Source organism: Ylistrum balloti, unplaced genomic scaffold, assembly GCF_031769215.1.
Source record: "Ylistrum balloti isolate Yb309-2 unplaced genomic scaffold, AGI_CSIRO_Ybal_v1 Utg369850, whole genome shotgun sequence".
Lineage (NCBI taxonomy): Eukaryota > Metazoa > Mollusca > Bivalvia > Pectinida > Pectinidae > Ylistrum > Ylistrum balloti.
This window is the reverse complement of record NW_026782003.1, coordinates 2476234-2548322: the sequence shown is the minus strand read 5'-3', so window position 1 is coordinate 2548322 and position 72089 is coordinate 2476234.

The following is a 72089-nucleotide window of genomic DNA, read 5'->3' as shown; positions in this document are numbered from 1 at the left end:
TTCAGTTACCACTTTTGTAAAGCAATACAAATTGATAAACGTGCAAAAATATTACAGATAAACAGGATTTCAGTGGAAAGAAAAATATGGAGGATTCATTTAAAGTTCATGAAAACATACACTAATCTTTGATTTTCGTAAAGATGCGCAGACAGCCAATCACCAATACTTGTCCATAAGTATAGATGCTGACAATCACCCATGTTTGTCCATTTCATGGAATCCACAGACAGATGATCACCACTGTTCATTCATGACGTCAGTTTGAAAAATGCAGAAAGGCAATCACTAATGTCTGTCCATTACATAGAATGCAGACAATCACTAATGTCTGTCCTTTAGTAAGGATGTGCAGACAGACAATCACCAATGTCTGTCCATTTCATAGGATGTAGACAATCACTAATGTTTGTCTTTTAGTGAGGATGTACAGACAGACAATCACCAATGTCTGTCCATTTCATAGGATGTAGACAATCACTAATGTTTGTCTTTTAGTGAGGATGTACAGACAATCACCAATGTCTGTCCATTTCATAGGATGTAGACAATCACTAATGTTTGTCTTTTAGTGAGGATGTACAGACAGACAATCACCAATGTCTGTCCATTTCACAGGATGTAGACAATCACTAATGTTTGTCTTTTAGTGAGGATGTACAGACAGACAATCACCAATATCTGTTCTTTAGTAAGTATGCACAGACAAGCAATCACCAATGTCTGTTCTTTAGTAAGGATGCACAGACAGGCAATCACCAATGTCTGTTCTTTAGTAAGGATGCACAGACAGACAATCACCAATGTCTGTTCTTTAGTAAGGATGTACAGACAGACAATCACCAATATCTGTTCTTTACGAAAGATGAACAAACAATAATCTATATTTGTCCATTACATTAGATGCAAAAATTGGCAGACAAGCAATAATCAATGTCTGTTCTTTAGTAAGGATGCACAGACAGAAACGCACCAATGTCTGTTCTTCAGTAAGGATGCACATATAGGCAATCACCAATGTCTGTTCTTTAGTAAGGATGAACAGAGAGACACTCATCAATGTCTGTTCTTTGGTAAGGATGCACAGACAGGCAATCACCAATGTCTGTTCTTCAGTAAGGATGCACAGACAGGCAATTACCAATGTCTGTTCTTCAGTAAGGATGCACAGATAGACAATCACCAATGTCTGTTCTTTAGTAAGGATGCACAGACAGGCAATCACCAATGTCTGTTCTTTAGTAAGGATGTACAGAGAGGCAATCACCAATGTCTGTTCTTAAGTGAGGATGTACAGAGAGGCAATCACCAATGTCTGTTCTTTAGTAAGGATGCACAGACAAGCAATCACCAATGTCTGTTCTTTAGTAAGGATGTACAGAGAGGCAATCACCAATGTCTGTTCTTTAGTAAGGATGCACAGACAAGCAATCACCAATGTCTGTTCTTTAGTAAGGATGCACAGACAAGCTATCACCAATGTCTGTTCTTTAGTAAGGATGTACAGAGAGGCAATCACCAATGTCTGTTCTTTAGTAAGGATGCAAAGACAGAAAATCACTAATAATTGTCCAATATATTATACATTGCAAAATTTGTACGGACAGGCAATCGCCAGTGTCAGCGCTTTGGCAAGGATGTCTGAATAGGCAATTCCTTATGTCGGTCCTTCTGTAAGTGTGTACAGACAGACAATCACCAATGTTTGTCTTTAAGTATTTTAGAAAGTAAAGACAGACAAACACTTAGGTTTGTCTGCTAGTTACGACACTCCAGCAGACAATCACCAATGTTTGTCAGAGGGACAATCACTACATTTAGTCCAGTACTTAGAAGCTCAGAAAATTACCAATAATTGTCACTTAGTATGCTTAGATGGACAATCATCTATGTTTGTCTTTTAATAAGGATACACAGACAATCACCTGTGTAAATCTGCTTTAAGTTAGACTATGTTTGTCCATTCGGATGATCAAATGGAATACTGCCTATGTTTGTCTGTTAGTTATGGTTCACAGACAGACAATAACTAAAATTTCACAACAGAACAATAAAAACATAACCCGCATTTTCAGTGGCCATAATCACGCCTACCTTCCATGACCTAATATAGAAGAAACATTGTGAATTCCTTTCTACAACATATGAAGTCCGAAGTCTGTCAACGAAACAGTGACTCATTGTTTTTTTTTTTAAATTCCCACCAAATTGGAATGAAATCTCATGGCGAGAATGAGCTTATGCTTGATAACCTAAACATATCAAATGTAACCGTCCCCATAGGGGGTCTCAAGACACCAAATTCACTCTTCAAATACAATCATCTAATTTCACAGGCACGGCAGCAGAGCAATTTCTTGGGTAAAACAGATATTGTAGTAATTAGGCTGAAGGCTTTTTAGTGTTGATGATAGCATACAGCGCCACATTCTAATAGACCTTGGATAATATCAACTTCCCTCAAGAAGACCACACAAACATTTTTGAAATTGTCATAAAGGGACACAACAACAAATAATGCAACTAATTATGATGATTTCTGATGTAACTTTCAGAAAAAAAATGTAAAACTCATATCAATGTGTGGTAGAATGAAACTGACAACTGAATTGTTAATTCCAGTAAACACAAACCATAAGGTTTATTTAGTCTGTGATATTATCTATTTAGATATTGACATCAAGAACAAAATTCAGAATAATCAATCATTAAATGATATATCACCTTATTTGGTCTGTTAATTCAAAGAATCAGATAGTACAAGATATCTTAGAATGAAAAGTTTAAAAAAAATCTATTGAAATGCTGTTCATGTTTTAGTAGGTATTGTAATAACTGAAAGACTTTCGATAGAAGAAATCTGTTATATATTACACATATATCTCTCATTACAAATAATCCCTATCACAGGCAATCAATTATAACATATCATTCATCTCTCATTACAAATAATCCCTATCACAGGCAATCAATTATAACATATCATTCATTATAAGTATTATTTCTTATTACAAGAAATCTTTCATTACAGGTATTATCTTTTATAACTGGTAATCTTTCAATTTACAGGTATGATCTCTTATAACAGGTAATCCTCACTGCCCGTTAATCAATCATAATAGGTATTACAATCTAGCTTTCCTTTCAGGTACTCATAACAGGTACATTACAGGTAATCAAAACTGGTCATTTCTAATAACAAGTAATCTTTTATTATCTGTTAATCATACCAGGTAATTTCTCATTACTTGTTATTATTACAGGTAATCTCTAGTAAAAGGTAACCTTTCATTTACCCTTAATAAATTATAACAGGTAACCTCTACTCACAGGTAATCGATCATAACAGGTAATCTCTCATTGCAGGTAATTAATCAAAGCAGTTAATCTCTTATTGCAGGTAATTTTCAATGACAGGGTTGTCTCTTATAGCAGATAATTATCATGAAAGACTTGTATTTCAAGCTATTTGAATACTATTCAAAAACATTGTCACTTGACAAGTGTTCTATGAGGACATGTAGTCATTATATAGAAATGTTCACTTAATCCTCACACAAATCAGGTGTCACATGGTCTTATTTCACCAGATTCTGCTAGCATTAACAGTCAGCTTGTAATTGTATATAGAATAACTAGGTCACAAAACTGTACTGAAATATTTTGATTTCAGCCTTCAGTTAAATTTTTGACAAATTTCTTTTTCTTGTGTAACCTTGATCTTTGGCACACTTGGTCAAAAATCAATCGTCGACACTCTCTTTCCTCACTCACATCTGATAGAATTCCATTAGCCCCACTCAAAGTTATTGATCAGAAACAAAAATTTGAGACATATGGACATAACTGTGATGGATAGTTAGGGCCCTGTCTCTACCAGTCTTAAGGATGATAGATTGAACCCTGATAAAAAGATTTTTAGACACAAGATGGATCTACCCCAACTTAACAATGACAAGTCTTCATATTGACTTCAACAGTTCCACATTTTTCACTTTCTCGTTTTGTTAGGCAGTTATAGAGGCCTCTTTCATATCATTTATACAAAGTAGTAATTTGACATTTTTCAAGAAACACCAACATATTCTTCACTTACTTTCTTAGACTGTTTTTGATACTCAAATCCATTACCAGGACTGTTTTTAATACCCGAATTCCTCATTTACTTTCTAGAACAACATTTGATACCTAAATCCGTCACTAAGGCTGTTTTGATACCCAAATCCATTACCAGGACTGTTTTTGATATCGGAATTCCTCATTTACTTTCTAGGACAATATTTAATACCTAACTCTCTCACTAAGACTGTAAAGATATTGTGATAATGATATTAATAATTTCTTGTATGGTTTATCATCTCTTGCATCAATAGTCTTTTTAATGTAGATGTAGTTTAATTGGAAGATTCTTTGTAAGTAATGAAGTCAAACAAAATTGGAGTAAAACTCTGAGGAGCCTTTCACAAAATATCTCATTGATTGACAGGTATCTTTGTATGTTTGACGGGCAGTGTTGATTTCATCCATTGATGTCTCTTTTATCCATAAAATCAATGGTTAAAAAATTCTGTTTTCTAATTGATTGAAGCTTGTGAACAATTGAATGTTTAAAAAGTGAGTTAGCAGCATTTAACCTCTTGACAACCCCAACACAAAACTGTATAGGCTGTTTCACACCTTCTCCAAGCCTGATTTCCATGTATGACAAAAGAAATTGGACCATGTCACTGGCCCACAGCGGCTGTGAGCTCGAGCCATCTGGAATGACTGGCCAACTTCTACATAATCATCCTGGATGATTCGTCAGAAAACGCACCCAACTTGTCAGACCTTTTAACACAGACATTTCCGTAAATCTGTCCAATCAAATCATGCCACAAATGCTTTGTGACCTTCCAGACCTCGAGAAAAAAGGCATCCAAGTCAAAGCACCCATAATATATTAAACTCTCGGGACTTGGCCAAAATATTTGGCAAAATTTTTATGACAAAAGTCTGCTTCCTAATTGGATCCCAATCACTATAAAATGTCTGCTCACTCTCTATGAGATCAGCAAATAAATCATGGTCTGTAAAATGTTTGATTTTTTTACGTCATTGTGTTTCCTCTGTGACACCCGATATCAACTAGGCATTGTAATTACAGGATGGCTGTATCTGGGTCTGGGAAACATACAACAAAAATATTCATAGAAAAAAGACATCAATCATATCAACTAAGAGGACCAGACGTTTCTCATTGTTTATCTGTTGTTACGGTAACAGTATAACTACATCTCTTGTAACTGTATCAGTAACTACATCTATTGTTACTTTATCAGTAACTACATCTATTGTTACTATATCAGTAACTACATCTATTGTTACTATATCAGTAACTACATCTATTGTTACTGTATCAGTAACTACATCTCTTGTTACTATATCAGTAACTACATCTATTGTTACTGTATAAGTAACTACATCTATTGTTACTATATCAGTAACTACATCTATTGTTACTGTATAAGTAACTACATCTATTGTTACTGTATCAGTAACTACATCTATTGTTACTGTATAAGTAACTACATCTCTTGTTACTATATCAGTAACTACATCTATTGTTACTATATCAGTAACTACATCTATTGTTACTATATCAGTAACTACATCTATTGTTACTGTATCAGTAACTACATCTCTTGTTACTATATCAGTAACTACATCTATTGTTACTGTATAAGTAACTACATCTATTGTTACTATATCAGTAACTACATCTATTGTTACTGTATAAGTAACTACATCTATTGTTACTGTATCAGTAACTACATCTATTGTTACTGTATAAGTAACTACATCTATTGTTACTATATCAGTAACTACATCTATTGTAACTGTATCAGTAAATTAATCTATTGTAACTGTATGAGTAACTACATCTATTGTAACTATATCAGTAACTACATCTATTGTTACTATATCAGTAACTACATCTATTGTTACTGTATCAGTAAATTCATCTATTGTAACTGTATCAGTAACTACATCTATTGTTACTATATCAGTAACTACATATATTGTAACTATATCAGTAACTATATATAATGTTACTATATCAGTAACTACATCTATTGTTACTGTATCTAAATTCATCTATTGTAACTGTATCAGTAACTACATCTATTGTTACTATATCAGTAACTACATCTATTGTTACTGTATCAAAATTCATCTATTGTAACTGTATCAGTAACTACATTGTTACTATATCAGTAACTACATATATTGTTACTAAATCAGTAACTACATCTATTGTTACTTTATCAGTAACTACATCTATTGTTACTATATCAGTAACTACATCTATTGTTACTGTATCAGTAGTAGCTACATCTATTGTTACTATATCAGTAACTACATCTATTGTTACTATATCAGTATTTTTATCTTGTGTATATACAAGTCACTTTACATTTCTCCTAACTAACTTTCTGTTAACAATCTTACATCAGTTACTTTTGTTTTTATTGTGTATTATCTTTTCTATATTACATTCTTATCTATATGTCATTACAAAATAAATACTCATCATTGTTACTAAAAACTCTATTGTTACTAAAACGTCTATCTGTCCGCTACTGTCCAACCTACATTATGATTTAGACATGTAATGCTTACAACAGTTTTTACCATAATACGTAATATCCTGCTATGATAGACAGGAAATGACTAACCATACTGTGTCTATAACAGAAATTCACATTAACAAGAAGGTAACTTTTGACCCCATCCCTTTCTTTGCGATCAGACATGTGTCTTTGTTATTATGCCTTCAATCCTTATTCAAAAACAGTAGAACACTTATCTGCCAAAAACAATGGTAATTTTTCAGGATAATCTTTGATGAATAACACTAGGGAAAAAAACATGCTAAGTCATTGTATCAGGCCAGATGCACAAGAAACTCATCTTTGCCTCAACTACACAAAAATAATTTTTTTTTTTTTTTTTTTTTTTTTCAAATTTGAGAAATGCAGACAGAAGCCCTGGAATATTCTTTTCTAGTTATTTCTTTCAAGACATAAAAGAAACAGTTGTTAACATTAGAAACCATTCAATGTAGAGTCAGCAATAACTCAATATTCTTTGTCCTGGGAATTTGAAAAAAAAAATCAAAACAAAATAAAATTGCATTGATCATAGAATACATTTAAAATCTGTACCACTTCTATGTAGAAAGTTTCAGCATTTGACAAAGTGAAATTATAACTTTTATTCAAGTGAGAAAAAAACACAAGAACATGTTAACAGGTTAAAACAAAAGAGGATCCAAATTTAATTTCTTATAGTAGAATTTTATGACATAGTCAGAACCAGTGCTAGTGTAAAATGATTTTATTGTTAGTTATCTCCCCTTGAATTAATTCAATATGTGTTAGATCTATCAAATTATTAACAGTTAATTTTATCAACCATGCATCACTCTTCATCATTTGAACGTATCACTATTTAATTCAACCACAAGTCTTTATTCACCACAAAGTGTGTGTAATGGTGATTGTTATTGACTATCAAAGGGAAGCAACTCACTGTGAGGACTAAGGTACAATTAAGTTTATTACTAGTACAGGATCATTTAAGATCCACTACACCAGACTTAAATATATAATAATAACAATACATCAAATAAAAGTTCTTGATCTTGCCCATGAACATCTACTCTTTACTTTATGCACTGTCACACTGCTGGTACCAATTGCATAACAACAACTCAGGATTTTGGTGCACAAAATCAGATCATTTTCATTGTCTTTACAAGATTGACAATTTCTCTTTGTTATCTTTTGATTTGACAGTCATATCAATAATAACTAATCAGATTTCAGCATCCAAAATGGTCACTGGCAGCCATCTTGAATATCAAATTAACTATGTGGCATAGACTACTCGGAATAACACAAAACATATTCTTCAAAGTTTCAATATCCAGTCACTACTTCTAGAAGATTTCTTAAAACATAACATAATTAATCTGAATGTTAGAATTACCTGGGCAATAAAGTTAAGATACCATATAACCATTCGTGGCCATCTTGTATACCGACACAACTAAGACCTAAATGCTTAACATGTTCATAAAATTCAATTCTGTGGCATCACAGATAACAATATAAATGTGCTTCAGTTTTAAGTACTGAAGGGGACAAAATTTTGTTATTAAGTAACGCTGAAAAAGCCAAAAAATTCAAGCAAAACCTATACATGATTCTCAAAGAAATTCAGCTTATCCCAGACACTTATACTGTTAATATAGTTTTATGAGATGGACTGATTGTCAACTCATGGACAAAGTGATGTGTAAAGCTCACTATCTTGTGACGATGGCCTAAAAAAGTGATGTTGTTTGAACATTTTATTCTTAAGAAATGTTATCCACAAACATGAATTCCAAATAAAAAATCCTACAAAATAGAGTTACTGATGGGTCTGAAGGCCCAAGTCAAACTACCAGACTGAAAATAATGAATATTCATGAGGCTCATGCTTTTTTTGTCACAGGAGGAAGAGAATCATGCTGTGACCCATTGTTTCTATTTCTCTTCAAGATTCAATTTAGTTTTTTTTCCATTTCATTTAGTCAATTTACTGCAGTTTCATTACATACTTACTTAAAATCAAATTTCGGACTAAAGTCTCTAGCTATAACAGACTATGAATATTCATGAGACACCTTGTCTTCCATTCCTGAGATCATACTCCATTCAACAGAAAAAACTAATTTCACATTACTCTGGTTTCCCTGAAGAAAAGGTTGACATAACCTTAAGAATCACATACATTGTAAACTAATTTGGTCAGAGCTTTCCACAACATGTTCTTCAATTTTGATCAATTCCAGTAAATCGTATAGATTATATCATAATTTCAAATTAATATATCTTTTATATTTAATTATATACATATAATATAAAAGCAATCTACCTGTTTAATACATATTACTACATTCTTAAATATTATCAGCTTACAAACTAAGGTAAGGTAAATATCTATAAACTTTAATATTTCAATTCTAAAAAAACAATATATTTTCCGGTACAAAATTCATTATTTATTTCTAAACAATATCCAGTGCTATAAATAGAAAGCCTGTCCATGTGTTGATAACATATCTCTTAATATCATGTATTATGTTCTAATCTTACAAAGCAATTTCTACAATTGGGAACAAATTACTTTAATCTTGCCAATATTGGGAAAACATATATAAAATGAAGCAATACAATTGAAAGAGAAGTATTTGGTTAATTGTTTTCTGTATCTGTATAATTGTCTAGCAGAACACCATCTAGCATACCAATCACCATGATCTTTCATCAATTAAAATCAACACCAGTGTGTTTCTGCATTATTTGATATTTTTTAAACAAAACAAATTCTAATCTGCAGCTAAACTGACAAATGTTTACCATCACTTGGTGCTGAATAACAAAATGTAGACCCCATTTCTCACCAGTATACATCCTAAAAAGGAAATCTGGACATCCTGTTCATATAAAACATTAGGAGACCAATGTGTCTGCAGTCTGTGTTTCAATTCATTTCCCCAGGCACAACAACTGGTAAACCATTGATTTTCTTTTATTGGAAAACATTAGAATTGCCCCCCTTAGGTTTCTGTACTAATTTTTATGGTTACGGTTAAGTCTCCCCACGATGACCTGACATGTGACTGTTGACATTTACTGCGGAGCTGTTATCCAACATTTTCTGTTAAACCATTATCAAAGCTACAATGGAGAGATGGACAATAAAAATTAGGTACGACAATGCAAAAACCATGTCCTAGTTCTGCACCATCATAAACATGAAACAAACTTGTGAAATATGACAAAATCACAGACACGAGACTCGAAGAAGTGGAATTTGCAGTGTGTCTTTACTACATAACTTTTAATTAAAACTGACTCTAACGATCAACCAGGGAAAAATTGTTGTAAAAATTTCACCATAAATTTACATTTCATTTTTTTTCCCTTTCTGAAAAAGGATTAAAATTCTGAGACATAAATCTTGATGAGTTCAGACTTCACCGTAAATGAAAACTTCCATTCGGATTATGCTGACGACAAACAAATGTTTTGTCAACATATAACTCTGAAAGTATTCAGGACAATTTTTTGTGAAGCTTCTTTTTAGGTGAAATTGAAATTTTTTTAAGCTTCTGTTTTTTTTTAAATTTTAATAATTCACAAGCAATTCTCAATAGGAGTGATAATGTTTGTTTTTTAAGTATATTGTTTGTTACATAGATATTAGGGATGAATTCTTTTCATAATTTTTAAATCGCTTTTATTGACAATGACCAACATGGATATCCTCATGTAGGAATCCTCTCTTTCAATATGCATCATTCATACCACTACTTTAAATGGCAAAAATTCCTTTTGCAAGCATTTGATCACCAATGATTCATTTCCATCAACGTAATAAACATACATTACAAGGACGGTAACTTTTTTTTCTAAACCATTAAAAGACAAATTACATTCAAACAATAAAAATAAAAGTTACCCATTATTGGGCCTGGATATTCTGGTTTGTGTGTACAGTTGAACCTTGTTAGTCTGGACACTTAAGTTTGTGTGTACAGTAGAACCTTGTTAGTCTGGACACTTAAGTTTGTGTTTGTGTGTACAGTAGAACCTTGTTAGTCTGGACACTTAAGTTTGTGTGTACAGTAGAACCTTGTTAGTCTGGACACTTAAGTTTGTGTGTACAGTAGAACCTTGTTAGTCTGGACACTTAAGTTTGTGTGTACAGTAGAACCTTGTTAGTCTGGACATTCTGGTTTGTGTGTACAGTAGAACCTTGTTAGTCTGGACACTTAAGTTTGTGTGTACAGTAGAACCTTGTTAGTCTGGACACTTAAGTTTGTGTGTACAGTAGAACCTTGTTAGTCTGGACACTGAAGTTTGTGTGTACAGTAGAACCCTGTTAGTCTGTACACTTTGGTTTGTGTGTACAGTAGAACCTTGTTAGTCTGGACACTTAAGTTTGTGTGTACAGTAGAACCTTGTTAGTCTGGACACTTTGTGTTTGTGTGTACAGTAGAACCTTGTTAGTCTGGACACTTTGTGTTTGTGTGTACAGTAGAACCTTGTTAGTCTGGACACTTTGGGTTGTGTGTACAGTAGAACCTTGTTAGTCTGGACATTTTGGTTTGTGTGTACAGTAGAACCTTGTTAGTCTGGACACTTAAGTTTGTGTGTACAGTAGAACCTTGTTAGTCTGGACACTTTGTGTTTGTGTGTACAGTAGAACCTTGTTAGTCTGGACACTTAAGTTTGTGTGTACAGTAGAACCTTGTTAGTCTGGACACTTTGTGTTTGTAAGTACAACAGAACCTTTTAAATCTGGACATTTTGGTTTGTGTATACAATGGGATCTCCATAGTTTTGACACATTGGTTTGTATATACAATGTGATCTCCCTTGCTAGACACATTGGTTTGTGTATACAATGGGATCTCCCTAGCTAAGACACATTGGTTTGTGTATACAATGGGATCTCCCTAGCTAAGACACATTGGTTTGTGTATACAATGGGATCTCCCTAGCTAAGACACATTGGTTTGTGTATACAATGGGATCTCCCTTGCTAGACACATTGGTTTGTGTATACAATGGGATCTCCCTAGCTAAGACACATTGGTTTGTGTATACAATGGGATCTCCCTAGCTAAGACACATTGGTTTGTGTATACAATGGGATCTCCCTAGCTAAGACACATTGGTTTGTGTATACAATGGGATCTCCCTTGCTCGACACATTGGTTTGTGTATACAATGGGATCTCCCTAGCTAAGACACATTGGTTTGTGTATACAATGGGATCTCCCTAGCTAAGACACATTGGTTTGTGTATACAATGGGATCTCCCTAGCTAAGACACATTGGTTTGTGTATACAATTGGATCTCCCTAGCTAGACACATTGGTTTGTGTATAAAATGGGATCTCCCTAGCTAGACACATTGGTTTGTGTATACAATTGGATCTCCCTAGCTAGACACATTGGTTTGTGTATAAAATGGGATCTCCCTAGCTAGACACATTGGTTTGTGTATACAATGGGATCTCACTAGCTAAGACACATTGGTTTGTGTATACAATGGGATCTCCCTAGCTAAGACACATTGGTTTGTGTATACAATTGGATCTCCCTAGCTAGACACATTGGTTTGTGTATAAAATGGGATCTCCCTAGCTAGACACATTGGTTTGTGTATACAATGGGATCTCCCTAGCTAAGACACATTGGTTTGTGTATACAATGGGATCTCACTAGCTAAGACACATTGGTTTGTGTATATAATGGGATCTCCCTAGCTAGACACATTGGTTTGTGTATACAATGGGATCTCCCTAGTTTGGACACATTGGTTTGTGTATACACTGGGATCTCCCTAGCTAGACACATTGGTTTGTGTATACAATGGGACCTCCCTAGTTTGGACACATTGGTTTGTGTATACAATGGGATCTCCCTAGTTTGGACACATTGGTTTGTATATACAATGGGATCTCCCTGGCTAAGACACATTGGTTTGTGTATACAATGGGATCTCCCTAGCTAGACACATTGGTTTGTGTATACAATGGGATCTCACTAGCTAAGACACATTGGTTTGTGTATATAATGGGATTTCCCTAGCTAGACACATTGGTTTGTGTATACAATGGGATCTCCATAGTTTTGACACATTGGTTTGTATATACAATGTGATCTCCCTTGCTAGACACATTGGTTTGTGTATACAATGGGATCTCCCTAGCTAAGACACATTGGTTTGTGTATACAATTGGATCTCCCTAGCTAGACACATTGGTTTGTGTATAAAATGGGATCTCCCTAGCTAGACACATTGGTTTGTGTATAAAATGGGATCTCACTAGCTAAGACACATTGGTTTGTGTATATAATGGGATCTCCCTCGCTAGACACATTGGTTTGTGTATATAATGGGACCTCCCTAGTTTGGACACATTGGTTTGTGTATATATGGGATCTCCCTAGTTTGGACACATTGGTTTGTATATACAATGGGATCTCCCTGGCTAAGACACATTGGTTTGTGTATACAATGGGATCTCCCTAGCTAAGACACATTGGTTTGTATATACAATGGGATCTCCCTAGCTAAGACACATTGGTTTGTGTATACAATGGGATCTCCCTAGCTAGACACATTGGTTTGTGTATACAATGGGATCTCCCTAGCTAAGACACATTGGTTTGTATATACAATGGGATCTCCATAGTTTGGACACATTGGTTTGTGTATACAATGGGATCTCCCTGGCTAAGACACATTGGTTTGTGTATACAATGGGATCTCCCTAGCTAAGACACATTGGTTTGTGTATACAATGGGATCTTCCTAGCTAGACACATTGGTTTGTGTATACAATGGGATCTCCCTAGTTTGGACACATTGGTTTGTATATACACTGGGATCTCCCTAGCTAAGACACATTGGTTTGTGTATACAATGGGATCTCCCTAGCTAGACTGATTGGTTTGTGTATACAATGGGTTCTCCCTAGCTAGACACATTGGTTTGTGTATACAATGGGGTCTCCCTAGCTAGACACATTGGTTTGTGTATACAATGGGATCTCCCTAGCTAAGACACATTGGTTTGTGTGTTCATTGGAGCGGTGGTGCTGATCCTTCTGACATCACTGTCCCTGACAACGAGGTGTGAAGTATTAATTCTCTACAACAGGTTGACTGTATTCGTGATTTACAGCCATTTACACGTTAGTTACACAATCCTGTAAGAACCTTAGAGTACCTGTTGTCAGGTCTAAGGGCAGCACTGTCTCTGTGACAGCCAGCAGGTTTCACTGTGAACATTTTTACCAACAGTACAAAATTACATCAGATCAGCATCAATAACACATATTATCCACACATAATAACTGGATTTAATGTCATGATCATCTGCTATGGTGATTTCAGATTTTATAATACCATAAAAACCTTAATAAAGGTATTGTTGTATTCTTCTAATCAAAGAAATTAAATGATCTAAAGAATCCTTGATTTTTGTGGGTATTTTATTTTCATTGAATCCCCGGGTACTCTTTATCCATAAATTCATATGTCAATTGAGTGATACCCAGAAAAAATTGGAATGAACCTATCACAGTTGGATTTAGTGAGATATATCAATAATATTATATGCCTTTGAAAATGTATATTTTTGTAAATCATGAAATTTTGAGTCCCAACTATATTGTTACAGCAGTGTAATGTTAAATCAGATCAAAATTCTTAATATCTGATAATAGAGAGAAAAAAGATGAATAACGCTTTTTACCTGTACATGATATATTAACATAATATCAAAATGAACTTTACAATCAAATAGGCTCTCCAGAAATCATTCACAGATTCTAAATGTTTAGGTGGGTTCGAGTGTTTTTATAACGTTATATTAGAAAAGTTTATTTTATTATATGTGTTTTTTATTTTATGTGTAATCAAAATCTACACAGATTTGAGTATTTCTAAGAATTGATTTTTTTTTTATACCTATACTGTATTGCAGTTTTGTATCAAGCTGATTTGAATAAATATATATATCAGTATATATACTTATAAATATAAATGCTTGCTTGAAAAAAAATATATAAACTGATAAAATTATAAAGTAAATTTGACCAACTATATAAATAATCATTATATATTTTATCTCATTATCACTTGACCATGATAAAGGATAAGTATATCTGTTTATTTCAGGAGTATAAGATCCTAGACCTCAGATTATCATTGGACTGTATCAGACCAGACACCTCAGATTATCATTGGACTGTATCAAATAGACACTAGACAACTAGACCAGACACCTCAGATTATCATTGGACTGTATCAGACCAGACACCTCAGATTATCATTGGACTGTATCAGACCAGACACCTCAGATTATCATTGGACTGTATCAAATAGACACTAGACAACTAGACTACACACCTCAGATTATCATTGGACTGTATCAGATTATCATTGGACTGTATCAGACCACCTCAGACTGTATCAGACTAGACACCTCAGATTATCATTGGACTGTATCAGACCAGACACCTCAGATTATCATTGGACTGTATCAAATAGACACTAGACAACTAGACCAGACACCTCAGATTATCATTGGACTGTATCAGACCAGACACCTCAGATTACCACTGGACTGTATCAGACCAGATACCTCAGATTACCATTGGACTGTATCAGACCAGACACCTCAGATTATCATTGGACTGTATCAGACCAGACACCTCAGATTACCACTGGACTTTATCAGACCCGATCGAAGATTTCAAGCTACAGGTTGTCGTGTTATACACAAATAATTAATTTTCCAGGATTTCTGCGTAATTGCTGACTTCCTATTGTCAGAGTGATGTGACATTCCTGCTTTGTTTGTATTGATTCAGTTCCCTGCCACATCATCTTATTGTCCCTAAAGCACAGGCCCAATGAAACCCGTCAGCAGTCAACGAAGGAATTTAAAACATTAAAATTGAAAGATTTCAATTTCAAAATTGCAATCTTAGGAAAAAGGCTGTTCAAATATTTCAGTTTTCGTCTTTGAACTTTGTGTGGTTTAGATTGATTTGGAATAGTGATGGAATGATGTGCTTCAAATAAAAGTGTTACTGAAGTACACAGTGCTCCCGCAATCCAATAAAACAAAAATTCAAATTGTACTTTACCATCTTTATGAAAACAATTAGTATCAGGCATCTTGGGACAGAGAATCTGACTAATAAATCTATACAAGTGTAGTATTGATTTGGAGTTTAAAAAGATATATAGATAATTCTGTTAGGCATACAACTTTCAATTAAATTGTGTCAGAAGGAAAAACAAAGTTCTAAATATGTTTGTACATCTAGGTGCAATAGGACTTAATAACTTGTATTATGATTTTGTAATAACAGCAACATGCTATCAAAAATTCTAAAATATCATAATAACAATATGTTATATGCCATATAGTATACATTTCAGGCTAGTAGTAAGGCATTGAATAAAACATCAAGCCTTTAAATGCTGATGTTTTCTTGTAATGAACAAGTCATAATATTATATGTACGAGAAACAAATATATGTTCATGCCCCTATGTGATTCTTGATAAGAAATATTTAAAACATACCATTTGAGATCAAGGTATTGGTTGCACCATATTACATCAGCTTAGAGTGTGTTTTGGATGGAAGACAAAGTTAAGAACATAGAATTAGAAAAATATCGCAGCAATCTGGAAGCTTTGACAATGACCTACATGAGACCCCAGAGGGATATTGGTGCTCTCCATTAAAATTTTCTTTTAAAAGTTGTATCTTTTCCCTGCTTTTTTCTTCTTTCATCTGTTTTGGTTGTTAATTAAATGCAAATTGAATAGTTCCTTAGATGACCCTGTACCTGTTAATAGGACATAAAGCAATAATAAACTAACTAAACTTTAACTGTTGAATCCAAGATGGATGCCTGTCAACCATTTTGTTTTGTGATTAATCTAAAGACAAAACGAGGGACCTAAATGGGACCCTACATATCATATTTGAAAAGATCCATAAAATAAAATCCCCAGAAGTTGCCATTTCGTTTTCCTTATCAGTCCCAAAATCAAAAGGGCACAACTTTGGGATCAAGGGAAAGCACTTTCCATTAGTATCAAACTTTCATTGTCAAAATCCAAGAAAGCCTGCTGTTAGCCATATTGTGGCTGACTAGTCCCACAATCAGGGACCTAAGGTAAACAACATATGAAATTTGAGAAAGATCAATCCAGGACTTCTCTAGAAATAGTGATAACTATCTTCAATTATCAAAAATCAATATAAACCTCAACTGTCAAACTCAAAGATGGCCATTTTGTTTCCCCGACCAGCTTCAAAATTAGATGGGCATAACTACATGTATGGATTGTGGGGAACCAACTCATCAAATTTCACTGAATATCTAGCCAGTACTTTTAAAGATTGCTTCCAAATCAGACTCAAAATTAAAAAGGTACAACAATAAAACAAGGAAAAGCCTAAACATCCAGTTTAAGAAATAGTCTTACTGTACTTCTTAAAAAACTTCACCTAGTGAAATCCAAGATGGCAACCTGTCCACCATGTTGTTTTCCTGATAATTCTCAAAAAAATAAATGAACACAATTAGAGACCATGGGGAACTTACAAGTGAAGTTGGAGAAATATCCTTCCAGTGTTTCTCAAGAAATAGTAATCACAAGAATTGTTTACAAATGACAGATGGACCACAAAACATGGACATAGGAAGATTTCAATAGCACACCATCTGACAATGGTTGGGCTGAAAGTCCTTTCATACATAAATGATCTTTCAAGATGACAGATGCCAAGCTTATCTTAGAAATATAAATATACATCAGCAATTACCAGTAGGACCAAATACAAACATCTCTCCATTTCATCATATTTCCAGTTTTATACAAAATCTGTAAAATATAAATACCAACCTAAAATATTTTTAGAGATGAATTAGCTTTCCTTATAATCATTTTCAGTGATGCTGATTTTCATGTGAATGACATTTCAATTATCTTATGTTTTGAGAATGAAAAATGAAAAAGTATGTGCAACTGTGAGGAAAATGCTCCTTTGAAAATTTGCAGTTTCATTCACCATTATTTAAGTAGAACAAATTGACATGGCAAATTAGTGAAGTAAAGATTTTGTACTATAAAGGTGTAAAAATGTAATTTTCTATACATAACGAACCTTTTTTTCTCAAAATTAAGTTTACTTCATGTATTTTCCCAAAACAAACTAAAACATCTACACAATATCAGATTGCAATCTAATAGATTTAATGCTTCTAAGTTACTCTTTGAAGATCTTTATCAAATAAATTGTGACAGAAACGGTGATATCAGTAATATGACAACAACAATGGCCACCCTGTTTATTCATTAGTGATAGAAAGAGGATCATACTAGGTGTGTCAAACAGGTCACTTGACTGGTCACAATGACAACATAATGACATGGTACCCTGCCGTATTGTCACAAACTGCCAGGAGATATCAGGTGTCAAGTTTACAGGGCCTGATGTTAGGCACCAGGTCATCTTTCACCAATTCACTGCGGAACAATTGCCCTGAGGTATGGAGTAAGAAACAGGGGACGGTGTAACTCTTGGCGAGTTAAGGTCAAATCAATTGAGACACTTCTATTAAACATCCTGTTGTCATTCTTGATTCTCGTTTTACATTGTTATGTTATTAATTTTATTAGCATCTTCATTCTAACAAATTAATGCTCTTTTACAATTTAAACTATTCAACTTCCATCTGAATAAAAACATTCCAACACAAATCATGTGCTGTTGTTCGAAGGTCATTCTTCTTCCCCTTCCCTAGAAAAGCGCCTGATCATTAGTCCACACAACAACTGCTATGAAGCAAAGGAGAGTCTCAGAGGAATGGTTAGGCACAGATAAGCAAATGGCTTTGTTGTAGAGCGATTGTCTGATACCTGAATGTTTTGTTGGCAGTAAGATATTTAAAGTGACATCATCTTGACATTTAAAGTCGCATTATTCAACCAAAGTCTCCCCTAGCATTTCAAGCCAACAGAACTCATTACATGACATGTTGCTACTGCCAACACGATTGCAAAAATCAAATCCTATTCAAGAACAGTAGATCCTCAGAATATAGTAGTCTCTATTCTGAGAATGTTTCTTTTTTATCACTGTTCATGTCTTGTGAGACCAGTACCTCTATATCTATAGTAAAACCTGTCTTGTGAGACTAGTACCTCTATATCTGTAGTAAAACCTGTCTTGTGAGACCAGTGCCTCTATATCTGTAGTAAAACCTGTCTTGTGAGACACGTACCTCTATATCTGTAGTAAAACCTGTCTTGTGAGACCAGTGCCTCTATATCTGTAGTAAAACCTGTCTTGTGAGACCAGTGCCTCTATATCTGTAGTAAAACCTGTCTTGTGAGACACGTACCTCTATATCTGTAGTAAAACCTGTCTTGTGAGACCAGTACCTCTCCATCTGTAGTAAAACCTGTCTTGTGAGACTAGTACCTTAATATCTGTAGTAAAACCTGTCTTGTGAGACCAGTACCTTTATAACTGTAGTAAAATCCGTCTTGTGAGACCAGTACCTTTATATCTGTAGTAAAACCTGTCTTGTGAGACCAGTACCTTTATATCTGTAGTAAAACCTGTCTTGTGAGACCAGTATCTCTATATCTGTAGTAAAACATGTCTTGTGAGACCAGTACCTCTATATCTGTAGTAAAACTTTTCGTGTTAGACTAGTACCTCCATCACTTTAGTTGAACCTGTCTTGTGAAACCTTCACATATATCAATGTAGTGAAACCCATCTCCTGAGACCAGTTCTTCTATCATTGCAGTAAAACCTGGATTTTAAGGCCAGTGCCTCTATAAATATTGAAAGATCCCTATAGAAGAATGAATCTTGTCCATCACCACAGTAGAACCTGTCTTGTGAGACCAGTAACTTTATCACTTATATTACAATCCTGTTTTGTGAGACCATAACCCCTTTCTTTTATTGCAGATTGTGAGAACCTGTCTTGTGAGGCCAGTGCTGCTATCATTTTATTAGAACCTGTCTTGGGAGACTGATACCTCTATCACATGAAGCAGAATCCTGTCTTATTACACCAGTATCTCTATCACTTATAGTAGAACCCTGTCTTATGAGACCAATACCTCTATCACTTATAGTAGAACTATCACTTATTGTAGAATCCTGTCTTATGAGAGCAATACCTCTATCACTTATAGTAGAACTATCACTTATAGTAGAATCCTGTCTTATGAGACCAGTACCTCTATCACTTGGAGTAGAAACCTGTCTTGTGAGACCAGTACCTCTATCACTTATAGTAGGACCCTGTCTTGTGAGACCAGTACCTCTATTACTTGGAGTAGAAACCTGTCTTGTGAGACCAGTACCTCTATCACTTATAGTAGAAACCTGTCTGTTGAGACCAGTACCTCTATCACTTATAGTAGAACCCTGTCTTGTGAGACCAGCACCTCAATCACTTAAAGTAGAACCCTGTCTTGTGAGACCAGCACCTCTATCACTTATAGTAGAACCCTGTCTTGTGAGACCAGCACCTCTATCACTTATAGTAGGACCCTGTCTTGTGAGACCAGTACCTCTATTACTTGGAGTAGAAACCTGTCTTGTGAGACCAGCACCTCTATCACTTATAGTAGAACCCTGTCTTGTGAAATCAGTACCTCTATCACTTATAGTAGAACCCTGTCTTATGAGACCAGTACCTCTATCACTTATAGTAGAAACCTGTCTGTTGAGACCAGTACCTCTATCACTTATAGTAGAACCCTGTCTTGTGAGACCAGCACCTCAATCACTTATAGTAGAACCCTGTCTTGTGAGACCAGCACCTCTATCACTTATAGTAGAACCCTGTCTTGTGAGACCAGCACCTCTATCACTTATAGTAGAACCCTGTCTTATGAGACCAGCACCTCTATCACTTATAGTAGAACCCTGTCTTATGAGACCAGTACCTCTATCACTTATAGTAGAAACTTGTCTTTTGAGACCGGTACCTCTATCACATATAGCAGAAACCTGTCTTATGAGACCAGTACCTCTATCACTTATAGTAGAACCCTGTCTTGTGAGACCAGTACCTCTATTACTTGGAGTAGAACCCTGTCTTGTGAGACCAGTACCTCTATCACTTATAGAAGAAACCTGTCTGTTGAGACCAGTACCTCTATCACTTATAGTAGAACTATCACATATAGCAGAAACCTGTCTTATGAGACCAGTACCTCTATCACTTATAGTAGAAACTTGTCTTTTGAGACCAGTACGTCTATCACATATAGCAGAAACCTGTCTTATGAGACCAGTACCTCTATCACTTATAGTAGAACTATCACATATAGCAGAAACCAGTCTTGTGAGACCAGTACCTCTATCACTTATAGTAGAAACCTGTCTGTTGAGACCAGTACCTCTATCACTTATAGTAGAACTATCACATATAGCAGAAACCTGTCTTGTGAGACCAGTACCTCTATCACCTATAGTAGAACCCTGTCTTGTGAGACCAGTACCTCTATTACTTGGAGTAGAACCCTGTCTTGTGAGACCAGCTCCTCTATCATTTATAGTAGAACCCTGTCTTGTGAGACCAGTACCTCTATCACTTATAGTAGAACCCTGTCTTGTGAGACCAGTACCTCTATCACTTATAGAAGAAACCTGTCTGTTGAGACCAGTACCTCTATCACTTATAGAAGAACTATCACATATAGCAGAAACCTGTCTTATGAGAGCAATACCTCTATCACTTATAGTAGAACCCTGTCTTGTGAGACCAGTACCTCTATCACTTATAGTAGAACCCAGTGTTGTGAGACCATATCACTTATAGTAGAACCCTGTCTTGTGAGACCAGTACCTCTATCACTTATAGTAGAACCCAGTGTTGTGAGACCATATCACTTATAGTAGAACCCTGTCTTGTGAGACCAGTACCTCTATTACTTGGAGTAGAACCCTGTCTTGTGAGATCAGTACCTCTATCACTCATAGTAGAACCCAGTGTTGTGAGACAGCGTTTCTAATTTGTTTATATGTTTAAATTATAGATGTTACATTATCCTCAATTGCCTATTTCACTCAAAGCCAAAAATATCAAATCACTTTTTATACAGACATTATCTGTGGTCATTACTAATACAGTAACTGATATGTCTATAAACCATAAAAGTAAAAGACATCTAATTTGATTGAACATGACTCTCATTATATCTTCTATTTTGGCACATATATGGCCTGAGTGACTTTTTTAAAGACTTTGTTTCCTAAAGAGACATGTTCATAACAATACATTTGCAGGCATACGTAAGAGTGTCAGTCGATTGCCTCACTTTGGAATGGCTAAATGAGTGATGACCACTTCCCAAATGATATTTGCCTTGTGTCCATTGTTGTCGGGTATGATGGTCCAAGTTCAGTAACAGCTATCTCATGATTTGAGGCTTTCACAAAGTCCAACTTCAATGCTTTCAGATGTAGTTTTTATTTGGGTCCCTCTTTCAGATGAAATGTTCGATTCCAGGGCTCATTTCCTCAGACGTTGGTTCAGCTGTGTTTGCATGTTTCACAATTGTGGGCCTGCATGTACACACTAATAGCATGCACATTTGCATTAGGGCTAATTAAATGGGATGATAACCAGCAGGATGGTAATAGTCCCTAGACACACAATAACTTGGTCACTATACAACATATCTCTATGGTGATATACCATAACATGGTCACCATACAACATATCTCTATGGTGATATGTCATAACATGGTCAAAATATCTCTATGGTAACACCTCATAACCTGATCACCATACAACATATATCTATGGTGATATATCATAACATGGTCACTATACAATATATCTCTATGGTAATATATCATAACCTGGTCACCATATAACATATCTCTATGGCGATATACCATAACCTGGTCACCATATAACATATCTCTATGGTGATATACTATAACCTGGTCACCATACAACATTTCTCTAAGGTGATATACCTTAACATGGTCACCATACAACATATCTCTATGGTAACAAACCATTACCTAGTCACCATTCAATATATCTCTATGGTAACACCATAGAATAATCATTATATGATATATCTCTACAGAGCAGGACTTTAAAATTATCAAAAGGAAAGGCGTATAATAAGTATTGTTAAGAAACTAGTATTTATAGGAACAAAGGAGTTATTAAGCAGCCACAAGGGCCTGTAGGCATGCTTACAGTTTAGAAGAAATCATTATTTGTCCTCGTTTGATGACTCTATTTCCAAATGGGTGGTCGGGTGGGGCAGTAGTAATGCACTCACCTTTCATCAAGACATTCAGGGTTTAATTCATTGAACGGATATGAAAAGGTATGGGGCCACCTGCCCAAACATGTGGGTTTTCCCCAGGTACTCTGGTTTCCTCTCTCAGTAAGACCCGTCTGGGCCAACAACAGTGATTAATATATGCTGATATCTTGTTTCGCAATAGTTGTAAAATAGGTAAAATTTAATTACTTCAAGACTTAATCAATCAAATTTGTAAGACTTTTAAAATATCTGATAGGCATACAAAACAACTTTACCACCCTCTTAACAAACTTATAACTATGGATAACTCTAAGTCAGTAACACATTTATTTTGTTAGACTTATCACAGGAAGCTATTAACACAATATCAGGATTTATGACTTTTGGAGAAGAATACGTTGGATTTCATCACTGAAACCTTTCAGATAAATAGATTTTATATTTGGTTAAGTCAGAGGTAGTTGTTGGAGAGTTTCTACAAATTTTACCCCTGTGACCTTGATTGATCTTCATCATAGGAACATTTCATTAAATATAATATATTCACTGGTTCTCCATAAGAAGTTTATTGAAGAAAAGCTGACAGACGACGGACAGAGGGACAACAGCTACCATGCCAGTTAGCATAAGATAACTTGACCACAGATGATGTGGAGTCCTCGGAAGAATTGAACTGATTTTAACACAATAAATCCTTAGCCTTGAGAGAATCTACCTGCTGGTAGAAGTTACATACTACGTAGGATCTACCTCATTTAACCAAGTGGCAAAATCACAAAGCAATACATTTAATTAAATACTGCACCTTCTAATGAATAATTCAAAGGTGCTGCTGAAAATGGTAACACTAATGATTAATTCACTAAAATTAATCCTGGTCCAAGGTAAAATACCCCAAAATATACAAAAAATAAAGCAGAGTTCCCATAATAGTACAAAACGAGATACTAGTATATAGAACTGAGTCACAATGCATTTATGCATTAAAAAACGACCATTGAAAACCCAAAGGTACTTAACAGTGATATAGACAAAGCATGAAGTTTTGTTGTTGTCTCACAAATCTGGTCATCTAAGCACATTAAAGCAGGATTTATCATGGGTTATACTTAAGATTAAATTTGAAACAAAAGAAACAAAAAACTATTAATGCATCTGTTCTAATATCACTATTATCCCTGAAAAAAAGATATTTGTAAAACATTATCACATTTGTTTAAACAGCTTTTTATCATTATAGTCGCTACGGTTACAGGCAAGATCAGGTCCCCATGACGAAGTGGTACGAGCAGAGACATTCCCCTATCTATCACTATATTGCCATTACTTGGAGATGAATTACCTCCCTTCTTTAATGGGGTGTTATGCCTCTAACAAATGGTTATCTAATATGAACACTAATTCATCAGCAACACAATCTACCAATCCGACGGTGATGCTCAGGAGACACAAAAAAAACATCCCAGTCTCAAAAACAAGAGGGAAAAAAATCTCTTTGAGACACCTCATGTTCAAGTTAATTATCATTAATTGTAATTCTAAAATTTTCAATCCCTCGGGTTGTTAATGTTGCAACTTTCATTCATCTTCATGAAAGAATATGCTTGATAATGTCCAGAAAAACAAGACGATTAAAATTGATGTGAAAATTTGAAACCCCCCTGAGAAGACACTCGAGGTAAAATTCTTAATTTTTAATTAATACTATAAGATTGATTGGTGCATTATGTGTAAAGAAAACTTATTTGTGTCCATCAAATGTTCGACCTCTTCTCCCTATTCTCCATCACATCCTCCCACCATCTCGACAGAAACAGCTGCACCATCTACCATCTGCAGCAGACAACACAATCAGTTTTTAAATATAGAAGGCCTTCTAATCAAAATAGAGAGAAAACCAGTGAACAGAAGTCATAAAGTGCTGCTCTAAATGGTGACACAACAGATACATGTTAAAAATAATAACAAGAGGCCCATAGGGTCTGTGTCTCTCACCTGGTTAAGTTTGCTGAAAACTATTTATTTGAACTAAAGAAAAAGCATTTAAAACACTTGTATCTAGTTCTCTATAATAGCCTTGACCCTCCTCCCAAAGGGAGTTAGATGAACTGATGGTAAAAAAAAACTAAGTTCTATTCACAAAGAATATCCTCAGTTCCAACATAAGAAGGATTTTAAAGAATTTGGTCTATTTCCACTATCTAGCCCCATCCCACCTGCCCAGGGGCGGGAAAACCAATGTTCATATAAAACTGATCCCTTTCCCCCAAGCTCGTCTCAGATCAAATTGGTACAGAATCCAGGAATTCCCACATAAGAAGAATGATTTAAAAGAATTTGCCCTATTTCCCCTATTCCCTAAAGGGCTGAGATCCATTGTTTATATAAAACTGATTCCTCTTCACCCAAGCCTACTTCAGGCAAATTGGGACAACATCCAAGTATTTTTGTGGAAGAAAGATTTTAAAGAATTTGCTCTATTTTCGCTACTGGATCTTGTCCTTCCTGGCCAAAGGGCCAAAACTGAAAGTTTATACAAAACTGAAAGTTTATACAAAACTGATCAAGCTTCATCAAAGGATCCTTCTGACCACATATAGGCAAAATCCGATCATTCCTACATGGAGAATGGGATTTATGAAATTGGTATTGGTTTTAAAGAAATTGATAGATTTTCTCAACTGGGCTCAACTCCTATGACTCCAAAAGGCCTGGACCCACTGTTTACACAAAACTTCTTTCCTTCACCAAAGCATGCCAATAGTCTTCAATTCTTAAAGAACATGATAGAATTTAAAGAAATTTATAGATTTTCCTTACTGGGCCCCATCCTTTGGCCCAAGGGGGTCAAGGGTCACTGTTTAAACAAAACTAATTTACTTCCCTTTTCCCAAGAATACTTTGGACCAAATTGGGACAATATCTTGCAATCCCAAAAGAACAAGATAGATTTTAAAGAAATTGATAAGATTTTCTCCATTAGGTCTCACTCCTCAGGCCCTTTGAGACCTTGACCATTGTTTATACAAAATTGGTTCCTCTTCCCCCAAGGTTCCTTCAGACCAAATTTGATTAAAATTCAATAAGTCATTCATGACTAGTTGCGATTTATAGGAAAAGTTGACAGACATTGCTTTATCCCTACAGGTTAAACAGCTTTGATTGTCCCTTTGGTTCAGGTGAGCACATGAAACAATACAAAGAAGAATTTGTATCATTCATTGAGACTATTGCCTTGAAAGTTTCCATCCCATTAAACATTAAGTCTCACCTCTCTCTCTCTCTCTCTCTCTCTCTCTCTCTCTCTCTCTCTCTACATCATTTTCTCTCTTTTTAAAAATGCACAAATGGAGGTGTTTTTTTCCTTTCATTAATTCCAACAAAAAAAATTTCTGATAAACATTTCAATATTACAGTAAAACCACATGTTGTATTACTCTCCGTTTTCAGCTTGTAAGAATTGAGTAACTTTGCAGTATAACATCCCTTAATCTTCCCAAGAGAAAACTTCAAACTAAAATGCTGCATCATAAACACAAATTCTGAAGTCACACCTTGGTATGGTTCCCACGGCAACTAAAATTGTTAAGGTAAATAAACATAGAGTTTTCCTTTTTATAGAGATTCTATTAACATTATAAAATCACAATCAATTCACACAGGACCAATAGCAAACAAAGCTGTGTAAAATCTGTCTAGTAGAACTGAATAGATTGGTCCACAATGAACATTTCTCATTACAACAGTTGAATACTTCCAGTATGTTTTTTCTTGAAAGGTCTGAAATGTAAGAGAATTCATTGTACTCGTATCAGGTTATTGACATGATTTTAAAGAGATTTATTTTTACTGTACTGTAACATTAAATGCACTTTACCAATCCCAGTTTGCTTACATTTTATACAAACACAACATCATTTTAGCAGTAAAGACTGTCCGGACAGTAAATGCAGCTACAAAGATAGGAGTCAGTAGGAAAACTGTTGAAGGTTTGATTTGTAAAAATACTTCTACTTACAAGTGTATCTCGCAGGAATCGATGTCTACTTTTTTCTTTCTAAATCCAATTTAACAAGCAGATCCAATATAAAGATTGCTGTCTTGGCAAGGTTACTACAATATAATGAAAACTTAATCATTCATACTAAAAAGCTGAAATATAGGTAAAACTTCCCCAAGATGCAGCAACACACTTATACAGCTATGACCTTTAGGCTATAGGCTTCAAGGCTGCTGAAAAATTTGAAGTCATACATCAAGGTCATTCCCATTATTATAACAATATTAGCGATACAAGTATATTTGTATACAAAAAGCCTTCATATGAGAGACAGGTGTGTGAAAATCAGAGAACGATAACAATATATTAAAACATTAAAACATAATTTTCTGCTTCATTACAATGTTAGTAAAACTACATGTGACGCACTGAGATAGTTATGACAGGAATAGCTTCCAAAACTGTATCAGAGAAGCAGTCTAAATGTTGCCAAACAGATTACATTACAGACCAATTAGCCCTCAGGCCCTATATAATGATACAGCAGATATGTTTACAGTACAAGAACCTGTTTCTCAATATATATTCAATCTTATCATTGGACATTACAGACCTTCCATTTTGTATTAGATATTAAGCTGCCCTGCAGTCAACAAATAGCCATGTTTTATTAGGAATATTTCATCACTAGAAATTATTTCTAACCATCCCAACACATCTAACCTATCAGCCAATATAGCACATTGCTGACAGACCAACCCAAGCCTACAAGTGGCTTATAAGTGATCAAAAAAACTTTCTCCAAATTCAATTTCAGGCCTGATGGAACATCTCAGATGAAACAGTATTCCAAAATCAAATTCACCTACGATAAAACCAGAATGGCTATGTATCTAATAACTGCCTTTGGCTAAATGGTTTAAATAGGTACATTTAACGTTCAAGTCTATTGCCTCCATGTCTTAAAGATGGTATTCACAGTTGAGTTGCTTTCTAGATTCACAGTATCTAATTAAATTCCATTTTTTTTTTTTTTTTTAGCTTTCCAATTTATTCTGCAGCAGACCAAGAATACAAAATAAACCCTAATGTAATTTTACTGGTCTACGTATCAGAATTTCAATTGGAAATGAATTATCGGTGAATGTGTTCTGTTTACAACGCCGAAATCAATCTAAAACTAAATCTCAGCTCTACTAATCTTTAAACCATGTATTGAAATACATTCTTTTAGGTTTTTTAAACAATCAGTGCTGGAGAGCGACTTCTAGTAACTTCAGGGCAAGTAATGTGACTGGCATTTTGATGATTGGACTAAAGACACACCTATGAACAGTACCTTTTTAAATAAAAACCTTAAAATAAGACACAGAAAAGCCATGTTACTGTTGTCTTTTTAGGACTCAATAGTGATGCTAACGGCCTAAATTTTGAAACCTTGAAGAAGTTACTGAGGAAAATCAGAAATGATATGATTCAGATGGGGAAGAGTATCAACTCTGTAATTCAATAAATATATTGTTTTCATATTACTGAAAAATTTCAAAAGTATGTTGAGTACATGTGTATAGCCTGAACAGTGCTAAAAAAATATTTTGAATGAATTTGAATATGGCATGCTGGTTATGACAAACTTCCTGTAAAAGACCAATGGCAGTGTCTACCACATGCAATATTTAAGATTGTACAAAGACACACAAGTGAATAGCATATTTCAAGACAAAATTAGAATTAGATATATTAAGTTAAATAATTAATAAAATTGCATCATACAACTGTTTTGTCCTTTTAGGTCAAAATTTAGACAAGAAGGTGCACAAACTCTAGAATTCAATAAATTTTATAATTTCATGTCTGTTACAATCATGAAGAAGAATGCCAAGGACTAGCTGTACCACTGCCAACCTGTATAAGTACAAGTGGATGAGAGATCGTTCAGAATCTATAAACAAATTGGAATCTCGATTTTTTCAAAGTTCAAATCTTGCTTACAGACCATTCTTCTGTGCTATATTAGAAAGGAATGGGTCTAAGATAAAACGTCTGACGTATGGACAGCCTAAATTTGGAATTTTCCTCAAATTCTAAAGTCCTCAGTCCTGCTATATGTTTGAGATCTCCATGTTGCCATCTAATATCTCTGATTCTATTCTTTTCTACGAGTGTGAATTCCTATAACAAGAACACTAACTTGGTACTAATTTTTTTATTGGTATTTTGGTGACATTACAGAACCTCTAAGGGGACCCTGCTATCACCAGGACACAGGTATTAGATAGTCTTGAGCTGATGTAAAGATACAGAACCACCATAATTATACACCAGTCTGCAATGTTCTAGGAGAAAAAGAAAATATTTTTGTAGCTCCAAATTTTTTAAATACCTTGATGATTGTGAAGAGGGAGAAGACCTTTAATCAAAAGGCAATAAATGTAAGAAATCACCTGTGCTACAGAAACAGATCTGACACCAACACTTTAGGGTACAGGTCTCAACATTTAACTCACATTTTATCAAATCCTAACTTTTTGTTAGATTTCAATACAGAAATAACTAAAAGATAATAAAATGATTCCAGAAGTCAATCATAATCCATCCGGTTCCTAATCAAGAGGAAATCCTCACCAACACAGAGCACCTGTTTGCAGCCAAATTAGCATAGAAGGCTTTACGATAACTTCAGGCTTCCAACTGGAGTCTTATTGGTGACTTTTTGAAAGAAAAAATATTCTCAATAAGCAATGACAATAAAAACTTTGTGAGATTTGTGAAGACCTGCTATGGTTATCCTGCAGCTATGGAACAGTCAAATCCATAGCCATTTCTAATTAGCAGATCAGTTCCGAAGCCTGTGCCTCCAGATATTTTCTGCAGTGAATGATGAGATCTTTTGATTTTTGTAAGTCGGATATATCAGTGATGCTAGGAGAAGACACACTTCTGTATTTAAACATTACATATAAAATGGCATCAGTTCACAAACACACATAAATATATATACAAGATTTTGTAAACCTTTGAGACCCCGAAACGAATAATGAAAATTGGCTGAACATGATCTGAACTGTCTGATGGGCTTAATAACATAGAGGATAGAGTAGCACACACACATATCAACCTGACCCATGGTTTCATTACTCAGTATATGACAACATGACTGGCTTTTCCAGTAATTAACTCCATTTTTTCCCTCGTCCAAATCATAGCATTAGTCAGTAAAATACAATTTGCAGATCAGCTATGTCCGAGAGCTGTACAAATATTTGTACACAGAAATGGAGTATTGATTACGACATGCTCGTCTGTACAAACCACACAAATCTAACCCTGTAATTGCTCTCCAACCCTTTTATTGAAAGCTATCTGCTGATTGCAGGCGAGTTGCAGACATCTAGGAACTGTCGAGGGCCAAACTTGAAAGATGTTGTGGACTAAATCTACTGTAATTGGACAATGCTCAATTAAGTAGCATTGTCCTACCTTGAAAGATATTTTTGTGCAAACAGAGAACCCTTTGTGGTGCTAGGTCCCTAACTTCCCACATGCTACGTTCTGAAATATGTCAACACTACAAGAAACCAATCTAATAGCACAAACCGTGTCAAGACAAACAGGCAGTGATCGTTAACAGGACAAAAATAAAGACAAAATTCCGAGCAAACATTGGCGCAAAACCATCCAGCCACCTATGTTTGTTCCATTTATTTAATCATCTGCCTGACTGACATATTCAAGTGGGGAGTCTAATTTAATTATTCTTTTAAATATGTATATTTAACCTGTATAAACTTATTTTCCTTTTTTAAGAAGTAACACGAGTATTCATCATCACAACTCTAACATGATAAGCTTATACCTGAATAGTGTATAGGGGCATTAATTGCAATTTTGTTTCAATTTTGTTTTTGTGGGGTTTTTTTTTTTTTTTTTTTTTTTTTTTTTACAAAAATCAAAACAAGTGCAAATTCTTTTATATATATATATCACATTTATTTGGAAAAAGTCCATGCCGCACATGTCTTGAGGTGTACTTCTCTTTAGCATTGTCAAATGTATTAGTATTAGTCAATCAATATCATTTCACTTTGAGTCAGAGACAATGTGTTGGCTGTCTCAAGCTTACTGAAAGATAAAGAAGTAAAAGGTAACTAATCTACTACAAAATCAGAGATTTTGGTGGTCTAAACATTTAATGATTTTTTTAAAAAGAATTTTTCATAGGTTTTTCAGATTTCATGTATGAATAGCATTCGAGAAATCAAACAATACTAAATAGCTAATAGCTTTTAATTCCTGGACATATGAATCCCTGATATAATATTCCTGGACATATGAATCCCTGATATAATATTCCTGGACATATGAATCCCTGATATAATATTAATAGACATATGAATCCCTGATATAATATTCCTGGACATATGAATCCCTGATATAATATTAATAGACATATGAATCCCTGATATAATATTCCTGGACATATGAATCCCTGATATAATATTAATAGACATATGAATCCCTGATATAATATTCCTGGACATATGAATCCCTGATATAATATTCATGGACATATAATTTCTGATATAACAGTACAATAAATCAATGAAAATAATAAAAATGCCCCATTAATAAGTTTACTGTATATGTTTGTTAATGGATGATTAATCAAAAGTATTATTATAATTACAAGATAAGTTGTATGATGATTGATGGGAATATGGTTCTGTTCAGTTGGAAAGTGATGTATTTTATAGTAAAATTTACCTCACACTGAGTTAAGCTACCACACATCATTTTTGTGTTGTTTGTAAAATGTTCAAAGAAAAACACCAACTAGTCAATAGTGTAAAAGATGTCATGTTGAGTGGTAACATTTTATCCTGCTGACAACAGGTTGGTTAGTAAGTTTTGAATTCTCTCAAACTGTTCCAAGGCTAACTAATGGAAACACAATAAAGTCTTGTATACATTCAGCAATTTGGAAAATATCAGAAAATGTTTAGAAAACTTAAATCAGACTGATGTAATATCAAAGTTCAATCAGCTACAGTGCAATATTCTGTTAGATGTTTTATATAAATTGAGAAATGTCAGGGGAATATTAATGTAATTTGAGCTCACAACACACAGTAAAACATGAGGATGAAACTGCTCCTGTTGTGTACATATATATTTATGATTAATATCTTTTGGTTAACAACCTATGAAACATTATATTTCACATGTTATGAACCTAGTCCTCCAAACCTGTAGAGTGATAACATAGATTTTCACCAGTCTTGAGTGACTTGTTTCTTTGTCTAGACTGAGTATTATGTCCCTTTACAGAATTCAAAGACTTGTTTCTTTGTCTAGTCTGAGTGTCGAGTCCCTTTACAGAATTCGGAGACATGTTTCTTTGTCCAGACTGAGTGTCACGTCACTTTACAGAATTCAAAGACTTGTTTCTTTGTCTAGTCTGAATGTAATGCTCCTTTACAGAATCCAAACACTTTTTCAATAAAGCATCTTATTCGTAACTTATTCTGAAAAGTATGCAAAATTCTTCTGCCATTCAAACTGTCTTAAGCCAGTGGCTGAATATGTTCCACCTGGTCATTGTGTTTATAAAGTAATCAGTCTACCAGGTATATATTTCTGACTAATTCTCTCCTACTTATACTTCAGTGACAAGGGTATCTCACTTAATAACATGCTAGTCCTTCACCAGTGTGATCAGGGTGGCTAATTATTTATCTCCAATTATTATAAAATAAATCCAGTTAATTATTTAATTGACGACCCAATGATGAACTTTCATGTCTTTATTGTAATATGTTTAGAAATTTTTCAAATAGAAATACAAAACTTTTGGTACTAGAAGAAATATAAAGCATCAACAATTAAGTAATTTTCTGTTTAATTCTTTGAATATATGAGAAGTTAGTTTAAAAGAAAAAAAATATTTTAAATCTACTGCAGGAATCTGAAATACTGAGAAACCACTCCTTGAAGATTTTACACAAAGCCTACTACAGCAGTCTCTGGATGATATGAAGTCTTTTAAATCTCAGGGTTTAAACCAAAGGCCCTTCATGTTTGACTTCTTAAATAATGTGTTCATGTATATGTAACAGGTCATTATTTAGATCAATCCCACTGCTGGGATTTGAACCCAGAACCTTTGGCTTACTAGTCTGACACTCGACAAATCAAGCTGGAGATAAGATCCCTGTAGCCATCATGGCTAGTATTTTATCAGGGTGACATGAAGATACTTCTTCTCAAGGAAAGAACTCATCCTCAAGTTTCCAGGGATTACAACAATGTATGTAAGAAAACACTAAGTAGTCCCAAGCCTTTACATTGGCACCAAATTAACAGAGGTAAATATTTACTCTCTAGCGGAGTAGTATATTGTGATTACCAGATAGTATTTTATTATATTAGGGTTAAATAAATACTAGCAGAAAAAAGAAACTGTGCATGTGTTAAATGTATTGCTCAATTTTATTCACTAAAGCTTGAAACTTTACACAGGTAAGTTGTGTATGCATCTCTGTCATTTACACTGATCAGTGCCTGACTTGCATGGGAAGTTTGTCTGTCTGGTCCACATCTTTGTTTTCACATTCTTTTTTGGCCAGTAGTCAATCGCAAACACATTTGTCACCTTAACCTGTTTAAAAGCAAAGTGTAAAATACCTGTAGCACACAAAACCAGCATAATCTTTGAATGATTCAGAACTGTTTCTTTGATGGCTAAAAGTATTCCTGACCTTAGGAGAATTTGTCTCGAATGGTATGTATTTGATTGCTTGAACGAGGCATATGTCCACGACATCCAGCCATACGTTCTGTTCTCTAGCAACGTCATCGTGCAGCACGTTTTGCCTGGTGTAGACGACATATACACTTCAGACAACAAGATTGGGCATGCATTCTTTTCACATAAGAGTCCAGGTTTTATCTTGACAGCAGCAATAATCAGTTGGTGGGTGTTTCCATGACAGTTGTGTGATTCAATGACGTCCTATTGGTGGAGGTAGTGTCATGGTGCGAGATGGCATTTCATTCAGTGGCAGAACAACTCTTGTGGTTGTGAATGGCACCCTTACTAGCATCAGATACTGAGACCAAATCATTCACCTGCACGATGCATGGGATGTCACCAACTTCTTTATCCAAAACAACATGAATGTGCTGCTCTGGCCTGCTATGTCACTTGATATGTTGCCTATAGAACATGTGTGGGACAAGATGCAGCATTACTTACGTTGCCTCCAAAATCAGTTGTTGACCTTACCTGTCCCATGCGCTTATGAAAATATGGAATGGTATTTTCCAGGCATTTTTCAGCACACTTGTCAGATCAATGAGGTATTGTTGTCAAGCATGCATCGATTCCAATGGTGGACATTCTCGGTATTGATGTGCTGAAATTTGTTTAGAGAATGTCTGTGAAAACTGATCTCTATTCAAGATGGTGCTGATGTAATATCCATGTTAAATGAGCTGTTGAAAATTGTTTGGTGATTTTATCTATATCTCCTAAGCTGTAGCATATTATCTCCTTGAACAGTTTTATTTTTCCACTAGTGTATATATACTTTCCCTCCTGGAAATTACTTGTTGTTAAGCATCATTTCCAAGCCCCTACATAGACACCGATATAACAGAGGTAAATTTTACTTCAATAACTCCACTTGGATTTGTACCCAGGGGAGTGGGGGTTGGGTTGGGGGTAGGGAGGGGGAGGAGGAGGAAAGAAATCACAGCTACTATTGTAACTATTTTTTCCTAGTGTTTTTTGGTGAAATGAAATTCAAAATTCTTTTTTATCAACTTTTACTTGAGAACTTCAATGCATAGCAACATAAATAACCCATTAGAAAAGACTAATTGGACCTTGTGGCTTCAAATATCAGAAATTGAATGCAGGTCTGCTTGCAACTTTAATTGACACTAACATATACTTTCTGAGAAAATGAGTTTCATTTTTCAAGATTTTTTTAATAGATGATCAAAGTTGATCTATTTTATGACACAGACAAACACACTATTTGTCATTCTACAAACTTTCTGCCACGGGGGAAAAAACACAATCATCAATTTGAATCAATCATCAGTGGTATAACTGTACTTTTAACAGTTTGGAAAGCAACAGTAATTCGTTTCAAAAGAATGAGAATGGGAATAAGGAGGAGGAGGAAGAGGAGGAATGTAGTGGTGTGACATTGTGGTGTTTATGAAATAAAATTTCTTCTAAATGATATGTTAGAGAAGCACATGATTAACAAAGGGAAATAACTCTGGTACATATCAATCCTATAATTAATAAAGTATAAAAGAGGCCATTATGTTGTTAAATCTTATATCTAACAAAATGAGAGAAACTCCACCTAACAAATAACCTTAGATGAATAAAGAAATTGTTTCCACCATTATTATGCCATGAAATTTCAATTGAAGACAAGACTATGAGCAGTCTGTAAAATTTGGTCAGAAAAGTGATTTTGGTGTCAAAAGTTATTTGGGTCCTAAGCTTATTGCTTAGTTATCTATCATACTGTAGTGTCCTATAGGTGAATAGTTGCTTTGCAAAAGGCGACTGTCAATGTCACTTTTATACAGCATCATTTATTGATGTTTCTTTGGCTCAGGTGATTAGAGCCACATGGATATCACGGAGGAGACCTGGGTTCAATTCCAGTCAGCCGCTTAGCAAGAATGCCTTTTTTCTCAGTCTTAGTATTTTTAATTTTGTTATCTATAAACTACATATAAAAACTTCACTTTGAATATTCAGTCATTTCAAAATATTCCTGCTATCTATGGAAATTCTTTAGTATGATAATACGATTGTGTCAGTTTGTTGAAGAAAAAACATTTTTTTCTGTGACTATCACCTGTTAGACAAAGAAGGAGCCTATAAACAAACAGCAGCACCAGTAACAGTGTGTATTACTGGACATTACAAGTGTCAGATGTCTGTAGACGAACAATTCTTCATTCTAACATTTAACATAAAAAACATTATAAATTGCTTCATATTCATCAACATGACAATATATGAACTGTTAATTTCAAATGAATAGAAATTGAAGAAATTTGTAATTATGAAATTTCCTGTTGTGTGAAGATACTATCACACTGGAAACAGCTCAGGCCAGGGTCTTTTGGTTAACATGATGTCGGAGAAGTCACGCACAATGATTGCCCGAGTCTAGAAAAGATTGATGTCCATCTCACATGCAGGGAAATTTCCCCAGATAGAACAAAGTTACATGTAATATTTTAATATGATAACATTACGGTCTTACATGTAATATTCTAATTTAATAATGGTATCAAAATCAAGTAATATCACTATATCATGTAAATCAAACTGGTATCTCGTAACGACCAACACATCTGATTCGAGTAGCTCTCCATGCACGTCTCGTTACCCTCGATAAGACCCAGCAACAATCTCACTTTTATCTAATGCTGATCGGTATGATCGGTAGTATTCACACACTACTTAAAAGCCTGCGGGACATTGTCGTAATCAGGAGCCATGAAGCTGTGATGTATGCACTGAAATATGCATCACTTTTTGATAAAGTAATTACATAAAGATAATACTTGGACAAAATGCAGAACTGTGGATACACCAGTCAGTATACACAGGTAGACAGTATACACAGGTAGACAGTATACAAGGTTATTTAGTATACACAGGTAGACAGTATACACAGGTAGACAGTATACAAGGTAGACAGTATACACAGGTAGACAGTATACAAGGTAGACAGTATACACAGGTAGACAGTATACACAGTAGACAGTATACACAGGTAGACAGTATACAAGGTAGACAGTATACACAGGTAGACAGTATACAAGGTAGACAGTATACACAGGTAGACAGTATACAAGGTAGACAGTATACACAGGTAGACAGTATACACAGGTAGACAGTATACACAGGTAGACAGTATACAAGGTTATTTAGTATACACAGGTAGACAGTATACACAGGTAGACAGTATACAAGGTTATTTAGTATACACAGGCAGACAGTATACAAGGTTATTTAGTATACACAGGTAGACAGTATACAAGGTTATTCAGTATACACAGGTAGACAGTATACAAGGTTATTTAGTATACACAGTTAGCCAGTATACAAGGTAGACAGTATACACAGGTAGACAGTATACACAGGCAGACAGTATACACAGGTAGACAGTATACAAGGTTATTTAGTATACACAGGTAGACAGTATACAAGGTAGACAGTATACACAGGTAGACAGTATACACAGGTAGACAGTATACACAGGTAGACAGTATACAAGGTTATTTAGTATACACAGGCAGACAGTATACAAGGTTATTTAGTATACACAGGTAGACAGTATACAAGGTAGACAGTATACACAGGTAGACAGTATACACAGGTAGACAGTATACAAGGTTATTTAGTATACACAGGTAGACAGTATACACAGGTAGACAGTATACAAGGTTATTTAGTATACACAGGTAGACAGTATACACAGGTAGACAGTATACAAGGTTATTTAGTATACACAGGTAGACAGTATACAAGGTTATTTAGTATACACAGGTAGACAGTAGACAAGATTTTTCAGTATACACAGGTAGACAGTATACAAGGTTATTTAGTATACACAGGTAGACAGTATACAAGGTTATTTAGTATACACAGGTAGACAGTATACAAGGTTATTTAGTATACACAGGTAGACAGTATACAAGGTTATTCAGTATACACAGGTAGACAGTATACAAGGTTATTCAGTATACACAAGTAGACAGTATACAAGGTTATTCAGTATACACAGGTAGACAGTAGACAAGATTTTTCAGTATACACAGGTAGACAGTATACAAGGTTATTCAGTATACACAGGTAGACAGTATACAAGGTTATTCAGTATACACAGGTAGACAGTAGACAAGATTTTTCAGTATACACAGGTAGACAGTATACAAAGTAGACAGTATACACAGGTAGACAGTATACAAGGTTATTCAGTATACACAGGTAGACAGTAGACAAGATTTTTCAGTATACACAGGTAGACAGTATAGAGAGCATTTCAGTAGATAAGAGAGGCTGTTAGCATACAGAACACTTCACTAGACACAGGCAGTCAATATACAGAATAATTTTCTAAATACAGGCATTCAATATACAGAATAATTTTCTAAACACAGGCAGTCAATACACAGAATATTTTTCTAAATACAGGCAGTCAATATACAGAATAATTTTCTAAATACAGGCAGTCAATATACAGAATATTTTTCTAAATACAGGCAGTCAATATACAGAATAATTTACTAAATACAGGCATTCCATATACAGAATAATTTTCTAAACACAGGCAGTCAATACACAGAATATTTTTCTAAATACAGGCAGTCAATATACAGAATAATTTTCTAAATACAGGCAGTCAACATATATAGAATTTCAAGTGACAGAGGCAGTCAGTATACAGAACATCTCAATATAAACAGGTAGTTAACATAGAGCAGATTTCACCTAATGTAGATCAGCTTGTACATGAAGCATTCACTTCACAATATTTGACATGTTTGGTTAAAAGTTTTCTTCATTAAACAATATATTTAAGCATTACCTACATCAGGGGAACTAACTCTAAAAGTCATAGCTGACTTTCATATGATAAAATATTGATAGAATTCATTGACATCAACCTTGCTGAGACATATGTACACATACTTTATACTATATATACTATTGTATAATGCCTCCCTTCCCTTACTTTATCTCAGTTTCATCTCTCACTAAATAGAACTGGTGCAAATTATTTTTAAAATTTTTTTAATTTTTTTAATTTTATGAGATCCACAGAAAAGAGATATACATGAATCAGATTCCTATGGTAGAAATACAGTGACAATGTTACGGTTATTAATAAAGATGTCCATCATTGTTTCACATTGACCGATCTCTTCCCTTATATTGCCGTCATGCTTCATCATTTCTGGAACAATGGCTAGCCGTCTGCCTCTTCTATATGCTGGCTAGTTGTATCATACCACACTAATGTACAGGCTAGGATAATTTTGCACAGGAAATTGTATTTTTAAGTACTGATATTATCCACTTAATCAAACTTTTGGCCATGATGAAGGATAAAAAATCTAATCAGTCAAATTCAACCATTCTCTGGGTTCTCCACAGTTACAGACTGTGATGCTGAAACAATTATACCAGACACAATGGATGCCTTGTAGATAGTTGTGAAGCTGACCAAGTGTCCCACTGTTTGTCATGGAAGTAGAGTGCAGGTGACTCCAACAATAGGCCTTGGTCAACTGGCTGTCAGCTCATGAGAATAATCATCCATCTTAAGTACTGTAGACACTTAAAGTGTCCAGTTGCTTCCAAACTCAGAACAAAACTGGACTTGTAATTAAAAGACTAAGTTTGTTATCGGTGGAAGCTGAATTGGTTTCAATTCTCTATCAAAGGAAGACTATCAAACACACATGTCAGTGATTCCTCTCTGACAATCTTTCCTTATGTTTTTTTCCTTTCCTTCTGTTTTATTCTTTTTTATTCCATATTAACTGTATTTTTCTTTTAAATTTTTTTGTCATCCATTTTTCTTATCTTTTTCTCTTTACTTTTTTTTAATTTGAACTTAAAATTGCTGACTTCTTTTAATTTAAGGCATTTTTTGCCTGTTTGTAAAAACACCCATCTTAGACTCTCTATCAGGTTGTGCTGGTATCAATATATTGTCAAATTCTGCTGGTATTGCTTGTTTAACTAATCAAAACACACTCTGTCTCAGCCTGGTAATCACGCTATTTTCTAGACGACCAATATCGAATGTCAGATGTTAGCACCTAAAACACAAATGATGATAATTTGCATGGTACACCAAGATTTCTACTCAAACAGAAAAAAATGGATCTAATATTACCACTGTATCTCTTGACATTCTATTAGTTTATTTTCTATTTGACTTTTCTTTTATGGAGAGTTGGGGAAGTTAATCAGATTTTTTTTCTGTATCAAATTACGATTTGATTTCCATAAATGCCTCTGGGTTTAAAATAAAAATCATCATCACTACATCATTTTTATGTTATGGTATGGAAACAAAAGCATGATTATTATTTCAAAAGAGTCAAAAACCTCAGACTTAAATAAAGATTATAATTATATTGTCCTTCATGTAACAAATAGAATCAACAACAAAAAAACATGATGCTGTATAGAACACTTTCTACCCAAACAGAAATTATAGGTGAATGAAACTGCTGAAGCTGTATGGTTTACATTGTAAAGTACTGTTCCTGAATGGTGATAATGGTCTATGTAGATCACAAATGACATCTGAAAGGTAGAACAAAAATGTGTACACGGACAAAAGATCAACATATCAGTTAACGCTATTTGATTTATTCCGAGTAAATTGACAGTCATACCAACATGAAAGTTTGTTTTGTGATTATTTACTTTTCCACATCCCATGAAAGATGTAATTTCTAGTTTCAATAACATGTAGATATAAATCTGCAATATTTTTTTCCATTTTCTGACAACTTCTTGTACATCAGAACTCACGTGTTATGTAAACATCGCTGACAATTACTTTAGAATTTTTGAAATTTCCATGGGGAAATTACACATTCAAAACTGCCAACCTACTGCTGATAAACTCATACTTTATATTATACTACTGGAGGTACTGAGTAATTTTGTCCAGGTTACTGACTGAAGAATGACAAACCAGAAGGACGGACAAACGAGCAAGCGAGTGAGTGAGAGTACCAAAAATCAACAGTAAGCCTATCAATCTAAATTTTCTTAAATGGGATAACTCAAGACTAATAAAAAATTATCTATACATGACTTACAAATATTTATGTCAGTAAGTCCTCTATTGAACGAGTTATACAAAACGACATCGCTGACCTGAGATTATCAAAATCTAGCAGATATACCTCCAACCACTTCAATATAACACCTTTACTATTTAGGACACACCACAAGAAGAAATTATTTAGTTGACAATAATTGATATTTCCCTGATCATTGAATTGATCTCAATAATAAGGCAGAGTTTCTTATCCGAAAAAGTCCTTTTTTTTTCATGAAAATTGGATATCCATTTTTGACCGATTTTTGCCTCCTCAATAATAAAGACACTTAGCTTTTCAATATCATTATCAAAATAACAAAATCTCAAAGATTTAACATAAGTCAGTTGAAAGTTATTTCGTTCTCATATATTTTTAATAAACTGAAATTAACTGCATAACAGATCAAATCAATGCAAATATAAGGCTCCTTGGTATAACGTGAGAGGTTTAAGTCACTGATTTACCAAAAGCCTATGTATTCTGACATAATAAAAGGCTCCTTTGTATAACACGAAAGGTTTAAGTCAGTGATCTACCAAAAACTTGTATATTCTGACTTAATAAAGGGCTCCTTTGTATAATGTGAGAGGTTTAAGTCAGTGATCTACCAAAAACTTGTATATTCTAACATAATAAAGGGCTCCTTTGTATAACGTGAGAGGTTTAAGTCAGTGATCTACCAAAAACTTGTATATTCTAACATAATAAAGGGCTCCTTTGTATAACGTGAGAGGTTTAAGTCAGTGATCTACCAAAAACTTGTATATTCTGACATAATAAAGGGCTCCTTTGTATAACGTGAGAGGTTTAAGTCAATGATCTACCAAAAACCTATATATTCTGACATAATAAAGGGCTCCTTTGTATAATGTGAGAGGTTTAAGTCAGTGATCTACCAAAACCTTGTATATTCTGACATAATAAAGGGCTCCTTTGTATAACGTGAGAGGTTTAAGTCAGTGATCTACCAAAAACTTGTATATTCTGACTTAATAAAGGGCTCCTTTGTATAATGTGAGAGGTTTAAGTCAGTGATCTACCGAAAACTTGTATATTCTGACATAATAAAAGGCTCCTTTGTATAACGTGAGAGGTTTAAGTCAGTGATCTACCAAAATGCGGTCCGTTCTGACTTTTAACATCAATGGTTTATTCTCTTACCAAAAAATTTCAAACTGAACACTCGTTTAATGTGAAGTTTTATGTCTAATGGTGTACAGATTGGTCGAACACTGTAAAACATTTCCTGGAGATGTTCAAACTGATTATTCTTAAGAACTAGAGCATTATCATCAAGCTATTAAGAACTTTTACAAGTGATAATGAGTTCATGAATATTCATAAGTTAGAAATAAATATAATTTCTGAGGACCAAATACAGTAAGAATAACAATGAGATTTTAGGGACATCAAAGAACGGTAAATAATGTCCAAGTTAACATAGCCAACACTAGCTTTATTATTCCTAATTGAAACAGGACAATAGATTTACATTGCTGCTAAATGTTTCAATTGTCTTGAGTTACGTAGAGGAAGAAAAACTAGTGACAGACGGTGGCTATCTGTATGTCTCTAGCTGTCAGATAGCTAACAATTAACCCTGCCCTCTATTGAAACACAAGCAAATCCATCACAAGATATTCAGACTTTATCAGCCATTTTTTCCATTCTGTCAAGATCTCTGATGTGATTTATCATAGAAATATGCTGATAATATTAGTTATTAGTCTCCTAAGTCCACTTATTGCAGTCATGTCGTCCATAACTCGTTTGACAATGAGCATCTAATGAACTGCTGTAATCTTCTGCATCTAACATGGTTGCCGGCAAATTCACAGATATTCATAGTGAAATCAGATATAAGAATCAGACATTGCTAAGTGGATAACAGTAAGTGATGGTAATCTGAGAACACTCCCCAATGCTCTCCCCAACACACCCAAACAAGGGGTAACCCAATCACACAATCCCATAGAGTACTCTTTAACATTATCACAACAATTCTCATTTCAAAAGGAGACAAAAATTTGCATTAAATTTCAAGAAACTTGAGATATGTCAAAAAGCTAGGACATTAAACAGACACAAAATAACAGGAGCATGTCCTTTGTGTTGTAAAAGAAAACTTCACAAAATCAAAGTTCATGTTTTTGATTCAAACATTAGATATTCAATCCTAATCCAGTAACCAATGGTTACATCCCTAAGTGAGAGGACCAGAGTTTTTGGAGTCCAACACACACAGCCATTGGAATCAATTATATAAAAAATTCTAGAAAATACTTCATTTCAACTGAAACAAGAGCTGTTACAGAACAGAAAAGGTCACCGAGGAAATAACTGCCAATAACAAATGAAACACTTATAGTTTGGCGTTCAATTTTGTTTTGTTTTTTTGATACATGGAAATCGTTTGTCCAGCTACCTGTCAAAAATGTCTGGGCATTTAGTCTGAACCAGTATTAAAAGGTAAATTCTTAGAAAAAGTAGGACAAGGATTTAATATGTATGATAAAATCTTCAGTAGCAGTGACAGACTATAAACAATCAGACAAAACACAGAAACATTTCATGGTAGGGGTATAACATGTACACACCTTGTCACTTCATGGCTAGGGGTATGACTTGTACACAACTTGTCACTTCATGGCTAAGGGTATGACATGTACACACCTTGTCACTTCATGGCTAGGGGTATGACATGTACACACCTTGTCACTTCATGGTTAGGAGTATGACATGTACACACCCCATCACTTCATGGCTAGGGGTATGACATGTACACACCTTGTCACTTCATGGCTAGGGGTATGACATGTACACACCTTGTCACTTCATGGCTAGGGGTATGACATGTACACACCTTGTCACTTCATGGCTAGGGGTATGACATGTACACACCTTGTCACTTCATGGTTAGGAGTATAAAAACTCTAACAAGATTGACATTGTGACTCAAGGTGTGACAAAAAGCTTTCTGGTACAGTGGTATGGCTTAGTTTCCACTACGGTAGTGTGCACTCTGTCTCCATTATTAAAAGGTAGGGTCAGACTTTATGATCTATTACAGATCAGGCCAGTGACGACATTTTATTTGCCAGTACACACTTGTATGGCTCTTCTAGGTTTTGGTAGCCATATATTTACAGCTACGTTGACACTGAATCCATCTGACAGAACCAGGGGAGGACAAACCTACAGACACACAGCATTCAGTGACCAATCCATTCCACTTGAACCCAAATAAAATCCATTTTATTTATTTATTTCTGTCTTTATTTTCCTTCAGTCGGATTGCACATAATGTCAATCCGGAGCAGAAAACTGCTAACGACAGCGTATTACCTAACCTCATCCCCCTAAATCCCATCTATTTTCATTTACTTACTGTTTATATTGATTGAAAAGTTAAATTCAATTCCATAAAAGTAACACTGGGGAGCCGTTCTTTTGTACTTTTATATTGATGTATCCGAGGAAAGGCCACTGACAAACCGTACACACCTAACATCAAATGGAATGGACATTGATTTTTATCACCGATCTTAAAAGACAAGAATGTGTTTTGCCCATATTCACGGCCCTGCCACCCTTGTTTATCGATACGCTCCGTTAGTATAATGTGGTCTGGCTGCTAACGAACGCCATCTCTCCGGAAGGTGTCTATAATCCCTTAGTGTCTGGCACCTCCATCCAATGTGTACTTTTCCTGCTCTATACTGGGGACGGAGAGAGGGGGGATAATAAATTACACATTCTTTTTCAACAGATCATTTTGTATCAACTACCCAACAGTATCAATATAGATCTGTATCTTCATTGTACCAGAAGAAACTTGTCAGTCTCTGACAAAATATTACAGTCCCCTTACACACCCACCCACCCCAAAAAACACTTTTCTAAATTTCACCAAACTTTCACTACAGTCGTAAATTTTACTCAATTTGAGACAAGAAATCAACAATTAAATAATTTTTAAAAATAATACTTTTGTAATAAATAATAATTTATGAAAACAAGGTAAAGTAGATGACTTAAAGTCATGTTTGATATGGTAACTTTGGAGCGACATATCCAGGAAACCCCGAAGAAAGTTGACAACCACCTGATGAAGACAGGAACCAGCAACCAAGCGTCAAGGGGAGGTAATCAGATATGTACAGAGAATGCCAGAATAGTAAGCAGAATCAGATCTTCTGTATCAATTAAGGCTGATAATGTTAACTTTACATTTTCCAATTTTAGAGTTTTATTTCCATTGGCTTTGTCAGTACATGTATTACTCCTTTGTCAAAAACAAGTAATAATCATTCTTGTCCATAGGTCTTCAATTTCATCTCACAAGCGGTTTAACCAAACTAACAACAAACTCTTATAAAGAAAATTCTGAAATTTCATACCAATATAAAAACAAACAGATTTGTTACAAAACAGTGACATCTTATCTCATAACCTGGTAACTTGTGATATAAAATCTATTACTAAATACAGATTGTTTTGGTGAGTAAAACTACGTCTTTCAAGTAAATATATATTTGCTGCTATTGTTGTAGGATGGGTGTGCAAGAAAAAAATACAAGAGGCCCATGGGCCTTAACGGTCATCTGACAAAAAGCAAGCCAAACCTATTTTAACATATTTGACCCCTGTGACCTTTAAAGTGGGTCAAGGTCATTCATTTGAACAAACTTGGTAGAGCTCCATGCCAGTATCCTCTGTGCCAAGTATTAGCCCCCTAGACCTTCTAGTATTTGAGAAGAAGTTGTTTGAATGAAAAGTTTACGCACAGCGGACGACGACGGACGAAGCACGATGGCTATAGGTCATCTTGACCCTTTGGGTCAGATGACCTAAAAAATGTTTTTTTTTTTTAACATTGTATTACTGTTAACAATTTTGCTATGGTATAGACAAGTATATATACTAAATATAGCAATTACTGCACACATCATAACGGTATTGTTCTTCTTCAGAATTAAATTTTGATCCATATTAAGGTCAAGATTAAGAACCAGATTAGGAACCAGATTAGGAACCAGATTAAGATCCAGAATAGGAACCAGAAGAACAAGTACTAAAATAATATGTCTCCCTCCCTTCATTTGAGAGAAGATATGTATAGATCTCATAGTTTTTCTATGATACTGTATAACTTGAAAGTCATTAACCTTGTGTAAAAATATCCACATCCAGTGTGTATCTCCAATGAATGTGATTGTCACAAGATTCATTAACTTTTTTCTGTTCAGTAGTCCACCGTCATTTGCTTTATTTGTGTTTAATCAAATTGTCTTTTCAAACCTTTTATTGCCCAACTTTATTGTGAGTTTTGCCAGATCTTCGTCTCCATAATAGCAATCTGGATTGCTGTTTTTAACGGTCGCTATGACCACTTCTCCGCTAGTGTATACAAGCAGACGATTCATCCAATAGGGACATTATGGTTGGACAATTTCGGGTCATTAAGAAGAGATAAAGTTGGTGATTATGAGTGTCTTTGTTCCATAGGCTTCGGACCTAAAAGAACACTTTACAAGCCTGATGCACAGCAATACAAACAAATGCATCATGGTTGCCCTTGGTTACACTTCCTGTCGCGGTAACCAAGCGTGACTAATATGGAGGAATGACATGGACATTCAACATTTTTACGACCCTATCACTAAATTAGAGACTCTGAACTTTGATATCCCATGCAGATGATAATCCCTGTATCATTGATGCATAAAGAAATGCGGGCTCGAATTTCGAATTGACTACCTTTTTATTTCTGTTTAATGTAATTAAGTCCATTTATCAATAACAGTAAAACAACAGTCTGTCTAAATTGTGTACGATAGGTTTGCTACCGAGTCAGGTTCTTCTGTTAATATTAGCACAATGAATTCTCATTAAATTTCACAGATTTTCCTCATGCACAAAATTAGCAGCATAAAATTGTATGGAAAAGTTGCAATGGTGCCCAAGATTAAAGTCCTAAACAGCCTTTTATGGAAGGGCGCCATGATGATTTGTTATGTCAAAATGAGCGAGCATGCATGTCGCTACGCATAGACACACCATAATGCATGTAACTAGGGTACACATTCTTCATAGCGTGCAATCAGATTAAGACTTTTTTTCTGGAATGAATTATTGTTCCTGTCTTTCAATATGTTTGGCTAATGTTAGAGGAAGTAAGATGGAAATCTTATGAAGAAGTTGTGCCAGGTTTCCTCCTTTGTTACACATCACATAAATAACTACCAATTTGAATGATGAACAATGAAGTCTGCATTTCTATTAAAAAAATTTAATCAAGACAAATAGAAGTATATTTCCTTTTTTTCCCCTAATTTTTCTCTGTTAAAGTACCAGTCTCATTCCTGAGAAAAAATGTTCAGAAACCAGTGCTGATCCTGCCAACTGACAAAAGACAATATTTCACTTGTGCCAAAAAAAAAAAAAAAAAAAATGCAAAATTCAAAATACCATCTGCTTTCTATTTGACCTAAAATGTTACCAATATGTTATTTTAAGTAACAGTCACTTAAATTTAAAAATGATGATAGTGATACTCAATGTATGAGGCAAAAATACATTGTTTCACAGAAATCTTTCAGGTTGTTACAAATAGTTATCAAATGTCAATCAAGGGTTTTAAAAGAAACAGGATCATATGAAAAGTGCCTGCCTTCTACACAATTGTTTACATATAAGACATATTCAGACAATGTAATACTTCAATGTCACACAGACCACTAACCAGTCATCTCAATAAGTTGATAATTAAATTAATGATAATATAGAGGGTGTTTTTATGTTTACCGAGTTTGAATTAGGGTTGCTTACACACAAATATCACATAATTTCAAAGCAGTAATACTTGCGAACTTTAAAAAAAAATTATTCTCTATTTATTTATTTGTTTGGTCAATCAACCCATGAAGAGTGAAGACCATTTTGAGGCAGGGTTTCCTTGTAGTTGTTGGTGGCCAACTCCCTGAACACCATGCAGGAAGCCCATTCCATACCAGAAGGAAAACAGGAGGAGAACACTAATTAATTTCTCTGACTGGATGATATTTTCCATTTCAATGAACAAAAATTTAAACCAGGAATCACAGCTGATACTAACTGGCATCGAAATAATTGTCATTATCGGCTTTACATCTCGAACAATAAAATGTCTCATATTTTTTTATTTCTATTCCACAAAAAAAAAAAAAAAAATGAAAATGCTGGCAAATAAAGCCCAGTACATTTTGAAATATTCTTCTACAAACAAGGCATGTTTATTGGTGATATCTCCTGTAAATTTGTCATTACGAGTCAGTGGGAAGTCACCATGACAATGGAATGTATTCTACATGTATAGTCATAAAATATTTCCACACAACTTTCTGCTTTCTCAGCAGTGTTCCCATTATCATATAAACAAAATGGAATTTGAAAACATTGCTGATTTAAAAGTTTCATGTCAGGAAAACAATATCCAGCCATGTAAAACAGCATCATTATCTCTCAACCAAAACCAGCGATAACATCTTACAGTAACAGATAAATAACGGATTAAATTATACTAAATTTGTGAGTAATAGTCGCATGGAAATTAAAGAACTCTCCTGTCAGATCATGAATTCGGTATAACTAGTAACACTATATCCCCTCGACATTTCCGCAGCCAGAATGGTAGAAAACATTGGGATTATTTATATAGCTCTGTGTTTAATGCTCGATCACAACCCTGTCTCCGAACTCAGGTTATCTCCTCATTAGCATATAAATACAAAGTATACTCCCGAGGGTCAGCTAGTGTAAAATTTCATTTTTCTATCCAAAGCAAAAGCTGTAGAGAATATCCCCAGATGAGCTCATAAATCGACGGGCTTGCCGATAAAGGAGATAGTTAATCAACTGAAGAACCATGCATGGCTGCTTCCTGTGCGTTCACCATGGGAGGGTCACAGTTCCAACTGGAAACTTGAGGCAGACATAACACCTTACATGATGTAACACTACTCCATCAAGGCTTTTTTACCATTACACATTATAACCAGCAGCCAAACTTCTTCATAGTATTGTGTAATATAAATACCATTGAGATTTGTTTTGCTGATATGTTTTTTCATATTTAGCGATTGATGTCAAATCGTGTTGGTAGAAATACGACTGCAGTTTCTTTTTTGTTTTTTTTCCCCGTTTTCCAATATCATTTCATACCATTTTTTATTTGTAAATCTCTTCAAAATAAAAAAAGGCAAATGTGATTTATTCATAAATTGTATGCTAGCTCAGTGACTTCCTGATATGAAATCAGGGATTATTACTCAACAGAATTGATAGAGAAATGAACCTCACACAACAACTGCAAACATCATTTTGAGGAAGACGCAATAACAGACTACCAGGTTACCTACTCTCCTAACTCGCAATCTCAAAACAGGTAATGCACTTTATTGTGTAAACATGATTTCAACGACAAAATGATGTTGGGATTGACTGGTTTATATCTAAAGCTTGTCACCACCAGAAAGATCTTAAGTGGTTCTCTGCTAGGCTGGCCATCATTATTAACATCTAGTTTTAACAAGTAAATGAATTAAGTGCTATCCTGATCAACTATAACATACCTTTTATGCCTTTATATACCAAATACAAAATGGTCCTTGTGAATATCCAATGACTGGATCATTATTGAACTTGTCCTTGAAAGTGTTTATACCTCCTTCATTTGTTATTATGAAGCTTTGTTACTAACAACAGCAAAATTCCAGTGTCCTAAATACAAAATGGCCACTGGCAGCCATCTTGAATAATGGATCATACTCAAAATTGAGGATTCCAACCAGGGATCCTATCAATCATGCTGAGATAGATAAAGAAGTGATTCTTGGAAATAAAAATCAGTAACCAAATAAAAGGAATAGGAAGTCCATGACGAAAAAAAAATTACAAAATCACACTGATGCATTGTGGGACAGAAGCTGAGAAACTTATAAATGCTCTCCAATCATCACTATAGCATGTATAAAACAGATTCCTCTGGGGTAGCATAAGAAAAATAAATAAATTATTGTCACATTGTTATTATTGATGGTTCAAATTTTCAGTTTCACCAGTAGCTTAAAGTGAAAAAAGTATTAAAAACTACCTCAAAGGGAAAAAGGCTTAAATGTAGATTCTGAAGTCATTTCTATTGGGAATACTGGAAGTTTTCATTGAATGAGTAATGTGAAAAAAATCTGAAAGTTTTAATCAAAGAAAAGAGAATATCATGAAATAGACTACAGCTTTCTTTTTAAATTCTATATATTTATCTATTTTCAAAGATTTTCTTCCATCCTTGGAAAAAGTGAAATATCATATCTACCTTTATAACATTTATCATTCAACTAACTTCACTTTTATGGGTTTTGTTTTGACATACAGTATCAGCTGCAACCCATTTATACTAATTTCAAGCAAGTTCAAATTGGATATTGGAAGTGGGGTTTAAGGTATATTATCAACCATCGATTTCCTGTTTTCTTCAGTTAGAAAGACTTCTTGTAAAACTATACATCAATTGGTTTCAACAAGAAGCCTATAGTGTCTGTATTACTTACCTACTGTTTCACTGATACTGCTTCTGCCAAACTTAAGAAAAAGAATTCTATAGGATTTACTGATTTCTTCATTGGCCCTAACCCTTCTGCAAGAAGGTTTCACACCAAATTGGGTTAGAATACTGACATTCTTACAGCAGAAGAAGAATACCCATACTGGGTCCTGCCCCTGATGCCTCATGGAGCAGAGACCCATCATTTATACAGAATTGATTCCCCTTCATGCTTGCATTTTCAGACCAAATTAGGACAGAATCCAGACATTCCTGCAGAAAAAGAAGGATTTGAAAGAATTTGCTCTTGGGCCATGCCCCTAATGTCCAAAGGGGCTGAGACTCATAATTTATACAGAACTGATTCACCTACAGATGCTTCAGACCAAACTGGGACAAAATCTAGGCATTCCTATAGAAGAAAAAAAATTAAAATAATTAGCTAATTCTTTTTTATATATCTTCATCCTAAGATGCTTCGGACTAAATTTGGACCAAATTATGATATTCCTCCGAATGAAGCATATTTAATTTTCCGTATTTCAATGATTATGTCCTGCTCCTTGTATCCCTTGGGGACATGACCCATGGTTTATAAAAAATTGATTCCTCTTCACCTAAGGATGGTTCAGACCAAATCAGGATAGACCCCTGATATTCCCACTTATGAAGAAGGATTTTGCTAAATTTCCAATATAAGACTCTGTCTCTCTCATCCTAGGGCTGGAGTTCAACTGTTTATATAAAAATGGATTTTTACTGTATCCAAGGATGCTTCAAACCAAATAGGAACAGAACCCTGACCTACCTTCTAAAGAAGAAGGGTTTTGAAATTATGATTAATTTCCCTTTATGGGTGTTGCCCCTTAGGCCCCAGGTGACCCAGACCCTCAATTTATACAAAATTGGTTTTCCTTCCCTAAGGATGCTTCTGGTCAAATTTAAACAAAATCTGCTCAGTCATCCATTACTAGAAGCAATTAGTAAGAAAAGTTGATGCCTTGCCAGGTGAACTAAAAATGTAAAATTTTTACAGACAGATTATAGACTTACTGTGATTATAATAAATCATGAGATATAACCTTCAGTCAACCAGACACAAGGTCTGGATGACCTGCATGTCTTATCAAGCTAGACATGTACAAGTAATATTGAAACAATACTTCCTGCAAAAACTGATATCGCAATCAAGTCCCAAGAGATGAGCCAGCCAGACCTATAATGGTTAATCCCTGTGGTATCACATAATTTTTTCTTTATGTCCAAAAGCCCATACATGATATATATATTGTGGAATCATAACCTTTTCTTTATTTTTAACAGAAGGATGCATGATGCAGTCCTCTGGAGCTATCAGTTTAAAATATTGGTCAGATCATACTCCGTAATTGTGTTTTAGGTTAGCTCATCTGACCTTTAAAAACAATCTTCTAGCACTCAACTCCAGCAATATACAGACAAAACAATACACAAGGATAACATGACTGCCCACTTCTCAAGCAACTTACCTTTTAATGAATGCCAAGGTTACTAACATTGTGATAGACACCAATATAATAACACAATATTTTTACGTCTCTATGAGCCGTATGATAAACACAAGTGGTACAAACATGTTAATGAACTCCTACGTTTTACTGGACAAAGTTACTACACAGCCTTTCAGACTGTGACCTGGAGAACAAAACCATTCCGCTGAATAACATTGTTAACCCTTTACCCCTCCAATACTTTTTTGCTTCTTAATAACTCCGTCAAAACATGCAAAGATTTCTACATATTTGACTTTGACCTTTCAGGTAGATCAAGTTCATTCACTTCTACAAAAATATCTGGACTGTCTTGGTTATCCAAGGGATGTTCAGAGAATTCAACATATGTGACTACTTTGACCTTGAAAGTTGTCATACAAGCACTTCACCAAAACATGTTACTGACCAAACACCATGACCAGGAGCTTTGTGGTCATTAAGAAAAGAGTCTTTAGGTGGAGATAAAGGCCTTTAAACTAATGTTTAAGAATAAGTCAAGAATCATTAAAGGTCACAATGTTCAAACCTGTTTAAGGTCGGACATGGACACCAATATGTGTGTGGATTGCTGTGATTGGCTACTGAACTAAAGTATAGATAATCAAAGGTGGCTATTGGACATCGGCCATGAGTTTAAATTAATTTGAATTAATTTAATTGAAGTTCATACAAATACACTTTCTTTCACTGAAATCCCTATTCACCTTGTGCAGGATTTTTTATTGTTTAGTGTATGACTAAGTACATGTATCCTAGGTTGATGTAAGTAATGTGTTATTTGTGATGATTTATTGTCACCATCAATAGGAATTTCAAAATGTGCAAAGTTTATCAACAGATGGTATGGAGATAAGAACATTTTCTTAATTATTTGTAGATATTACCTGACCAGAATGACCAATGGTAAGCCACATTTAGGACACTAATTAGTCAGATTATTTTCAAGCAATTTGGGAAGCTGGTGGTCAATATTTTAGCAATTTATTTTTACATATCACATGACCAGAATGACCAATGGTAAGCCAGATTTAGGTCGCTAATTAGTCAGTCTTTTTAAGCACAATTTGGGAAGCTGGTGGTAAATATTTTAGCAGTTTATTTTTACATATCACATGACCAGAATGACCAATGGCAAGCCAGATTTAGGATGCTAATTTGTCACTTCTTTTAAGCACAGTTGGGGAAGCTGGTGGTTAATACACAATATTTTAGCAATCTATTTTGCTTACCATCTTGAACAAGTTCAAATAACTACAACAAGCTGATGAATATTGCACATGAAGATGAATGATAACATTCATTGACTAGTTGTCTGGCAAAAGTTTAGATGATGGCAATGGATCTCTGGATATCTCACAAGACAGAGACCAATAACATAAACTTGAAAGTTAAGATTCTGCATGGGAAAAAACGGTTTGTAAATCTGAAAATAGCTTGAAGTGTCAGGACCTGTACAATATATATCAATCACTTATAAAACTATGAATGTCTGTCAGTATTAGAAAGTTTAAGTGATCATGATAATCTGAGGACATTTAACTTAAGTTTGGATGACAAAGACTGAAGACAATCTCAATAATCATATTTTTTGAGGACATTTGACAAGAGGTTGAATGACAAAGATTGACTTCTGGATATCTGATGATAACCTAAATCTGAGGACATTCAACAAGAGTTTGGATGACAATGACTGTTTGATGGATGTCTGATATAAACAGCTAACAGGGAAATGATGGCTACAAAGGACCTGACAAGAATTTTGAAGACTAAGATTGGTAAATGAACATGCGGCAAGAGTTTAGATCACCTGACTGGTTTCTCATGAACAAGTAGTGGGTATTAGAACTTTAGAAATAATAAAATTCATTTTTATTACTGTATGTGCTCCCTACATATAAATGTTTGGATGCATAACTCTACTAGAAAAAGGCAAAATTATACATAAGTATACATCTAACCAACTTGATCTCTCTACTTAAAGCAGTGCATGAGACCTCATAATATTTTTGGCAGAACAAACTAAGTCTTGAAAACTCTTGAAATATGCAGCATCAATTTTAATTTTAAGTCGATACTTTTTCCAAATTCAAACTGCATGTGAAGTTTCCTCAATAGGCAAAATGTTTTACATGTACAAAATGTTTTAACATAGATCACCATTGATCTTGATTCAGCTTATGTATGTGTTATCTGTTGCCTATCTAACTCTAGCAAGATCCTCCATTATTGATTTAATTCTTTTATAGTCAATTATTTATATTAGGAGTCTGATCAGAAATAACCACTCTATAGTCATGAAATCTTAAAAACCAACAAAAATCCTTCATTTCTTCCTGTATGTGAGGTAGCAGCTGTAGGAATGATTCTGATAACCCTCTTTGTCGGGTCAAATAGACACAGACAATAACCTTAGATCTATGAAGTGTCAGGGTCATTTGACTTGATTATTGTGTGGGAGATTCAAAAAAGGGAGATAACCATAACATAAAAAAATTGCCAAAAAATTAATCAACAGACAGGAAGAATTCCTTTAGCCTACCTCTGATATTTCAAGAAAATTGGACTCATTTCACAAGCGAAAAAACCACGTCTCGTGAAAAAGAATCTAGGCATTTTTTTTCAGGGAAACCAAGACAAATTGTGGCAGCCAATGGGCATGTACTGGAATTGTATTCTGTTAACTAATACATCAGTGTAATGGCTATATGAGTGAAAGCGATCAGGACGAGATGCTCGCTTGTGTAAGAAGTACAATGTCGACACCTAAATGTTGATGACGAATACAAATAATGTTGCGTGAAATTGCTTTCTTGCCAAACTTTCTCACTTTGTTGGTCGTCCTATCCCAATTCATGATTGCCTGCTACAAATCAGGAAGACAGCTCGAACAGTCTAAATCACAACTGCACAGCAAAATAGCACAAAAAGTTAATAATTAACCAGGCTCACAATTACTGTTCTACCACACCTCTCCCCACGTCAGCACTGTGAAGCACATGTCGCGGGTCAGCAGTAATAACAACAGGTCACCTGAGAATGAACCAATCAGCTAGTAATACAATTACAGCTATTCTTTGGACAAAGAAAGGGTCATTTCTGCCTTCTGTGTTTGTGCGAAGTTAGGGCGGGTTTGGCAAGTGTGACGCGGTATGGTAATGGTGAGGTCCCTCTTATGAAAAGATTCCCTGTGTTCTAATGGTGAGGATTGTGTGACCAATTGTTAAACAACTCAAGGCTAATTGGATGAAGCCAAATACAATGTAATTACTATACAAAATAATCTGCAATATTTATTCAGAAAATTGGTAAATTTATTATTTTGGTTTTTCACATAAGAGTAATTATTTTTCTATTTCTTTTCCTTTTTATAAATTAACTTCACACTTAAAATTTGTTATTATTAGCTTAACAAATTTTGTCACTAGTAAATAGAAATATTCTTTTCTGTAAATTATTCTGGTTTCAAGCCAACAGTAATTGTTTTTGTTTTTATTTTCTCTTATGTCTAAATCTTTATTAAATTTAGTCCTTCTATTTTTATCAGCAAAAGAAGTTTCTCCCTTGAAAAATATTAATAAATATTGTTGCATCACATTTACATATATTTGACAAAAAGTTTATTTCTAAAAGGACTAGGACAGCTTTTCTTCATTTTCTTCAGAATAAGATATTAAGAGCTTAAAAAGGTAATGAATTCATATCAATATACCATATCAATTATCTTATAAAAAAAAACCCTGATATTTTAAAAAGAAACACCTAACTATTTTTTGGCAAATGTCCTCAACAACAGCCAAAGTTATGTTTTAATTATGTCTATATATACCTATATATCTATATCTACATAATTCTTGAATATTCTATACATATATAGCAGTTATTTAATTAGCAAACCATAAGTGTGAGTTATTTCAAATCTTAATACTTTGAAATATATTTAACAACATATTCAAAATTTTCAAAATCAAACCTTCATGAATTTGTATGTATTTGTTTATCTTGGTAGTTTTAGATTTAATAATTAATTTTCTGATAACAAAAAAAAAATTAGAAAGAAATGTAATGTTAAAAAAAAAAAAGAAACAAAATGTTTGACAAATAAAATAAATTGGTATCATTAACAAAATCTTGACAAATATTATAGATCATTACACGCTAATAAAGAAAACATCTTCATGGAAAAGTGGTATTAATTTTTCTTTAAATGAATTGTTTTATAATTATATACTTGAAGAGAATTAATCCTTGTAACATCCGATGAAGAAAACAAGGCAGGAGAATAAGTAGTTTTTCTCTGAGTATTTATTGATATGCAAGCCATCACGTCTTCACGGAAGACCTGCATCAATAACATTTAATTAGATTTTAATCTTCAGTATAGAATTTATAGTCTTAATTAACAGTTACTTTATGTCTTACAGTAAGTAATTTAAAATAACAATACAATATTTCTGTCAAATATAATGATTTAGAATGGACTAGGCTGCATTTTTCTAATTTTATAGAAATATTCCAATATTGTAATACAATATGAAAGTAAAATTTGTCATGAAATTTTACAGCATATTTCATTACATTGAAGTGTTTTTAATAATTATCATTAAATTTACTGGCACTTGGGATTTTTCAGGGAGTCTCCAGCAGCAAATTTTGTAAAAACAATAAATGTCGATTTCAAATATCAAACCATCAGCAAACATATTAAAAGTTGTGCAAGTGATTGACTGTGTTACTTCATTGATTAAAGTACACTCTTTTCTTAAACTCAGATTTTTTTAATGTCATTTTTCACCATTGAACAATGTCTGGAACTACAATGTATTTTCTTTTTTTTTCACCTTTTGGTAACCATTACAATAATATTTCAAAGTTTTGAAACAATCAATATAATTATCAAAATTGTTTATAAACCTCAATATGAAAAATGATAGCATAGTTCTGTTTTATCAAGAGGAATTATTCATTAAACATCAAATTTAAGAAAGACAGTTCAATTTTACTGAAATATGTGCTGAATTAAGAAAATTCATAATGGCAGTTTTAAGATATCTTTAGGTATTGAATAAAGAAATTGTTTAAAATAAGCATCATGAAACCTTAAATTTTCAATTTAGCAAATACCAGTTAAGTCTAAAATTGATATTTATGTCATTAATATATAAGAAAACTTCACAATTTTATATGATTTATAAAATTTCATTTAAAAATAAAATTCAATTTGTTTCTTTCTATTAGTATGCCTAATCTGACATTTCGTCTTGAAAACTTAAATTCTTATTTACATCTGACATATTGCCAGAAACCAAATCTAACGCGATCAGGGAATATACCCCATATTAGGTGAATGCACTATCTTTTAGCTCTGTCACCCAACTTAAACTACATGACATATCAGTAAAAGTAATTCTGAAATATCGTTTTGTAATTACTTGTTTCCCTTTACAAAATGTCTTTTACAGCCCAATATTAAGACTGGTATATAAAAAGATAGCAATTAATCTTTTAAAAAAAGATGAAAAAAATTGTTACCTCTAATCTAGAAAAACCAGCTGTTTTGACCAGACAGATACAAGATTTGCTCAAGATAGCATACAGGAATTCCTCATAAAACTTTCTTAAAATCAATGACATGGGATCAACTAACACCAGCACTTAAACTTACTAAGTTATTCCCTAAGTTTGTGTCTAAGATTTGTATTGCACTTATGAGATTTCTAAAAAAAAAAAAAAAAAATGGAAACATACAATTTCCTAAAACATTTTAAGAAATAAATATATCTATCATATTTCTATTTTCATATTTTTATATGATTTATTCTTAATCACTCCTAAATATATATTTTACACAATAATTCTTACTTTCCTTTTAGGTAGCAATATCACAGTTCCCGGACATTTTAATGTCAATGAAGATTGTATTTCTCTGCTACATCTGGTTGTGCCCCTGTACTTAAATACCCATCTTATGTCCATTCTAATCATTGGCTGCCCTCCATTGATATAACCATACCTCCTTAAATCCCTACAAACACAAAGTTATTGACACAAAACTGTAGTATTGTTAGTGGAATCCTTTTTACGACCCAATAACTCTCCACCTTAATTTTACCTAATTGATCCTGGTAAGCGGTTTTATCAGGCAATAGAATCTCTCGGGTCCTGTCAAGTCCACAAGTCCCATGCCCTGTATGCGAGGTAATTGTTGTGATGTCCTGGGACCATAGAACCACCCTTTGTCTCATTGGGTTGACGACTCCAGTTTCATGAACATGTGACACAACAACATCAAACCCCTATTAAGGCATCACATACTCCTTGTCAAACTTGACCAAATGTCTAATTGACCGGATAATGTACAGTGTATTTACCAATTCTGTGAGGGGACTTGGTGATGTAATTTAACACTTCAGCTTGCCAAACCATCCTCTTGTCATACAACATCACATCAAGTCAGTCAAAATAAAGAAAATGTTTTCATTAACATTTATGGACTAGTATCAATATCTTTTTATGTCGATTATTAATGATTACAAAAGAAATTATCAAAACCGGTTTTTTTTTTTTATTCAATAGGGCATGGAATCTTATACTATGTGCTTTTCCCATTACCTCGGAAAAGGCTCAAGATTATCATGATGTTGCCATTTGATTTGTTCTTTGCGAATTATATGAACAGCTGTGTAGGGAATATACCACTGGTGCAATTTACTTCTTTTATAACAATTTTCTAACAAATATAAACAAACAAAACAAACAATACATCCACTGTGATAAAAAATCACAAAAACAAGAAGAGGCCCAATGGGCCTGGATCTCTCATCTGGCATTCAATGCTCATCCAAAATAGAACTGGTATTAATATCACAAATATATTGGCAAGTACCAATTGACATTCAAAGCAGATGCATCAAATCAATTTTAATCAATTTCCACAACAAATATCTTAAATGTAAAAAGTGACAGTTATAACTCTAGTAAAGGTCACAGCCATTTCCTTTCTCCGACTTTGTTGGATTTCATCCAAGGAATATGTAAACCAAATAAAATGCTTCTGTGAATTTGGTTGGTCAGAAGACATTCTTTTCAGGTTTCAACAAATTTTAACCCGGTGACCTTGAATAATTGTCAGAGAATTTTTTTTCACAAACTTCATTGGGCTTCATCCTAGAAACCTATCTACCAAATATCATCATTCTATGCCTTTTGATTAGTCAGAAGAAGTCATTTTAAGGTTTGAACAATTTTGACCCCTGTGACATTGATTAAGGGTCAGGGTCATTTCTTTTCACAAACTTTGTCAGGCTTCATCCTAGAAACCTGTCAGCCAAATACCATGCTCCTGCTCTTTTTGGTTAGTCAGAGAAAGTTATTTCAATTTTTAACAAATTTGACCCCTGTGACCTTGAATATGGATCAATGATACTGGTGGTGACATCATCTCATTCATCTAAGTCCTAAAATTTCAAAATAGTCCAGAACCTGACATCCTCCCATCATATCAAATAGGCTTTAGTTATTTTACAACAATTGAAAAACAAATTTTTCAAAATTATATACCAGGTATATAACTCTTGTTGGTCTGCATGGAAGCATGTTGGTAGTTGTACTGAGAGAGGAAACCAGAGTACCCGGTGAAAACCCACATGATCTGCCATGTGACCCCATACCTTTTCACATCCATCACGGGGATAACACTCAGAAGTCTGGGTGAAAGGCGAGTGCAATACAACTTTGTCGACTGACATCCTTTCATAAATTCAGCCTTTGACATCAGTCATACATGTAAAACCTTCACATCCTCTCAATAATCCAGACCCTGACATCATATCAATAATCCAGACCCAGACATCCAATCAATAATCCAGACCCTGACATTCTATCAATAATCCAGACCCAGACATCCAATCAGTAATCCAGACCCTGACATTCTATCAATAATCCAGACATTCTATCAATAATCCAGACATTCTATCAATAATCCAGACCCAGACATCCAATCAGTAATCCAGACCCTGACATTCTATCAATAATCCAGACCCTGACATTCTATCAATAATCCAGACCCAGACATTCTATCAATAATCCAGACCCAGACATCCAATCAGTAATCCAGACCCAGACATCCTATCAATAATCCAGACCTTGACATCATATCAATAATCCAGACCTTGACATCATATCAATAATAAAGACCTTGACATCCTATCAATAATCCAGACCCAGACATCCAATCAACAATCCAGACCCAGACATTCTATCAATAATCCAGACCCAGACATCCAATCAGTAATCCAGACCCTGACATCATATCAATAATCCAGACATCCTATCAATAATCAAGACCCAGACATCCAATCAATAATCCAGACCCTGACATTCTATCAATAATCCAGACCCTGACATTCTATCAATAACCCAGACCCACACATTGTATCAATAATCCAGACCCAGACATCTTATCAATAATCCAGACCCAGACATCCTATCAATAATAAAGACCCGGACATCCTATCAATAACCCAGACCCACACATTGTATCAATAATCCAGACCCAGACATCCTATCAATAATCCAGACCAAGACATCCAATCAATAATCCAGACCTTGGCATCTTCTCAATAATCCCAACCCATACATCCAATCAGTAATCCTGGCCCTGACATCCAATCAATAATCCAGGCCCAGACATCATATCAATAATCCAGATCAATAATCCAGGCCCAGACATCATATCAATAATCCAGACCCAGACATCATATCAATAATCCAGACCTTGACATCATATCAATAATCCAGACCTTGACATCATATCAATAATCCAGACCCAGACATCATATCAATAATCCAGACCCAGACATCCAATCAATAATCCAGGCCCATACATCCTATCAATAATCCAGACCTTGACATCATATCAATAATCCAGACCCAGACATCATATCAATAATCCAGACCCAGACATCCAATCAATAATCCAGGCCCACACATCCTATCAATAATCCAGACCCAGACATCCTATCAATAATCCAGACCTTGACATCATATCAATAATAAAGACCCGGACATCCTATCAATAATCCAGACCTTGACATCATATCAATAATCCAGACCCAGACATCCTATCAATAATCCAGACCTTGACATCATATCAATAATAAAGACCCGGACATCCAATCAATAATCCAGACCAAGACATCCAATCAATAATCCAGACCTTGACATCTTCTCAATAATCCCAACCCATACATCCAATCAGTAATCCTGGCCCTGACATGCAATCAATAATCCATGCCTAACGTCCCTGCATTTCCTTTTTTACTTCAGACTCTTGAGTGTTCCTCAATTATTCCATGAAGAATTAATCCATATCTTAGTTATGTCCATTCCAAATTTAATGCTAAAATTTCTCCATTAAAACCACCATTTTATAAGACCTGGTAATCCCTCATTATTCCTATCTAAGCCATGATACAACTTGACTGTCCCAAGAAAACTATTTCACTTCATCATTTTTGGTTGTATTTAACACAATTATTTCTGAAAAATGATACTGAATAATTATTGTTACAGATATTTTTTCAGGAGAAAGCCAATATTTCATTTACTAAAATACATCAGGTATCAAGTAAAGTGTATGAGCCACATGTACTTTGTTGACCTCAAGAATCAATAGTATGATCTTGTCTTCGACTGTAATATCAGGCACTGAATCATCACGAGTAGACCAGTAATTAATTACCAGTTATTAATGAAAGATTCTGCTGTTGTAATAATTGTGTAATAACCTAATAGTACTGAGTCAATATGTGTTTGTGAAAGACCAAGTTAGGATAACCTATTTATCAGCAATAATCACAGGGATTAGCCGTGATATCAATCTCTATAACAGTTATATGGCTATAATTATGTATTTAACATTCCAGTGCGTATAAAGGCTGTTACTCCAGTCCAGGAGTTCGACTGGTACAGTGACACAGTCCGCTGCCAGCTGATCATTGGCTGACAATATCGGGGTGAAATAATGTTATTTTGTCACATTAATGACTTAAAATATTGAAGCATGAGGAATCTCTATTATAAAATCTATAGAATATTTCCGATATAACAATTTATTTCGCGTGTCCCCAAAGCCTGATTCAGAAACCCATAGATAAGAAAGTTTTCCAATCTAAAGAATACATGCAACAAATAGAAGTCAGTCAGTGAAACAAAAGGTCATTTGTACTGTAGAAAACATTGAAAGTTTACATACTATATAGTAACTGAGTGAAAAGGAAAAACTTGGTAGAACTGTCTTTTAATCCTTCTAGATTAGAAAATTATATATATAGACTGATTCCATTAAAAATCTCATTTCACAGACGTTACCACGGGAATATAACATAATGCCTTTTGACTAAAAGGAGTCGACAGATAATTGAAGGTCACCTTAGTTCTAAGCTAACTTGGTTCCTTCTTCTTGCATTTCAATATATACCAAGAGGACAGAATTGTCCAATACAACAGACTACATTACCGTTAGTTAGAGTGCAGATGGAAATTAGCAGAGAGATTAGAAAGATTATATAAAGCCCAGACAGAAAATGAATTAGCAGTGAGGTTAGGAAGATATTATAAAACCCAGGCAGAAAATACTGATGAATTAGTGTGTGACATTTTGATGTTAAGCCAGAATACATAGACATGTTAGTTAAATTTGATATTCCAAGAATTATGATATAGAAAATGACTTTTAATCAGATGATATCAAAACAAGAGAATGGCTAAAGTAAAACTACAACCACAACAAGAGACCCAGAGGGCCTGTATTACTTACCTTTAAATGAAAAACATTTAAAAGTGTTATGTCTATTCATATTGAGTCTCAGCTCTCTCATCCAAGGGAGTTTAGACTCCCCATACATTCAATATTCCCCTGTACCCAAGAATGCTTCTGATTAGAATGAGACCCAGACATTCATATTTCCCTTTTCGGGCCCCACTACTCATTTCCTATAGGGCTGAGAGCCACTATTCATACAAGAGATTCTACTTCACCTAAGGATGCTTCAGACAGAATCCAGCCATTCCTACAGAAGAGGGGTTTAAAAGAATTTGCGTTATTTCCCAGGCAGGGCAAATCTTCAAATCAAATTTGGACATTTTGTCAAACCAAAATGTTGACATTTTCATCTTTCTTCAAATCATTTATTGCTTAAATGACCATGAGCAAAGGTAATGTGACTTTAAAATGTTCCCAAACTGGGTAATCCCTATGCTATGTTTCCCAACATTTGATTGGCAATTAAAAATAACTAAAACTAATATAACAGCCAATGAAAAGTTGCATATCAAAGGTGAACAGTTCATCAATGTCAGCTATTTTTGTCAGTAATGTTTGTTGAAAACATTTTTCAGGACACATTTTATCAAAGTTGCAGAGATACACAATGTGTATATATCAACTGTGCGATGATAGTAATGGATAGATGAATTATGTGGCAAAATATCAGCTGATGACACTGTAGTGTCTTGAACGAATTTGACCATGTGTAAACTGAACATGACATGATTGTTCATGATAATTTATGATAGCAGGTTAGATATTTCAAAGAATAAACAAACAAAAGTTGAGGAAAATCACTGCATATGGGAAAGACAAAACAGACTACAAATTTTGGTCTTTTAACAATTTCTGTAAGAAACAAGTTATTTTGGCACATCACATTGAATTCCTGGTATAGACTTCCGAGTAATGAGTAAACTGTTAATGTCACATTCCATGTATCATCACAGTTTCCCCTAACAAATGGAACATGATATTATGTAGATTCCAAAGTATATATGTACACAATTGTAGATGTATGTAATATCTCCTGTATAAAGAATAATTCCCAGGATTTTATGTCCACTATAAGTAAAACCAGGTATGAAATATATTGGATTACTACTACAATGCAAAGCTTTGCATTCTATGAAATCAAACATCGGCAGGGTAAATCACCTTAATATCTATCACAACTACAATACAAACAAACTTGTAACTCAGTATAGGACACTAATGATCACAAATGGTGAGACAACCTTACCCAAACACTGGAGATAAAAAGTCCAACTCTAACATCAGAGTCTAGTGGTGTCAGTCTGGGTTTAGCTGAGACAGGGAAGGTCACAAGTTCTCCGAGGCATTTCACACATCTTCCAATATTTCTCTGTTGCTTCTCCTCGTTCTAACTGCTTCCATCACATCAGCACTTGTCACCATTAACACGTTGCCATGACACCTGTAAAAAAAAAAGATGGATATCAGTCAATTAAACAATATTTTGCCATTATCAATATTTCAATCATCAACAAATTTACGAGAACTGACACAATTTCTTCCCCTCAACATTCCGTTTTCCTTCTGATCAGGATGAAGCATATCATGACTAATCATGCGAAGAAATTTCCTCGTCTGTGGGGAGGACTCATTTTTGTGGCCCACTTTATGGGTAACCACACAATTCAGTACCGAGTGCAATATGGTTTTGATAATTGTATAAAATGCTGTGCATTCGAATGTTTCATCTGAATTTGTGTTCCCTTGAAAGTCATTATATGGCAACAAATTGCTAGAGTTAGTTTCAAATCCACAACTCCCTAACCAAATGGTCTCTGTTGCCTCCTAACCCCCTGAGTCAACATTAGTCTTTATATTAGCGGAATGATGTGTCTTCTTCAGTTACCTGAGAGTGTGGTAAGGAACTTATTTAAGAGAAGATTGAAGAAGAATTATTTAACCATTTCACTAATGGCATGTATAAATTAAATCAAACAAACAAAACAGGAACCTCAGGAAAACAATGGTACCCTACTTCAATACCAAGCCATCAAATTCATATGATGCACTTTCACAAAATCCATTCCTATAAATTCTACCGGAAATCTACTTCCATGGCCTTTTCCATCATTACGCAAGAGCTCATTGTTGAACAAAGGAAATATCATAGTGATGGTTTTGACTTAAATTGCCATTTCGTTATCTAAAACTTTAATACTTCAATCAATCAGAAATGGGCGTTTCCTAACACAGATATCCTTTAGATAACTATTTAGTCAGCAATCTTGAGAGCAAAAACGTACAATGTGTTCACAATCAAATGGGTTTAAAAAGGACACTTCCATATTTAAGTGCCCCTTAAGCACTACAATCCAGGTAAACAAGAGTGACTCATGGAAGTTATCAAAGCCTGTTTTCATTCATGTTAAATAAAGGATCTCTTCTGAATGCAGTACTAGCCAAATCATTGCAATTCCTTGATTTAACAATATACAATGAAAGATTTATCATCAGAATTGGGCTATTAATGCTAACCATTAAACTAGTTATACAGTCAATGTCCTGTTTATTGGTACAATAGTCAAAGCTCAATAACCTAATCACAAATGACAATTAAGACACCATGTAATACTTACAGGGAACTTAAAGCCATGATGCTTTGATTTCTTTCCTTATAAAGACCCCGACCTGCATATTTGCAATCTAGTGAAATAAAATATGATTTGGTGACAAATTTATAAAGTTTAAATATGTTTTTTACTGATAATTTTACTTTAAGTAACATCATGTTTATTGTTTCTGATTTGTTTTCGATTGTCTGTTTTAATTTTTTGTATTTTACAAAAAAAGTATTAAAAGCACTATAACTCCATCCAACAATTTCAGACTGTACAACAAAATCTTTTTGAACATTTTATGAAGATGATCTTTTGTATCCCAAAGCACTTGTCTAAAGAGAAAGGAATGAGGAGATTGTTTACAAAATCAAATATTGTAAAGCCTCAGAAAAATAAAATTCAAGTTCAAAGTTCAAGTTCAAGACCTAGCTTCTTCTTGTGTACTAACAGGGTTTTTGTAATCATGAAGAATAAAAAAGCCATGCTACTGCGTAGCATAATTGAAAATTTTGGAATCTTACAAACAGAACAGTGAGAAAGTATCAGTAAGTTTTAAAACTTTTTAAAATCAATTTCACTACTTATATATAAATCTATAAAAGTAACTTAAACCATCCTGTCACTCCAAAACATCACACAATTTTCTAAATATTGTAAATGTAACTTTTCTTGGTACAACGAAATTTTAGTGCAATATGAAAGTTGAACACAAACTCCGGGTAAGCATAATGAAGACATAGCTCCTTCACAATAATTGTTATGTTGACAACGAACAAAATCTGCAATTAGCACCAATTGTAACAATGTATCTTTTACACAAAAGCACTAAAATACGTTTGTTTACAGTAATTAAACTTTACAATAACAAATATCGACCAAAATAAACTAGTAAAAGTATGGACTTGTCCTAGTCTGTGGTAAAAGTGAATTGTGTTGGATTTTCTTTACAAAGATTCAACAGAATTTCAAATCTCTTTTAAATGTCAACATTTATAGCAATGTTTGATAAAGATTTGGTGTAATTCTAACAAAAATTCGTATTTTCTAATCACTTCAAGTAATATCATCACTGAATACAAACGTTCTTACGAAGACACTTAATTTACAGCACAGGAGCAGACCAAAATGGCAGTCAAACCAGTGCAACAGTTCCATGTGCCATAAGGTAGCCACTTGTTATGGTTAGTCAATATCACGCTATCTGCCAGTATCGATAAAGAGGATGTCATCCATCAAAACATTTTCCTGTTTTTCATTGCAAAAGTTTCCATGTTGGATTGTGATAGAAACATGAATCGTGACGTTGACTGGATTTATAATGTGACAAAAAGAGGTCATATCTCAGTGTGTTATCGACTCAACAGACTTCATACACAGATGATTTTAGCCATTTTCGGGTAACGATTTTCTTCTGAAACATTTTCCCTTTTTACTAAACATCTCTCTTACAAGATTCTGTGTAATGTATTGGTTGTTGGGACATATAAATGTTTGAAAATGTCAATGAGGAAAGCTTTTAGCAGAAGATGTCGGTCTGTTATTACACGGTTTTATTATGTCAAGATGGAAATTTTGGGAAAGTCCCAGATTGTATGATTGATGTACTGGGTTGTTTCATGGAAGCTTGGAAGGTAGTTAAAACAAAATTTGAGCATCATTTGATGAAATAATGAAAGTTTTAACTAAGACAAAATGTCATAATAAAAATATTTTCAACAATAAAAATGACATTGTGCGAACATTCTGAATATAAGAGATAGATCTAGTAAAAGATTTATGACACACTGGATTTGAAATATGACAGCCACAGAAATAAATTAGAAAGTTGAATCATAAAACATCTGAAAGTGATCCTTTTGAAATGGTGTTAAATTTGAATATATATGTTGAATAATATTAAACAGTAAAATTTGTAATACATTGAGTAATTAATTTTGGATGTTACATTTCATCTAAAACCTGAACATTGAAAGAGAAATAAAATCCCTGTGTTATTTTGGCGTCATGCAACAACTATACATCAGCACGGCTGACTCCATTAAAACGAAGTGCACTACCATGAACATGTCATACAATCGTAGAAATTTATACCAGGGCTTTTTCTGAAGGCTCTGTGGGGAAAAATATGAATCCTATTCACAACAAGATTTATTTCATTATATAGCTAAATTCCCAAAATATATTTTCCCTCTAAAAATCTTCTTCCCGTTTTATTTTTTTCCCCTTCTTTTCACAAATGAGATAAAATGGCCCTTTCCTAAATGAGTGAAAGTTATTTGTATACATTTTCAACACTTAGATAATTCAAGGATAGTTTCCACTTTTTGTTCAGTGGCATTAAAACATTCATCAACAGATAAATTTAGTGATACATACAATTATATTTCCCAGTTTCACTTTTGGCAATTCAGAGTAAGATTTACTCGACATCGAATTGTGCTTTTGGTATTCTTGCAACAAAAAAATTTGACAAATGTTGAAAAACTGAATCAGTTGAAATACCAATATTTGCCAACTAGAACGGTCATCCTGAGGATAACAGATGTAGATGCAAAGACCTATATATACCAAATTTGGTCAAAAACAGTTGAAAATTAACTTTTGGCATTCTCTCAGGCTTCTTAACAAAATAAGGTAAAATCAAATAATATCAATATTTCAACTTATAAAAAGGTCACAATTTGCCTCAGCATATTACATCCCTATATAATAAATTAGGTCAAAATCTGACAATATCAAATTTTTGACCAATAAAAGGCCAGATTTGAGTTGCTATAGTAACTGTTTCTGAAAAACCTAATCTATCCTACCCTATGTTTTACTTAGTTATATTATTTGACCACAGACAATAATAAATTCTGGTAAAGGAGTATAGATAGCTATTATAGTAAGACATGTTTACAGTCACCAGATACCATGGCAACTAAAATTTTGGAAAAGAAAAAGCAAAGAAAAGCCCTTATTTCATGTTAAATGGTACTGTTCAACAAAGGTGTAAACTAAATTTCAAGTCAACTGGATGGTCAGAAAACAGCTATGCATAGGTGGACAAAACTGTGTTCATTTCTTATATAAACAGGGGACAACTTCCTGAAAAGGGGGGAAAATGCAGAGTCATTTCAGGGGGGCATATTTTCAGATTTGACTGGTCATTCCAACAAAATCTTAAAAAGGTCTTAAAAAGCCAGACAAACTTCTAGTATGGATGGACAGACACGGCAATTCCAGCACAACACCCCCCCCCCCTACCTTTCCCCCCCAAACTTTAGGTGGAAGGGGGTATAACAATATCATTACCCTTTATATTGAATGCTGTCAGCTTAACATAAACAGGTCTTGCTGTAAGCAATGAATGGTTACCATTACAATTAATTCAATTCAATCTTCCATGATTTCATATTTTCAAAATGAAATGATCCATTAAAAAATGTGCCTTAAAAAATGTAACAAGGCATTGTAAATGATACAAATCCCTTTGTGGTACCCTTTGACTTAAATGCAACAAAGAAGATGACCAAGTGTGTGAAGTTCAATCAAAATCTCTCCAGGAACATGACAATCCTACAAATTGTAGCCTCCTATTTATCAACACCGCCTCACCAAGGTGAACCTAAACACCAAGTATGAAGGAAAGACTTTTACTATGATATAGGTCAAAGGTTAAAATGTAGGTCAGAGTGACTTACTTTTTTAAATAACATACTATTGACACATGACACTACCTCAACAATTAGGTGAACCCATACAACAATTACAAAGTTTAGTGATTAGTAATGCAGGAGATAGAACCCTGACAAACTTTCTATTTGATGAAGGTCAAAGGTCACTTTTAAGTCAGGGTGACCAAATTTTTATACATGACAAACCATCCTACCAAGGTGATCCCATACCACAAATAAAAAGTTCCATTGATAAGCAGTGCAGGAGATAGACCCAGATACTTTTACTCAGGTATAAGAAGCATCCAGATATATTTTAAATTATTACACCAAGTAAAATGTACAAGGGGTTATAAAAAGTATCTGGAGGTATATTTAATGCAAGGAGTCCATAGAGTATCCAAGGGTACCCATATGGGCGGGAAATGAAGAAAGGACTTACGCGCATGTGTATGTCTGTCCTACACTGTACATGATGAAAACAAAAATATGGGATTTTGCCGCCCCCAGGACAGGGATTCAGAGGGTAAAGAATGATCAACATTCTTTGACTTGTCATGGTCATGTGGAAACTTATCAAAGATTTGAAGTGATGAACATAATTGAAAAAAAGTTAAGTGCTCATTTTCCTGTCAAAGAGGTGTGGATTTTGAGGGTTGGAATAGATACACATTCCCCATTCTTACTATGTCCAACATGTTACATATGTAACCTGTATGGTGTGGGTTGGAGAGGGGTGACATTTTATACGAGTAGGGTACTTTTTATATATAACAGGTATATGGCAGGTATACATATACACCCATACCAACAGTTTGTGTACAAACCTGAATCTACTAAATATATCCATACAGACATTATACAAACTTATAGCTCCTGTATACACACAGATACACACTGTACAACTTCTGTATACATCTTCACAGACAGACATTGTACAAATCTATAGCTCCTCTATACACATAAAAAGACAGGTATACAGCAGTAGCTCCTGTGATTACCTACACAGACAGACACTGTACAAACCTGTAGATCCCCTATACATCCACACAGACAGACACTGTACAAACCTATAGCTCCTCTATACACCCACACAGACAGACACTGTACAAACTTGTAGCTCCTCTATACATCCACACAGACAGACACTGTACAAACCTATAGCTCCTCTATACACCCACATAGACAGACACTGTACAAACCTGTAGCTCCTCTATACACCACACAGACAGACACTGTACAAACCTGTAGCTCCTCTATACATCCACACAGACAGACACTGTATAAACCTGTAGCTCCTCTATACATCCACACAGACAGACACTGTACAAACCTGTAGCTCCTCTATACATCCACACAGACAGACACTGTACAAACCTGTAGCTCCTCTATACATCCACACAGACAGACACTGTATAAACCTGTAGCTCCTCTATACATCCACACAGACAGACACTGTACAAACCTGTAGCTCCTCTATACATCCACACAGACAGACACTGTACAAACCTGTAGCTCCTCTATACACCCACATAGACAGACACTGTATAAACCTGTAGCTCCTCTATACATCCACACAGACAGACACTGTACAAACCTGTAGCTCCTCTATACATCCACACAGACAGACACTGTACAAACCTGTAGCTCCTCTATACAACCACACAGACAGACACTGTACAAACCTGTAGCTCTTCTATACACCCACACAGACAGACACTGTATAAACCTATAGCTCCTCTATACATCCACACAGACAGACACTGTACAAACCTGTAGCTCCTCTATACATCCACACAGACAGACACTGTACAAACCTGTAGCTCCTCTATGCATCCACACAGACAGACACTGTACAAACCTATAGCTCCTCTATACACCCACATAGACAGACACTGTACAAACCTGTAGCTCCTCTATACACCCACATAGACAGACACTGTACAAACCTGTAGCTCCTCTATACATCCACAAAGACAGACACTGTACAAACCTGTAGCTCCTCTATACACCCACACAGACAGACACTGTACAAACCTGTAGCTCCTCTATACACCCACACAGACAGACACTGTACAAACCTGTAGCTCCTCTATACATCCACAAAGACAGACACTGTACAAACCTGTAGCTCCTCTATACACCCACATAGACAGACCCTGTATACAGCTGTAGCTCCTCTATACATCCACAAAGACAGACACTGTACAAACCTGTAGCTCCTCTATACACCCACATAGACAGACACTGTACAAACCTGTAGCTCCTCTATACATCCACACAGACAGACACTGTACAAACCTGTAGCTCCTCTATACATCCACACCGACAGACACTGTACAAACCTGTAGACCCTGTACAAACCTGTAGCTCCTCTATACAACCACACAGACAGACCCTGTACAAACCTGTAGACCCTGTATAAACCTGTAGCTCCTCTAAACACCCAGACACTGTACAAACCTGACAGACAGACACTGTATAAACCTATAGCTCCTCTATACATCCACACAGACAGACACTGTACAAACCTGCAGCTCCTCTAAACACCCAGACAGACAGACACTGTACAAACCTATAGCTCCTCTAAACATCCACACAGACAGACACTGTACAAACCTGCAGACCCTGTATAAAGCTATAGATCCTCTATACACCCACACAGACACTGTACAAACCTGTAGACCCTGTATAAACCTGTAGCTCCTCTATACACCCACACAGACAGACACTGTACAAACCTGTAGCTCCTCTATACATCCACACAGACAGACACTGTACAAACCTATAGCTCCTCTATACATCCACACAGACAGACACTGTACAAACCTATAGCTCCTCTATACACCCACACAGACAGACACTGTACAAACCTGTAGCTCCTCTATACATCCACACAGACAGACACTGTACAAACCTGTAGCTCCTCTATACATCCACACAGACAGACACTGTACAAACCTGTAGACTCCTCTAAACACCCACACAGACAGACTGTACAAACCTGTAGCTCCTCTATACACCACACAGA